This window comes from Phoca vitulina, unplaced genomic scaffold (assembly GCF_004348235.1).
Source record: "Phoca vitulina isolate PV1807 unplaced genomic scaffold, GSC_HSeal_1.0 scaffold10, whole genome shotgun sequence".
Lineage (NCBI taxonomy): Eukaryota > Metazoa > Chordata > Mammalia > Carnivora > Phocidae > Phoca > Phoca vitulina.
In genome coordinates, this window is record NW_022589713.1 from 3239784 (window position 1) to 3311872 (window position 72089).

General features: G+C 39.8%; 1 pseudogene; it reads right to left on the bottom strand.

Moving 5' to 3' along the window:
* Positions 1-24669: 24669 nt before the first annotated feature.
* LOC116634879 lies at positions 24670-52697 on the bottom strand (annotated as a pseudogene).
* Between the last annotated feature and the right edge of the window lie 19392 nt (positions 52698-72089).

Below are 72089 nucleotides of genomic sequence, written 5' to 3' on the forward strand. Positions count from 1 at the left end.
ACTGCATAGAAAGTAATTCTTTTAATCCTGAGCATCTAAAGCTGAAAGACATTAAAGGATCACAAAACCTGAAAACAGAGCAAAGGAAATGAGAAGCATATTTTTTAAATCTCTTCATTGATATTTTAATATAATTCTTGACTAATTTATCCTTTGCCTTTTTCCAAAAAGCCGGCTTGTTTTATCCCTTTAATGTATTCATAGTCATTTGTAATTTCAGATAAGCTCTCTTGGTTCATTCCAAATTGGGTTTTAGTGAAAAAGAACTGAATGGACTGCTGATGTGACTTCTCATTGACGCCATGATCTCCACTCCAGGCTGGAGTGGATGCATCTCTCTGTATAATCACTAACCTCAAAGGGCATGTTATTAATTAAAGGATGTAAGACTAGCCTGCATCCTGAGTATTTAAGAAGAGAGACAGGTGTTCAAGTAGAAGAGCCTGCCCCTTCGTAAGAACTGTGGGAAAATGGACTCGATAGAGAAGTAATTGCTTGGTGTTCTGTTGGAAAGCCATTTTACACTGATATTCTGTGAGCAAGTGACTTATCCACCACCCAACGATATAATGAGGACAGACTGATTTAAAACTTTACATAAGCCTGAATTCATTTCCTCTGTATTCTTTCTGGGAAGAGAGAAGCCTACAGACCCATGCAGATTTCTAAGCTTTGATTGTGAATACCATCCAGCTCCCTTTACACAAGCCAGGCAGATGTTTTGGGGAAATGGATCTAAACATCTGGATTTAAATAGAGGCATTTTCTTAAATGACAGCAACATATGTCATCAAAGTGATGGTCTCCAACTGAGATGTCAGAGAGAAGATCTGAGAATCATTACCCCAAATGATGGGGCGAAGTGCCTTAAGAGACATTATCAAATACATTCTAGAAAGTCTGCAGTGCTGGGCAGATTGCAGAGCTTGTGGTGGCTCATGTGATTCAGAAGCTACTTTTTTTGAAGCTACTTCTTAACAGACAGAACCACAATGAGGACAGCAGGGTGGCCCAGCTCTGTAGAGTGAGGGGCACCATTACATAGACTCAAATGTTTTGTGCGAAGTTTTTTTAAACATTTTTTAAGATTTTATTTCCAGCTTTATTGAGCTATAATTGACAAAGAAAAATTGTATATATTTAAGCTGTGATGTTTTGATATAGGAATACATTGTGAAATGATTACTACAATCAAGCTAATTAACACATCTATCACCTTACATACTTATATTTATGTGTACATGTGGTGAGAACACTTATGATCTACTCAACGCACATTTCAGTTACACAATACAGAATTGTTAACGAAAGTCACCATGCTGTACATGCTGTATGTACATGATGAGGTTCATAACAGGCTCCTCGTGTCATGATTTCTGATGGGCAGTCCTCCTTTAAGACACATTGAAAGGCACAGAGTTCTGTACCTACCCAGTGCTGCCTCCTTTACAAACTTCACATCCTTTTTACAAACTGCAAATCTTTTCCACAAACTGCATCCCCACTCCTGCTTAGAAGCTCCCAATTTTGGTTTTTCTTCCATTCTTCAGGCCTGGAGAAATTGTGGAAGTCAATTCTTTTCTCAGGCCCATCCTCCCGAGCATCTGTTGGCTGGAGCTTGTCAGCAGTGCCTCTCTGAGCCCCCTGGGTCCCATGTGATGCACACTCTAATTCATGGGTCCAGTATGCACAGCAGAGACGCTGGCATTGATCCTCCTGAGGACACATCCTCAGGCTTGACCACCTACTTCTGAGCTCACCATCTAGGCTGGGTCTAACACAGATCCCCACCACCTCCTTTAGGTCTGCAAGGTCCAGGGGCACTCAGAATGTGAGGCTAATCCTCTAAGGTCTTATAAGGGTCGATGCATGGACAAATTAAAACAAGTATACCATCTTAGAATTTATGCCCAGAGCCCTCCCTCTGCCTGTCCTCTGTGTGATCAGTTCTCCATTGCTTTCACTTCTATTCACCCAGCCTTCTCCAACTCTGCTCTGTGTTGCGGGAGGCTGACACCTGCAAATGACATTTCTCAGACTCCCTTCCTACTGATTTCTTTCTATGTTCAGCCAATGAGGGCCTGAGGTGGGGGGAAAATGTTGGGACAAAAGAAAAGGAGAAGCCAGGATGTTCCTCTCCCTCTATGCTTTAAGCAACATCTCCAGCATTTGCTTCATCTCCAGGATTCCAGCTTCTACCAGACAGTCCCTAACTCTTTATTTTCAGGCCCCACTGAGCAGGCCCTAGCTTGGCTCCAGCCCCCATCAAGTAGCCCTGCCTCCTGGGCTTTAGTACTTTCTCCATTTTCCACTTGAGCCTAAGGGCAGTATTGCTAATCTTTGGGCTGCCTGTCTACCATTTGGCCATACAGCTTTTCCAAAACCTTTATAACCACTTCCCCACACTAAATTCCCTCTACTGAACTACCCAATGAGGACTCAGTTTTCCTGGCTAGATGCTGACTGATCAATGTACTATCCCACTGGTCTGGTGACAGAGTGGGAGGGGAGAGAGGGAAGAAAGAGTAGAAATGCTGAGCAGCCCTTGTGTGGGAGGGGACTGGAGTGGCCTCAGGAGGGATGCCTGGTGCCATAGGGAGCCAGTGGCTCCAGCGTGGGACTCCAAGCTCATTTTGTGACCACCTCTGGCATCTATACATCTTTTCCATTTTGAGGAACTCAGCTAAGAGGCTTAGAGGTTCTAGATTCTCCATTGCCCCAGGTGAACAGCTAACATTTGACCTGCCTGCCTCTTCAGGGTTAGGTCACTCCTGGTCTCCAAGTCTGAGAGACTCCAAGTCCAGATACATCCTGTGGTTTCCTCTTGCAAGGGAGGAAAAACGTTTCCCTCTAACTCTTAGGTTCAGTGGCTGGGGAGCCTCCTAATTCAACTGACAGAAGACAGATTAACAAGAGAAAAACGGAGTTTATTAACAAGTACAGCACATATACATGCAGGAGAAACTCAGTGATGAGTAACTCAAAGAGATGGTTAGAACTTGGGCTTATATAGCATCTTAACAAAGAACAAGAAGTTTGTAGAGAAGTGACAAGACAAAGGAAAGGGCATTCAGGCTTCTAGGGGCAACACACTGTGAGAAGAGAAATACATGGAGGGAAACAAATGGAAGATAAGTGTTAATTAAGCCTGGAAGTTTTGTTCGGTAGAGTTCCCTCAGTGCCATCTCTGGACTGTTAAGAGTCCAGAGTTGTCTCTAGTGATTAAGAGTCTATATTATTCCTGTCTTCTGTCCATTTCTTAATTCGGTTATTTGTTCTTTGGGTGTTGGGTTTGATAAGTTCTTTATAGATTTTGGATACTAGCCTTTTATCTGATATGTCATTTGCAAATATCTTCTCCCATTCTGTTGGTTGTCTTTTGGTTTTGTTGACTGTTTCCTTCTAATGATGTAATGTATGGTGATTAACATAACATAATAAAATAAAATTTAAAAAAAAGAGTCTATATCTGATTTTAGGCAAATGGTAGGAAGAGCATAGAACTTTTTCTTGGCATCTGCTATTTCTCAATTGTCTTCAGCTCAAAAGAATCCTTATGCCAAAGTGGCATACTTGGGGTGACATATTCTGATCCCCCATATTCTTCTTATGGTTCTCTGTTGCCTCCATTTCCCCCTACTCCCCTCACTCCATTAACTGCGATGAAAGGGAGATTGTCAGGATCCTCAGACCAATACTGCAGCTGGAAAACAATTAAGAGAATCCCCACCAGTGGCTGCCACCTGCACTGGCAGGTCCAGTCCATTAAAACATGTTCCATGGACCTTCTCCATTGCCTAACAAAGAATTTCTCTAATGTCATCATTATTCAGACAACTTCATCCTGTCTCTTCTAGGTGACAAGAATGCTGCTGTGCTTCCTACCACCCCAGTAATTTGCTTTAAACCAGCCCAAGGAAGGCATTACAAAGAATGGATTTGGGTCTTAAATATGTGACCTCTTGCAGATGGAGTCTTTTTTAAAAAATATATATTTTATTTATTTGAGAGAGAGACAGAGAAAGCATGAGCAGGGGAGGGGCAGAGGGAGAGGGAAAAACAGACTCCCCACTGAGCAGGGAACCCCAATGCGGGGCTCCATCTCAGGACCCCAAGATCATGACCTGAGCCAAAGGCAGATGCTTAACCAACTGAGCCACCGAGGTGCCCTGCAGATGGAGTCTTAAAAGTTCTCCATAACCCATAACCCACATGTAGTCTGTCTCTGAGGAATTTCATTCTTGTAATATTTTCTTAGTATGTTCTACCCTCCATGGACACCATCTCTGAGCTCCCCACACCCATGAAATCTTTGTTTTTTATTACCTGGTAGCATCCAGCACAGGCCACGCTGCTTGTCCTACTGTCAGTTCCAGGCCATCTGGCCAGGCTCCTAGTAAAGTCTACGAGATCCAGTGCTGTTTAAGCCAATTGGCCAACTTTGCCATATCCCTCTGGGGGCTAACAGAGAATTCAGGGCACATACCTCCCTTCCAAAGGCTGGCCTCCTGGCATCTCCCCCTGGAATTCTCTGCAGAAACCAGTCCCAGTCTGGTGCCTTACCCAGCCAGGTGAAGTCCCCCACTTGCTGGCTGAAACACTGCCACAATCTTGTTGAAACTCTAGTCTCAAGACTACAGCTGTTTTCCTTTCATTCCTCTCCTCTTGAAGGGTATGCAGAACCCCTTTGTCATTCATGATGTATCCAGTGGTATATTCAACACCCCCTCCTAAGAGTTTGGATACCATTATGACCATTCCTTTTGATTCAGACACAGCTGGACACCACAGCACAGTTCAACATTTCTAACACTGACCCAATCAAAAGTAATCAGGTATTTTCTCCTTAAGGGGGTGAGTATCTGCGAAGCCCCTGAAGAGGGGCAATGGAAGAAAATTCCACATAGCCATATAAGCAAAGCAACAGGGTAAACACATGCATGTTCATGAAGTTTCAATTTTATTCAAAGACTTGAAGAAACAAAGTGAGGCATCTGATGATTTAAAATAATTGTATCAAAATTAATATGGATATTAAGAGTAGAAAAATATTCACATGTATTTTTAAGACAAAATGAGAGAATTCAAAAATATGTCAATAGCCTGCTTCGGACTAGGTCCTTCATTCCCTTAGAGGTGTGCATTCCTTCTTCTCCACCCATAGGGGTTCAGGGATTGAGGTAGTAAGAACTCTCAGGGGGTCCATGCCCTCTCTCACTCTGGAGGATTTTCCAACCATGGACTTCCTCGAACCTTAAGAAATATTTCACACCACTCACTGCACCAAAACTTATGGGGGAAAAAGGGCCTTGGATAAATGGCTCAGAAAACCTCTCCCCAAGAAGAACTTTTGCTTCTTTTTCTCTAAGAGGAAACAAAGAATTTCCAAGAGGAAACCACAGGGTATGGATATAGGGGAAAGGAGCCTCCTAGCTTTCTTCTACTTGAGGTCTGACTAAAAAAGCCAAAACAATGTTCAAGGTTCAAAATGGACCCAGCTGATCAAGAAGGGAGTACAGTTGTGGGTCAGCACTGTTGACATTTTGAGCCAGTCGATTCTTTGCTGTGAGGGAGTGTTCTATGCTCTTTTGGATATTTTAATAGCGTCCCTGGACTCTCTACCCATCAAATCCCAATAGCAATACTCAGCTGTCACAATCAAAAATGTCTCCAAATATTGCCAATGTGCCCAGGGTTGAGAACCAGAGTGAGGCTAAGGAAAGTGAAGCTTAGCTAATCACAAAACATTTCCTTTCTTAGAGTATCCTCTGTGCTACATATATCACTACTGGTTCAGGGAGGCCATAGTAGATAGGGCAAGAAGCTGCTTACTCCTTAAATCTTATCAGTCCCTTAGATATTCTCCACTAATAAATCACATCATCTCCCAGTTCCTTGGCATATCTATGAATTGAGAATGCTCAGGAATGTGCTAAGATCAGCTCTTACCAAATGACCAGAGTCAACAGTGTGCATCTCCTCCTGGTGCCAAATTCAGTGACCTCACGTTACTACCTTCAAATTGGCCACAGTGAGAGGATTTACATCATAGAAATCAGCAAATGTTACGAATCTGGACCATTGTTTTCAGAGAGCCAGTTTATCAGTATACCATGGAGGAAATAGTCTCTAAAGGCCCCCCTAGGCCTGAGACTCTTCAATATGACGAACTATAATACAACAAATAGATTAAAAGTCTAGAATGGGTGAAACCATTATCTGGACACGAGTTTTACTGCATCGACAGCCAAATAAACATGTAATTTGAAAATGTGCAACCTAAAAATTTTTTTCTATAGTCCTTTTTTTCTCTCTCTCTCCTTGTTAGATAGGATTTTTGGAGGTTACTAAAATAGAGATGATCTGCTTTAAAATTAGGTGGAAAAGAAAGACAGAACTTTGACCTAGAAGAATGTGACACTTTGGATTGTGAAAGGAGAATAAATAACATTTTCTGGGATCAGCCTCTGTCCCGGGAGGTCTTTAGGTTATTAAATATAACTGCTCGAACAAATAGTCCTTCTCCTCCAGGGAGAACTTGGTTCTTGTTCTGCTACTCCCAGGACAAGCTGCGCAAATCCAATTACTCAAATAGCCTGCACCAGATTAAAACCTTCTCCTGACTCCTCAGTCAGGCCTCTGCTAAAATCACTCAGGATAGCCTTACCTATTTGGAACACGAAGCCAAACAAAGGAAGCCCTGTGCCTTGGCCTATCTGCTGGAAGTACTCCACTGTGCTGGGCTGTCTATTCAGTTTCAAGTACTCCTTACTCCTAATGGCCCTCTGTTGGGACACTTCCTTCAACTAGCCCCCCTTCAGCCAGTCTCCTTTGGGCTACACATGTTCCCCAAATGAGCTCTAAAGTCATAGATTAGTAGGCCCAGAAAGGGTCTCAGGCATATTTTCTTTTTTTTTTCTTTAAAGATTTTATTTATTTATTTGACAGAGAGAGAGAGCACAGCAGGGGGAGCGGCAGGCAGAGGGAGAAAGAGAAGCAGGCTCCCCACTGAGCCGGGGGCCTGATACAGGGCTCGATCCCAAGACCCTGGACCATGACCTGAGCCGAAGGCAGACGCTTAACTGACTGAGCCACTCAGGTATCAGGCATATTTTCCTCCAATCTTTCTTTTATAGGTGAGGCCCTGAGAAAGATGGTCACTTGCCCAAAATGACAACAAAGCCCAGACCAAGGCAGAACTAGAACTTGGCAGGCCAAGTCCCGGTCCAGGGTGGTTTGTACTGAAATTCTGCCCTCCTCTCTTCTGCTGTCTCCCCTGGATGGGGGGAGGAGAAGGGGCTTTCTCCATGGGGAGAAAGGAGACAGCAACTTTATTACCTATACCCTAGAGCAGTCACAGTTTTCAGAAATCTCTAAATCCATGAGAATGGCAAGGTCCCCCCAGGTGCTCAACTACAGACAGAGATTTCACTGAATTTAATTTGTGATGCAACTTTTCTTTTTAATTGATTGAGTCATTTTTAAATCTTTTTGTTTGTTTTTGTTTTTGTTTTGACAGAGAGAGAGCACACCCACAAGCAGGGCTGGGGTGGGGAGGGGCAGAAGGAAAGAGAGAATCTTAAGCAGGCTCCATCCCCAGCCCGGAGCCCAACTTAGGCCTCCATCTCACCACCCTGCGATCATGATCTGAGCCAAAATCAAGTTGGATACTTAATTGACTGAGACACCCAGGCGGCCCTAAAATCTTTCTGATGCATCCCCTAAATAATAACTGAGTTACAAAGCCACAAAGAGGAGAGAATTTATTTAAAAAATGTTGGTGTCCTCCTTTTAGAAATAATTCAGGGACAAGTAAATAAAAAGCCTTATTTCATCCACCTAATTGGATAAATTTCTCAATAGATCCTTCCATGACGCCAATAACAAAAAACAGAATCTTCCATTTAATTTTTCAATGTGAAAAATAGTTTCTAAACAATACAGACCTTAAGAAATCATTTTAGCTTCAATCTAGCTTTAAAAAGAAAAAATGTTACATTACTTCATGGTTTTGCAAATTCTTCTTAGAACACAGTCATAAATTAAAAGAATAGATTTTCATGGGTGGCAATACAAACATTTTAAAGGAAGAATAGTGGGTCTATGTGTTCATTTCTTTATTACCTGACTGGCATGTGGATGATTCCCATTGTCTGCATGGGATAAGCTACTTCATTTTTTTTTTTAAGATTTTATTTATTTATTTAATTGACAGAGAGAGAGGGACAGCATGAGAGGAAACACAAACAGGGGGAGTGGGAGAGGGAGAAGCAGGCTTCTGGCCAAGCAAGGAGCCCGATGCGGGGCTCGATCCCAGGACCCTGGGATCATGACCTGAGCCAAAGGCAGTCGTTTAACCAACTGAGCCACTCAGGCGCCCCTAAGCTACTTCATTTTTATATCACGTATAGAATTGCCAAATTACAAGGCTAAACAGCATGTGCATCCAAGTCTCTCACCTTGCAGATGAGAGAAGTGGGACACAGGGAGGTCCTGGGGCACACCCAAGGTCAAAGAGCTAATTAGCCTCAGAGTCAGAAACAGAACCCACATCTCCTGACTCCCCAGAATGTATGCTGTTAATCATTCTCACAGTTTATAAAGCCTTTTTTATTACCAGTTTCCATGAGTTTTCATTAGACATATGAAAATTATAATGGTATTATTTCTAACAAATGTTTTCTCCTCATAGTTACACATTCAATGTATACATGTGTAACATCAGAATATATATACTTTGTCAATGACTATCCCCATGGGTCCTTAAAAGATCACGATTATTGTAGGGGAGGGGGAAAGAGTCCAGGTGTAGGACTCAGATGGGATGCAGTGTTCCAGCCCCAATTCTGTTGTGTGTAAGATAGTAAAGTTGGTTAAGTTGTTTGATCTCCATAAGACTTTGAGACTCAATTTCCTCATCTAAAAATGGAACAATTAATGCCCACTTTAGTAACATTAATGCAAAGCCCCTAAGATAGTATCTGGTTTTGGAGGCGCTGAGGAGAGAGTTTCTTTTGACATTTGAAATCTACCATATTTCCGGGCTGTCTAAATTTATTAATTCATTCATTCATAAAATACTTATTAGGCACCTTCTGTAACTAAACATTGTTCTAGATGCTGGAGATAAAAGTAGTGAACCAGATGGACCATACCCTGGGGGCACCAGCCAGGATCTCTGAGGGGACACACAAGGAAGCTGGTTTTACATGTGTTAGAAACAGTGCAAAATGGACTCAGCTGCTACTAAGGGAATCACTGCTGCAAGAGTAAAGAAACTGCTGGGATGATGCTCTCCGAATCAGAAGGCAAGCAGAAAGCAAGTCCTTCTCCCGCCTCCGACCTCCAGGCTCCCTCTAGTGCCCCCTACCGACACAGTCTTGCAGAGCGCCAGCTAGCAAAGCAGAGATGGCGTTTGCAGCCCGGACATCACAAAGCAAAGATCAAGGGTAGGTTTGGATCTTAAAGACAGTGTTTGAATAACTGACACAGATACATCGTGAGGAAGCTGATCAGTTGTCTTCCTTTAATCACAGGGTAAGGTGACTGGGCCTCGGTCTTTCTCTGCAAACTTGAAAAGAACACTTGCCATCTACTGCTTAGAATTCTAAACCTCAGGTTGTGAAACCAGTTACTCAAAACAGTGCACACTTGTGTGATTTCTTTTATTTCTTCCAAAGAAACATCTCTCTATGAGTTCGTTAATTTCAAAGTATTTTAATATTGCAATAAATTTAATCAAATGACATATGGAAAAAGGGGGAGGAAAGTGAAGAATTCAGAAGGTAAGAGAGACCTACAGGGAAAGAACCGGAAAAGAAATTTGGTTAAATGACAACCGAGAAAAACTTTGGCAGGAGAACTGAAGTCCCCATGGAGAATTATGGAGAATTTTTCTTCAGTTTTACCAAGTGGTGCAAACACTAGTCTAATCCATCCCCCTACAAAATCTACAATAAAATTTGCATCCCTCACAAGTGTTTGTGAACTTGGACTTTGGTGGTAGTAGTAGTAGTAGTAATATATACATTGGCACAAAAGACAAAAAGGATTCAAGAGCACGTTGTAATAATTATGTCATCCTTATGTCCCTATCTCCCGACTGATAAAGAATAAGTATGATGGCAGATGTATTGGGGCTCATTTTCAGAAAACAAAATCCATCTAATTGGCACAAGGAGAATCAGTCTAGATATTATGTGCTGTACCAGATCCGCTAAGAGAGTGAACAAAATGGATCCTAGGCTGAGTTTCCAAGAACACCTACTAAAACTTCAATCTAGAATTAGGCCCACCAATGGAGCAGCTGCCTCACAGAGAACAATGGGTTCTCCATGTGTGAAAATATAAGCCTTAACGTACACCTTATAGAAAAAATTAACTCAAAATGGATCATACACCTAAATGTAAAACTAAAACCATAAAACTTCTGTAAGAAAACATAGAAAAAAATTATTTGCAATCTTGGGTTAGACAAGTCACTAACTGCTTAATGCCCCACGTTGGTCACAACCTACACCAGACTGTGATGGCCAGACCATGGCACCTCTGCTGAAATCGCTGAAGAAAAACCAAATGTGCGTTCCTCTGTGCTCATCAGCAGAGGTGGTGAAGAGTAGGCTCTAAAAGCAGTATTCCACTTTTCCTTCTACATAATAAATTTCAAATTGAACTGCAACTGCAAGAGAATCTATGCAGTGTAGCCTTTAGCCCACTTTTGGAAAAGATTGGAATGGGAGTTGAGTCGAGCCTCTCCACAGGACTGCCTCAGTAGAATTCCTCTACACAAGAGAAAAACATATAAAAGTCTCTAGAAATAAAAATCATATGGTACTAGCAAAATTTTAGAAAAGTGGGGCAAAGGACAAAAATCAGAATCCAAAAAGACACTCATTGATATGTGAACATTTGCTGATATGAACATATTTAGTAAAAGATAAATATGGCATTTCAAAGTGATGGAGAAAATATAAGCTACTCAATTAACTGGGTATTGGAACAACTGGTTAACCATTTACACAACTATAAAGCTACATCCTTCAGACACCACACAGAAAGAAAAAATTCAGATGCATTAAAGAGCTAAGTGTTAAAGAGTATAACTATAGAAGTGTAAGAATCAATTATAAAATAATATCTGTATTGTCTTGGAATGGAAAATCTCTCTTAAGCGCGCTACAAACTCAGAAATCATAAAAGGGAAAAAAGCCTGACACATTTTGACTCCATAACATTAAAACTTCTATATCCCAAAACCCACCATATTAAATTAAGATGAGCGACATCCTGGGAGAAAAAAATTATGACGTACACAAGATTAATAACCAGAATGTGTCAGAAGTACGTACAAATCAGAGAATCTAAACAAGTGAAGGAAAAATTTACCAAGGATATATGCAGGGAATTCTCAAAGAAACACAAATAGTCAATAAATATATTAAAAGACATTCAACTTCACTAGTAAGCAGGGAATGCAAATTTTAAAAATGAGACACCATGTCCATCTATACAGTAACAATAATTCAAAAGATTAAAAATATTCATATCGAGAATGCCTACTCTTACTACTCTATTGAACATTGTTCTGGAGGGTCGAGCCTGTGTGAAACAGCAAAAATGATGAAACAAAAGAAGATTGGAAATGAGGAAATAAAACTGTCTGCAAGGCAAGTCCCAAAGATTTACAAAAATGCTGACAGAATTATAAGTGAGTTTAACAAAGCTGCAAAATGCAAGGTCAGTATACAAAAGTCAATTGCCTCTCTGTAAGTTAGCAATGAAAAATTGAAAATTGAAATCTTAAATAAAAAGTTGCCATTTAAAATAGCATCAAAAATCACAAAGTACTTAAGGATAAGTCTACCAATACATGTGTACAATTTGTATGTGAAAACTACAAAACAATGATAAGAGAGATCAAAAAAGACCTAAATAAATAGATGTTCTGTTTTCATAGATGGGAAGACTTGGTATTGTCAAACTATTAATTCTTCCCAATATGATCTATCAATTGAATGCAATCCCAATAAAAATTTCAGCCTACCTGTTTATGGAAATTGACTAGTAGACTATTTATATTTATACAGAAAAGTAAAGGACTTGGAATAGCCAAAATAATTTTGGAGAAACAAAGTTAGAGGATTCACACTACCTGATTTCAAGACATCCTACAAAACTACAAGAATCAAGAGAGTATGGTATTGGCATAACAAAAGACATATAGATTCAGAGAACAGAAGAAAGTCCAGAAATGAACTTATACATATATGGCCAATTGTTTTTTTGACAAAGGTACCAGAGTAATACAATGGAGAAAGGACAGTCTTTTCAATAAATGGTGCTGGAACAATGGGTTCTCCATGTGTGAAAATATAAGCCTTAACATACACCTTATAGAAAAAATTAACTCAAAATGGATCATACACCTAAATGTAAAACTAAAACCATAAAACTTCTGTAAGAAAACATAGAAAAAAATTATTTGCAATCTTGGGTTAGACAAAGATTTCTTAGGTATTACACAAAAATCACAAGCTGTATAAGAAAAAAAAAACCAATAAACTGGACTTCAACAAAATTAAGAACTAGTGTTCTTTGAAAAACATTACTAGAGTAAAAGAAAAGACAAACTACAGACTGGAAATAAATATTCACAAAACACACATGTGATAAAAGACTTGTATCCAAAATATATAAAGAGCTCTTTCAATTCAATAATAAAAAAAAGTCAATTTTTTAACATCATTAAACTAAACATCATTAAAACATCTAAACATTATTAAAAATTAGAGAAGCACAAATTAAAGCCACAATGAGATCCTACTACATATCTACTAGAAAAGCTAAGATTTTTTTAAAAAGAAAAAGAGGGGCACCTGGGTGGCTCAGTCAGTTAAGCATCCAACTCTTGATTTTGGCTCAAGGTCATGATCTCAGGGTCATGATGTCAAGCTCCATGTCAGGTTCCATGCTCAGCGTGGAGTCTGCTTGAGATTCTCTTTCTCCTTCTCCCTCTGCCCCTCCCCCCGTTCACACATTCTCTCTCTCAAATAAATAAATAAAATTAAAATCTTTAAAAAAATAAAAAATAATAAAAGAAAAATAGGAAAAGAAAAAGAAAGAAAGAAACCTGACAAACCCAGTGCTACTTCTGATGTGGAATAACTGGAACTCTCAAACATTGCTGGTGGTAATGCAAAATGGTACAGCCATTTTGGAAAACATTTTCTTTCTTTCTTTTTTTAAAGATTTTATTTATTTATTTATTTGAGAGAGAATATGAGAAAGAGAGTGAACATGAGCCGGGGGTGGGGGGCAGGGTAGGGCAGAAGGAGAGAGAGAAGCAGACTCCCTGCTGAGCAGGGAGCCAGAATTGGGGCTCAATCCCAGGACCCCGAGATCATGACCTGAGCCAAAGGCAGACACTTAACCAACTGAGCCACCAGGCGCCTGGAAAATATTTTCATATTTCTTTTAAAGTTAACCATACATGAATACTACCCAGAGACCCTACTTCTAGATATTTAATTAAGAGAAATGAAAATATATGTCCACAGAAAGAACTATATGTGAATGGCTATAGTAGCTTTGTTCATAATTGTCAAAAAACTAGAAACAACCTAAATGGTCAGCAGGCAAATGGATAAACAAATTATTGTATATCCATACAATGTAATGCTATCTAGTAATAAAAGATTGAACTACTGATAAACAACACAGATGAATCTCAAAAGCATTATGCTAAGTGAAAGAAGCCATTACATAGTGTAATTTACATCACATTCTAGAGAAGGCAAAACTATAGATCGCATCAATGGCTGCCAAAGGCTGAGGGTTGGGGGGAAGAGATTGACTACAAAGGGACATGAAGAAACTGCTGGGAGTGAGCTGTGGTTTTGGTTACACGATTTTGTATGCCTTTGACAAAGACCATTAATGCACACCTAAAAAGGGTGAGTTTACTACGTATAAATTAGACTTCTATAAACCTGACCTAAAAAAATCCATATGGGGGCGCCCGGGTGGCTCAGTCGGTTAGGTGTCTGCCTTGGGCTCAGGTCATGATCTCGGGGTCCTGGGATCGAGCCCCGCATTGGGCTCCCCGCTCAGCTCACTCTACCAGTGAAATGGCCACTCGCCATCAATGGGCAAACAGAGGCACACTTTTTCACCACCCCTGTACTTTCTGTGGGAGTCCTGGGTAGATAAACTTGTCAGTTGGCACAGTTTTATATCATAGGTCCGAAGACTTTCTGAAGGGTCAGCTAGTCTCAGCAGTTCCCTCAGTATTGTGGTTACACTGACCCAAAACACCAGCCTCCATTTCAACAGGCACTTGATACTGTATAGTGATAGGGACAGTGACATTATTAAGTGATCAGGCTTCTAAATCTGAGAAACATCACATGGCCCCACATCACCCTGCTTTTAAAATGCAACATTAATGTGTTAAGGTCAATGCAAGGTATCCATTTACTGACCTTTAAATTGAAGTCTAAAAGGAGGTTACAGTTTGGAAATAAATTGAGTCAACTTGTTTTTTATGGATATTTTACTTCCTTTGAAGTAGCAAATAATGCAAAAAGATCATAAAAAAGGTCCCTCTTATTTTTTCCATGCTCCAAGGCTTAGAAACATTTTCAGTTTGTGTCATAATGGGTGGCATTAAAATACAGGCAAGAAATATGATAGACATTTTCTGTGACCACCATTGGAGTTCATGGTGAGCCATCCATAAATGATTCACCCCATCTTCTCTGCAGAATTACCATATGTTATCCCTATGTTGTCCAGCCCAGCAGGCAAATACAGGAACAAAATACTGATATGGGACAGCAGCACCGAATATCCATTTTTACTGATTAAACCACAAAAATTATTTGAGCCCCTGTCATGCGCCAATGCTGAATGGAAACATTTCTTCCCTACTCCTGACTCCTTTTGTATTGAGGAAGTTCAACTAGAGTAACATCCTTGGCCTCTCTCCACTACTTACTCACTCCTGAGAGGAAATAGTGACATGGCTGAGCTCAGACATCTTACCTATCATTTTCTTTGGAAGTGAGATGCCCCTAGGGTGTGGGAATTTTTCCTTGTTTTCCCATGACCCCAGCCTTATCTAGGGAGTTCCTCATTTGGGGGGCGGGGGAGGGGTTGCCTCAGTCCTGCATTGCCATTGACTAGAGGGGTCAGTCCACTTAATTTTGGGGATCAGATTTAGGAAACCCACTTGACTCACAATAAGTTCATCCTCAATTCCGTGTTTATCCTAATAAAGATGGCATTTGGCCTCCCATTTGCTACTGTTTTAACTTATATTTTAATTTGTTATACACCCAGAAAGGAGGATATAATTTGTTTGGTGCATTCTCGATGACTGCAACATTTCATGAACTGGGAAATGAAAATGCCCACACTAAAATTTAAGCAAAAGTATGGAATCAGGGAGGGCAATATACTCATGCAGAGAGGCTTTTGATAGAGTCAGGAAATCATGGTTGTGAGCCTTGAACTTTAGAGGGTAGGCAAGGGATTTTTATCTGAGTGCTTTAAAGAAGTTTATATTAAGGGGCACCTGGGTGGCTCATTCGGTTAAGTGGCTGCCTTCGGCTCAGGTCATGATCCCAGGGTTCTGGGATGGAGCCCCGCATCGGGCTCCCTGCTCCACGGGAAGCTGGCTTCTCCCTCTCCCACTCCCCCTGCTTGTATTCCCTCTCTTATTGTCTCTCTCTGTCAAATAAAGAAATAAAATCTTTAAAAAAAAAAAAAAAAGGAGTTTATATTAACCCCACGCTAGCTGCTGTGGCCCAGGCCAGCGGATGGAAGGCTCTAAATTGGCAGGATGCCCTGCTGACCTTGACGGCTGACTATTGTGTACGGTGGCTTTGTCCCCAGGCTAAAGACTGTTTCTCCAGAGGCAAGTCATTTCAGATTCTGCAAAGGGGTTTTAAGTACCCTTTAGCATGGCATTTAGTACAGAGCAGGGCCATGTTTGAGAAAGGGTTCATACAGCCACAAGAACAAACTACAATAGAATACAATCTGATGCCAGTGATGCTTAGGAACTTTAAAAATGAACAAAAACTTATAATGTGTAGTTCCGTCCGTACCTTGATTACACCGACACATGGAACGCTAGCTTCCCAGTGTAGCAGCCACCCAAGTAATATTCCTAAGGCATTTATTGAGCATCTATCCTGAGTCAGACACTCTACCAGGACCAAGAAATACAGAGGTTAGCAGTCCAGGTGTGGAGGTGTGCTACCAAGTGTGTGTGTGGAGTGCTACAAAGCACTGAGAAGTTCCCTGATGCCAACTTAGAGGAGAGAGACTGCTCAGAAAGCTCCCCCAGAGAAGTGATATGTTACCCGAAGCTTCATGGGCTGGAGAAAGATAGCCGGCAAAAGAAGAGACAGAGAAGGAAGGAATACTTGGAAAGAAGGAGTCACCTTTCCTCAGAGAGGATGAATTCAGGAAGTGTAAATAATCTAGGTAGAGGGAAGGGAAGTCCCAAAAGGTCAAGGAAGAAAGAGTTTCAGAAGACAGAAATAAATGGGGAACAAGAACATAATGGTGGAGGATTTTAGCCAGAAAGTGACGGAATTAAATACACATTTTAGAGGACTCTTGCTGCAGAGAGAAACAGGGTAAGAGGGACAAAAAGTGCTCAGGCCACAAGTGTGTGATGGATGGGGTGAACAAAGAGGAAAGCACTGATCTGAGAGTCATAATGAGTTTGCCACTGACAGGAATTGGTGGATAATTGTACTGTATGTGGGACTTAGAAGGGGGATGGAGGAGGCAGTTGAAGGAAAAGAAAATGGTCCCCAAGTTTCTGATTTCGGGAACTCTGTGGCCCAGAAGTGCCACTGACTCTCAAAGGAATTAGAACAGGGTGCACTGCCCCCACTGGAGTCTTAAATGCTCAGGGCATAGGGTGGGGACTAAGTAGACATCAGAGCCAACCAGCTAATAATAATACTACTATTAGTGAACAGTTCATAAAGTAACTTGTAGAACTAGCTGCTATAATCTGAATGTTTGTGACCCTCTCAAACTTCATAGGTTGAAATCCTAATCCCCAAGGTGATGGTACCAGGAGATGGGGCCTTTGGGAGGTGATTAACTCATTAGGGATTAGTGCCTTTATAAAAGTGGCCCCAGAGAGATCCCTTCCACCAGGTAGAAGCAGACCTTCACCAGATACCGAATCTGCCAGTGCCATGATCCTGGGACTTCCCAGCCTCCAGAACTAGGAGAAAGAAATGGTTTTTGTTTATAAGCCACCCAGTCTGTGGCATTTTATACAGTACCCTGACCAAACTAAGACACCAACAGTTATTGAGTGTTTACCATATGCCAGGCTTTATGCTTTGAGAAATAAAATAACTTACCTCGGATTAAACAGCAAGAAAGTGTACTATTGGTCCCAAGCCATTGTTATTCTAAACTCTTTGCTTTTAGTCATTTTGCTCTTCCATGTCCAACCAGTTCTGAGACTAGGGCACTAAAGTAAATCATGGTGTCTTTGTCTTCCCCAAGCAAGGCCTTCACTGACGAGGCTGGCTACTCCGTCAGTCTGATTGACACTGTGGGAAGATTTACTATGAAACTAAAGTTGATAGAGAAGACGAAAACAAAAACCTAAAAACAACTAATAAGAAAGTAGTAATTTGTACTTGGCCTGAGAAACCCTTATGCTTGACCTGTAAATCCATAGACTCCAGCCCAAAAAAGTAGGGCACCATGGAGAGAAGATTCAAAGAGAAAGGTAGAAATCAAGTTTGGTGTCTTGGGGGAAGAGGAAAAAAGGCATCTGCTTGTTAGGCTGTAATTCTAAATTCTTTGTGTATCATCGTATAAGTGACACAAAGAGATGATGTCACACATCATTTATACTAAGCGATGGTTCCATGTTGGCCCCCTTGTCTTAAGAAAACAGGAACAACGTCTGCATCTACTTTCATTCTCCTAATACCACCTAGAATACGGCTCTCTTCCCCAGCACACTTGTGAAAGAATGACTATACAAAATAAAGACAGAAAGGAGAAAACATATGTGTTTACTCAGAGATATGTCAACTTTAAAATGGGAAAGAAGAAACAGGAAATTTTTCGTTCATGTTTTTCAATTACTAGGGAGCTCTGGCATCCAGTCTGAGAAAATAATTTTCTACCCAGGTGGCTTTATCAGCTTAAATGATTCCCTTATTAATCAGAATTTCAAAAGGCAGTAAAAGCCAGTACAAAATAATGGGATTATTTGGGGAATTGATGCTAAGTGCTTAAATTGTAGCCTTCTAATGTGTCCCCCTTTTCTTTTGAATATGCACTTTAAAGTGCAACTGTCAAATGTCTAAATTATATCAGAAAACTGGATGTGACAGTGTCCAAGTAGCCACAAATTGTTGGGAGTTCTGCTCTTGGTCCAAGCCATCATGATCTCTTGCCCAGATGACAGTAATCACTCCTAAATAGGTCTCCCGGCTCTCAAACATATCCCCCTACAGTCTTCTCCCCACAAAGCAGCCCATTCATTTTCATTGCTGCACAATATCCCTCTGTGTGAGTATATCTCGATTTATTTATCCATTCTACTGTTGATGGGCAATTGGGTGGTTTCTTGCTTGGGTAATCACAACTACCCAATTTATCTTTTTGGTAAGCATACAGACGTTGTTTAATGTATACTCCTGGGAATGAATTTGCTGGGTCATAGGGTATGTATATATTCAGTTTCAGTAGATGTTGCAGATAGTTTTCTAAAGTGGTAATTAACATTGTGTTTTTGTTTTGCTCTGCCCTTCTCCTTATTCCATTCAGCCTTTTACATATCTTGTTTTCCCCTTACATTTTTCTTTCAATATTTAACAATAAATAAAAATTTTTAAAAATTATTCTGAAAAAGTAAAAATTCTTCATAAATGAGGCTATTCAAAACAATATGTTCCAAACTCCAAAGGCATTTCCATGAGGCACTCCAAAATATTCTGAGTGATGGTGCATTGTTGGGAAAATGGGCAACCACATACCACATCATTTTGTAGCAAACACACGAAACAGCCCTGGAATGTTTATTGATACAATCAGTCATATGACAGCGGTATCTTATGAGGAATTTGAGAAAATTTTTTCCATTGCTTCACCCCATTAGCAAAACTCACTATGATCATTATCCTAAAGCATCTAAAACCTCTGTTGTCCAAGAGGTTTTATATATATATCTAATACATATTATATATATATATCTCATACATATTACATATATATATATATATATATATATATATATATATATATCTCAAGATGACACAGGTTTAAGTCAGATTTACTCTGATTATATGGATTTGAACATTTTCTTTCTTTGCCCCTGCTGTCCTTGTCCTGACCAGTTTGGCTCTTACTTCCAGTGTTTCCTCCTCAGTGGAGGCTTTGTCCTTGAGGGGGACTCTTGTTTCATAGTTTCAAGAGTTCCTAGGTTCCAGACCCCAGACTAGCCACCACCAGACCTTCCCATGGTCTGTTTACATTCATGCATGAATTAGAGCCTGCAAAGTACTCTTCCAGCTTGCACTAAAGATGGCATCTTAAAGCAAAATGAACTTGGATCACTGTATGAGTCAGGGTACCAGCAGGAAACGCTGATACACTCAGAAGAGAAGAGAGTTTAAAGTACAAAACAAACAAACATAGGGTGAAAAGAAAAGAGAGAGAAGAAAAACCAAGAAACAGATTTTTAACTCTAGAAAACTGATGATTACCAGAGGGGAGGTTGGTGGGGAGATGAGTTAAACAGGTGATGGGGATTAAGGAGGGCACGTGTGATGAGCACCAGGTGTATGGATGTGTCGAATCATTAAATTGTACCCCTGAAACTACTATTACACTGTATGTTAACTAGCTGGAATTTAAATAAAAATTTAAAAGAAAAAAATAAAGGACTATTGACATGAGTGGGCAAAGTTAAAGGATCTAACAAAGGATGGGTGAACCCCCCGGGACTAGGAACAATGGAAAGTTGTTCTTACACTGAGGTCTGAAAGAAAAAGGGGCTAAATCAGCAAAGTGACACCTGGTGAGAATTGTAGTCTTAGAGAGGGGCCACAGAAGAAGAACGAGCCATGGCTGAAACAGCAAAGACCCTGACCTCTCCTCCCCTCGTTGTCTCCCATTGGTGCCTCTCATTGGCAAAAACTCACTGGAAGCCACAGGACAAGGGAGTTTATGTGATGCAGACTATAGGAGCACAGAGCAGAGTGGGGAAGGCAGCGCATGGGTGTGGTGGGACAAATACACATGATCCAGCAGCATCCCTGAATCATCGCCTGGAAGGGGGCCGTCCAGGAAAGCAGTCTGACCAATAACACAGACATTAGTCTCAGTATGTGTAAAGTATTAACCCGTGAAACCACTAAGATTTAGGGTTGTTGGCGGTACAGTTAACCTACCTGAACTACTGTATCTAGCGTAGTTACATTTTCACATTATGTCTTTTGTATCTGAATTGTTTTTCCAAAACTATCAGGGGAAATGTGTAACTATCCTCTCAAAATGGAAATGAGTAAATTTCACAAAGATTTTTCACATAAATTGTTAATAATTCTATCTTGAGATTATAAATAATTACTCTGCCTTTAGATGTTCCAAACAGCTGCTTTACAATGACAGCTCAAAGGGGGAGAAATTGTAGGGGGGATAAAACAGCATTTCTTCAAAAATGAGACTATAAGAAGGAGAAAATACCATGGGAAAATAGTCAAGTGAATACCATAGAAAAGTTCTTTTCAAGACCACCCACTCACATTTCAACTCACCTCCTTCCTTTCAGCATTGCTTTCCCTTCTCTTCCCCAGTGAAGTGCCTATTGCACTCAAACTGGCCCCTACTATTTAGAAACCCATCAGGTTTCCCCCAATAGCCTCTTTCCACCTCCTCTATCCATTCTATGCTCCAGGCCTCCTCAGTTTACCTGGAAACATCACTCCTGGGCCTTGTTACATAAGTGATTAGCCATCAATGCTCCCGAGACCACAGCTTGATCGCATGATAGGATAATTGTCAGTTTATTACCTTTCATTCCAAATGATGGCAAGTACTGGAAGTGGAGGACAATGCCTTGTCTTTGTACATCTTCTATGCCTAAGTCTAAGTCTGATGTACACCATCCCTTCAGTAATGGATGGATGGATGGATGGATGGATGGATGGATGGATGGACGAAGTACTATCAGAGCATTAGAGAAAAAAGGGAATAGTAAGAACAACATGAAATCAGGAAAATAGAAGGTAAGTTCCAGGAATTGCAAGCATCCAGTTGAATTGTTATAAGGATGTTGGTAGGAAGGTGGCAGGTGACAAATGTTGAAAATAGAAGATGAAAAACAGTTCATAGGGCCTTGAATGTCTGGCTAAGGCAGCTGGACTCACCCTGCAGAGAGTTGAGGAACCACAGGAACTGATGAACAGGGAAGAAATGAGATCAGATTTGTGTTTTAAGGCAATTAATCTGGCTGTTGGAATATCCTTTCCTTTTTGATAATATATTCACTTTCTATCAAGACTTTTCTTTGTCTTAACTCAAACAAATCAATCTTATGTTGTGGGTTTGAGCAGCCCCGATAAACATTTCTTTTTCCAAAACAGCTCACACCTGCTGTCTAGGTCAGTCTTGAATAAAGTGTTGTTTTGCAATTTTTTTCTTTCAAACAATTAGTCTTTATGCTACTTCTCAAGCCACCAACTGCATTATTTTGATGCAACACCCTGAAATTAATTCTGAACTGCTCCCCAAGGCCCAGCATGTGGTTACTAGCAAATGCTCGCCCACAGCAGGGAGAGTCACGAGAGATTTCTATATGAGATTCTCTTATACGACATTTGCTGATAGAAATTCCAGTCATATTTTTTACTAGAAATAATTTTTAATGGCACATGCGAATGAAATCTTGCCATTTGCAATAACACGGATGGAGCTAGAGAGTATGTAGCTAAGCAAAATAAGTCAATCGGAGAAAGACAAATACCATATGATTTCACTCATATGTGGAATTTAAGAAACAAAACACATGAGCAAAGAGGGAAAAAAGAGGAAAACCAAGAAATAGACTCTTAACTATAGAGAACAAACTGATGGCTACCAGAGTTAGTGGGGAGGAAGGGTGAAATAGGTGATGGGGATTAAGGAGCGCACTTGTCGTGATGAGCACCAGCTGATGTATGGAAGTGTTGAATCACTAAAATGTACACCTAAAACTAATATTACACTGTATGTTGACTAAATGGAAATTTAATTAAATAAATAGATACATAAATACATAACACATTTACTCAAGGAGAAAAATTATCTTTCAATGTTATAAGACCATTTTAATACTTGACAAGTAATTGGGGCACCTGGGTGGCTCAGTCGTTAAGCATCTGCCTTCGGCTCAGGTCATGATCCCAGGGTCCTGGGATCAAGCCCCACGTCGGGCTCCCTGCTCCGCAGGAAGCCTGCTTCTCCTCTCCCACTCCCCCTGCTTGTGTTCCGTCTCTCGCTGTGTCTCCCTCTGTCAAATAAATAAATAAAATCTTAAAAAAAAATACTTGACAAGTAATTGAATAGATCAATATTAAAAATTAGACCACCATCCTTTGACAATCACATATTATTTAATTTATCTGCCATAAGCCAGTCTTTGTAACAATGCATGTGTACCAAATCAACAAGTGATAACTTCAGACCATTTTAGATAAAAGTTGTATCTTAAAATTATAATGTTTTACAAGTAAACATTAAAGTTCAACATGCAAATTCAGTTGATACTTTGTTTTTAATAAACTAGAGAAATTTATTTTCTCTAGTTTCCCAAACCTATTGCTGATCAGAAAAATAAATAATTACAAAGAACACAAGTCCAATACAACAGTATTACGGAGCCATGTGGTATGAAAGGAGATAATGAAAGCTTTGATATTGCCCAGATGGACTTCTGGACTTACCTTTTTAGATACCTTATATTCGGTAATCAACACTTCAGAAAAGAAATGGATTACTCTGAGATTGAAATATTTCGAATATAAAAGTAAGGCAAATCACTAGACTTGAATGATCTTTCAGCATTTTTTTTAAATTCCAAGATGGATCATTGAGAAGACTCAAGCCGCATGCATAACTAAACAAGAAATCAGATTCTCATTTTCCTATTGTTTGATACTTTGACAAACCATCCTCTCTTTTCCAAAGTCCTTTCCTGGGTCAAGTAGAGGGCAAAGAAAGCAATCTCCCCCCCTCTTCATGCTGTGATATAGGCTCTTCTCTAAGAATCTGAGGGCTGTGATGCAAAGCACTGTAGAAGTTTTGGGAGATGGGTGGGTGAATAGATATTGACCCAGAAAGCACTGGGTACCATTAACCCTCCAAGAAATGAGCTCGTTTTCGAGATTTGCTGGACCTTGGTGTAAACTTCCTATTTAAATTATAGGAAACTCATCCCCTTCATCTGGTCTGGAATCATCTTTCTTTAAAAATCAATAAATAAATTCCTGACATATCTATCCTGCTAAACTAGTCATCATGGTTTCACTTTCTGCTCCAACAGCCTGTATGAATTTCTCTGCCCAATCTGATTAATTTATATTCACAAGGATTAATAAGTTCTCTTAAAAAGAGAGCTCTTTCTGATCTTGCTGGTTTCCTAAAGTCAAGTATGCACATGGGTATCTGGCTTATCAGCATTTCTACAAATTCTGTTCTTCCACACATTTAATTCATATACACATAAATATATGTAGATCATTTTTAAAGTTTTGTATCTGGAAGAAGATTGAAAATGTAACATTCCAGTTAACTCTGGATGATCAAAGAGTAAATATTTATCATTTAATTTATCCTAAAAAATTTTGCATCCTAATACCTGCTCTAGTTAAACATTTGTTTATTTCGCTTTTGGATATTTGCTATATAATCAACATAACAACTGCTTTGCTGATATCTTAATTCCCCTCATTTTTATTTTTTAAGCAGAAAAATGTTTTGAAATTCAAATATTTTACTACTATTATCTAGGAAAATCTGGAGGAGATGGGCCTTGCCTTCCCTCTGGAAGAAATTTTTCTATTCCCATTATGAATTCAAGAAGGAACTGAGCTTTGTTCACATCCTAGTTCCTTCGATATTATCTATATGCAGCAGAGTCCTTTGAAATACAAATTCTCTTACTAAATGCCCTGCTCCAAGGGAAAGTTTATGAGCTATAATTCTTACCTCAGTCGGAGAAAAGCTATCTATTCCATAGAGGCATTAACAAGATGTTTTTTAGTCCCCACAAGGTGACTTTGTTTGATGTAAATTTCTAGACCAGACACCCATGATATAAAAAGAAACATATTCAAGAGCCAGGTTTTTTATCCATCATTTTAGGTTACTTATGCCCTCTACTATACACTCCTCATATCAAAGTATTATGAAATGTTTAAATGAAGTTATTTATAATTTCAGTGGTAACAGGTACTCTAATTCATCCTAAATGGTATCTTAGAGATTTCATATCCCATGCTATGACCATACTACTAGAACCCAAATCCTAAATATTACCCCAGAGCATCAGGCGGCGGCTGCAGGAGCAACCTGAAAGGAAATGTTGAAACATGTCACCATTGCAGCTTTGAAGGACACATGTAACTCACAACTCTATTCATCCAGAATAGTTGACACTGTGGAATTATTAAGGTTACTGCTCACAGAGGCTAAAGTCAGTTGGATGCTCTATCTATGGTGGGGACTCCTCCACCAACAATTTCATCGGTGTTCCTTGTTGCCCTCAGCAAAATAATGAAACACTTGGGAGCCAATATACAACACAACAAACCATAGCTGGATGCCAAGATTGCAAATATTTCCACAGATACTTTGAAATTGCCTTTGATGCTCAAGTAAGCAGGGACAAAGGAGATCCAGACGATGAAAAAGACCAGCATTCCAAACATGATTCTTCTTCCTTCATAGTAATTATCCAGCAATTGGTGAGCGACAAAGGTTGTTAGAAAGCATAGCTTTCTATAGAACCTTCATCACATTCCAAAATGATCTTTATATGTCAAGATTGTATGTTCTTGTACAATCTTGGGGGCTCCAATACTAAGTAGGCTGTGCATAAGCCAATCTCTACTAGAACAGAGATCAGCACAATGATTTTTTGATAAAGGGAGTGGTTGGATATAAGTCAGGTTTTGGATTTAGAAATTGTGAAGGCTAAAACAGTGAAATTGTTTTTCCAAGAATGCAAGACGGGCAAAGAGAAAAACCCATTGCCAAAGTGACCTGGCCGGTCATGCAAGACCAGTTGTATGGCTTGTCAATGGAAAGCATGGAAGACAGCAGTATGATGACAAGAGAAAGCTGAATGAGAAAGCTCAGCTCCTGGTCATTGGCGTTCACAAGTGGAGTATGCCTGTATATCACGTACACAACTGTGACTGCCAAGACCACAAGCACCCCAACGATAGTGAGAATGACAAGCACGAATCCCAGGGCCTCATCGTAGGCAAGGAACTCCACCTATTTCAGCACACACTTGCTCTTTTATGCATTTGACCAATAGTCTTCACCACATTGTTCACACTCCCTTTGACCTAATGAACAAAGAACAGAGGATTGACTGCAAGAAAATCAATTGTCCCCTTCAGCTGTGAATAGCTCAGAACAGCCGAAGACCTAGTGTAGGACTCATTGAGATTCCTTTATACAGAATATACAATATCTAAAAAAAAAAAAGAAGAGAAAAAAGCAGCAATACAATGGTCTTAGAGTGTGCAACTAATACTAAAGGTTGAGAATTATTTTCAGTTATAGGAATTCAGTCTGGCTTCTTGGTTTCTGCCTTTCCTGTATGGGCCTTTTCTGGTAAGATGCCTCTTTCTCTTCCAATTATCCAATTGAGAAGGGAGGTGTCTAGTCTATCCTCATAAACCAGAGAATAATCCACAAACAGTTTCGAATGTACGAGAAAATTAAAGCTACTAAGGTGAATCAAGAGGATTGTGATAAGGTTGATTAAAATACAAGTGTTTTTTTTTTTAGATTTTTATTTATTTATTTGAAAGAGAGAGAGAGATCACAAGCAGGGGGGAGGGGTAGAGGGAGAAGCAGACTCCCCGCTGAGCAAGGAGCCTGATGCAGGGACCCTGGATCCCAGGGCCCTGGGATCGTGACCTGAGCCGAAGGCAGATGCTTAACTGACTGAGCCACCCAGGCATCCAAAATGCAAGTATTTTCAACCTTCCATTCAACATTACCGACACCTACTGAGGGGAATTTTGTCTTTCTCAGCTTTCTCCTCCCCATCCTCCAGATCCAGATTCCAGAGAATAGGCAGAGATGGACTGAGAATAAGAAGGGAAACAAAAATAGCAACCATGTTAACTAAAGTTGAGAAAAATTTGGGAGCCTTCAGCTGGGCAGATTCTCTAAGGGAAAATATTACAATGTAAGAAAAAACTATTTGAGATGCATTCATGGTAAATTATCAAGTGGATCTCTTTAATGTTCTCTGAAAGGTGCTAGGTTAAGATCGGAATTCCCTTCCAATCACTTCGGACTGCCGGACTGGACTTCTCTTGACATAACTCAGTGCAGAGACTGGGTCACGTGGGGTTCAGGCAGGTGTTCAGGTTACCTATTTTCCAATTGGGGAAAATTTTACATTTTTAAAAATTCTCCTTAAAATAAATTGTTATTGAGGGCCTTTTGGTAAAGGACAAGGACAACTTGTATTATCTTTAAAGATAGAGATAAGCAGAGATAAAAGTACACCTGATCCAACATGCTTCATAAGGCTAAGCAAACCAAATCTCACTGAAATCCTGGTCATGAAGAGCAGGAATGCAGCAGGTTGTAGAGAAGAATTCACAGAGCAGTTGTTACAGAATTCATCTGTAAAATTCATCCTGCAAACCTGAAGTAATTATGGCCTTAAGTCCATTGTCTTTAGGGATAGAATTCTTGATCTTATAATTCCAAATGAGAGATAATACAGTAGAATAGAGAACTGTAATTCACTTATTTTTCCAATTATTCACTATTTTTTATATAACTAATGTTTAATCTATTTTAGAAATTGAAATAATTTTAAGTACTTTTTATGAATCCATTTATTCACATTTCACATTTCATTTTTTAAAATTTTTTTCTCTTAAATTCACAGATGCAAATCCTTTTCCCAACTGTAGCAGCTTTAGAACTGAAACCCAATATTATGGTTTTTTTCACACTGCACAGAATATCCAACAGTTTGATGGATTATAATGATTTTTGTTATAAGTTGTTCACACCTATTTATAAAGATGGCTCCCAAAGCCCTCTTCACCAGAGCATGCTTAATCGAGTTGCATTTCAATATCATTGGAAAATATGACCATCTCTACCTGGTTCCCGTGACACGTGTCCATCAGTACATGGGATGCAGTCAAAGCAACATATCGGTTCCCCCTGACGAATCCCCTTCCGTGTCCCAGGATGACATAGATCAGTACGCACCAAATGAGGAAGCTAGCAAAGACAAATACAATGCATGTAACAAAGCCTTTTGTCTCCACAAAAAAAAAAAAGTCGAGAGAGTTCACACCTGGATTTCCATGGGTTTTGTGATATCTCGGGAAACCCGGGATAGCTGGACAAGGATAACAAAGAGAATGAATGACACCTGGAGAGCCTAGAGAGGAATTTTGCTGAAGTCAGTCTTGTGGTTGATTCTAGAAATTCAGAGCTCATCTTCAAGTTAGGTCTTTCCAATTTGGGGGCCTCAGACCAGGCTCCATGCCCATGATACTCTGGAGAAGGGACAATTTGACAAATCTGTTCCTGCTTGTTGGGGGGGCAGTGACCCCAAGAATTGTCTTGAAAGCCTGAAAAAGATTTTTTCTCACAAGGTCATCCCAACAGTCTGAAAGTCAAAGATGTGTCATAAAGGCTCAGCAGAAAAGAAAAATAAAAGATCTTTTCCATGGGAAAAATTGGCAGGACGAAAAGGAAATGTGGACAAGGCATAACACTGGAATATTTTCTCACAAAAAAAGAATTTTGAGAGCTCAATGGTAAATACAGGTCTCCCTTTACATTCTACAGGGATGTGCACTTTGAAACCCAGTACAAATGCAATGTTTGTAAATCAGTTTATATCTTAATGGAAATGAAGATTTCCATTTCCAAATGAAGATTATTTTAAAAGGCGATAAAATGTAGTTTCCATTAAGGAAATATTTATTTTGGAAAGTGAATAATCACATTTATATTTACTTTGGAAATCAGAATTTTCCTATATTGAGTTTTATAGGTTAAATCTGACTTAGATAACAATGAAAAATATTAGAAATCTCTGAGATCAGTTATGGCATGTAACATTACTGAAGTGTGTATTGCTGTACACACCTTCTCCTTACAAGGTGTGTGCATGCGTGACCAAAGAATGAACTGGATTTCCTCTCTCCTGACCCAGTCTTCTGAAAAGAGCTCTCCATATATCTTTCTTTGAAAATCATCATAAACAATGAGCTGATGCCTCTTTGTTCCATTTCTCAGTATCCCTTCCCTTCTCAACACCAGTAACGTAGCTTCTAACCCACTCACCTCACTAAAATGTTTCCTGCAGTGTCTGCTAGCTTTTCCTCTAGCTACGTTCTCTTTTGTATCTCTTCAATATTTGGCACTCTTAATCAACCTCCCCTTGAAATGCAGGCTCCCTTGTCTTCCACTGGGCCTTTTATTTATTAATTGGTTCTATGTCCTCCACCTTCCTCACCACTGTGGGCATTTTCTTAGGTTTGGTCCTTAATCCTCTGCTTTTATCTCTTGATATAAAGCAGCTCATTCACTCTGTCTTTAAACAGCAGCTCTATTTAAGAACTCCCAAATCTTAATCTCTACCAACCTATCCCACCTGAACTCTAAGTCCATATTCTAAACTTCCAGTATGTCCCCACTTTGAGTATCTCATCTCAAATTCAACATGTCCAAAGCTATCCCCATTAACCCTATTCCTTCTCCCAAATTCCTCATTTCTGTCACAACACCACCATTCTCATCCATAACCTCCAACCTTATCTTGCATTATTTGCCTATGTATTCCCTCTCCTTCACTCAGGCCCATCTGCTCACCAACCTCCAGACTCAGTTTACCAACATGAGTTAAATCATGCCTTATACTGCCCACTAATTATTTAAGGCAGGACACTTCCAAGTCCAGTCTGTCAGCAAATCCACTGGCTTCTAACTGTAAGATATCCAGAATCTGACTATTATGTGCCACTTCCATCACATCTATCTTGGCTCAAGCACCTGAATCATTTTGGATTACTTTATTGGTCTTCTAATTGGTGTCCCTTTTTCTACTCTTGTCCCCCCCCCGCCCACCAGCCCACTCCTTCAGTTTATTTGGAGCATGGCAAACAAATGATCCTTTAAAGATTTTATTTATTTATTTATTTATTTATTTATTTATTTATTTATTTAGAAAGAGATAGCCCGAGCAGGGGGAGGGGCAGAGGCAGAGGGAGAGAGAGAATCTCAAGCAGACTCCAAGCTAAGTCTGGAGCCCAGTGCGGGACTCAATTTCACTACCTTAAGATCATGACCTGAGCCGAAATCAAGAGTTGGTCGCTTAACTGAGCCACCCAGGCACCCCAAGAGATGATCCTTTAAACCCTAAATCAGACTATTACTATTCACTCTCAAGGCTCTCCCATGGCTCCCCTTTTCACTCAGTGTAAAAGCCAAAGTCCTGAAATAGCCGATAAGGCCCTATGTGATCTACCCTCTCTTGCCTTTCTTCCCTCCTCTCTCACTACTCTCCCACTCCCTCACTCTGTCCAGCCACATTGACCTCTTTGCCGTTCCTCCACATGCCAAGCACGCCCCTGCCTCAGGGCTTAGAAACTGCCATTCCCTCTGCCTGGAATGCTCCTCCCCCGGATGATGCATGGATTCACTTCCCTTTTTGTTCAAATGTCACCCTTCCCTGACCACATTATGTGAAGTTACAACACTCTCCCCATCACTCCCTATCTCAGGCCCTACTACTTTTTTCCCTCCAGCACTATCACCCTTTAAGATAACATATAATTTAACTATTTGTCTTGTTTATTGCCTATTTCCTCCCACTGAAATGTTAGCTCCATTAGTCAGGGATTTGTTCTGTTTTGTACAGTAACATATCCCCAGTTCCTAGGATGGTGTCTAGCATCAGTAATATTGTGCTCAATAAATATTGGCTCAATTAATTAATTAATTACATTATAAGTGCTGTGAAGGCAGTGTTTTGGGGGTTGTGTGTGTGTGTGTTTTACTTCTTTCCCTTTATTTTGTAGTTTGTGAAATAACAGGTTGGTTCCAAAGAATCCTCCAAAGCTGGTTAATTTTGAAATAAGGAGAATATCATTATGAACTTATGGATTTAAAAAATGTGTTTTCTTTTATTGCATTTATTTTCCTTATTGATGCTCAAGTTGTCCAATTTTTTTTAAAGATTTTATTTATTTATTTGACAGAGAGAGACACAGCAAGAGAGGGAACACAAACAGGGGGAGTGGGAGAGGGAGAAGCACGCTTTCTGCAGAGCAAGGAACCCGATGTGGGGCTCGATCCCAGGACCCTGGGATCATGACCTGAGCCGAAGGCAGACGCTTAATGACTGAGCCACCCAGGCACCCAAGTTGTCCAATTTTTGACCAAGGAAAACTTCTGCTTGGCTCCTGCATTCTTTTTTTTTTTTTTTTTTAAGTATAGTTGACAAACAATGTGACATTAGTTTCAGATGTACAACATAGTGATTCCACAAGTCTATATGTTACCCAATGCACACCACAAGTGTACCCACCATCTGTCACCATACAACACTATTACAGACCATTGACTGTATTCCCTATGCTGTACCTTTCATCTCCATGACTTATTCATTCCATAGCTGGAAGCCTGTACCTCCCACTCCCCTTCACCCATTTTGTCCATCCTCCCACCCCCGTTCCCTCTGACAATGATCAGTTTGTTCTATTTTTTTGGTTCATTTCTGCTTTTTGTTTGTTTATTTTGTTTTTTAGATTCCACATGTAAGTAAAATCATATGGTATTTGTCTTTCTCTCTCTGACTTATTTCACCTAGCATAATACCCTCTAGGTCAATTTATGTGGTTGTAAATGGCAAAATGTCATTCTTTTTTATGGCTGAGTAATACCCCATTATATACATATACATACCACTTTTCTTTATCCATTCATCTATGGATGGACACCTGGGTTGCTTCCATATCTTGGCTATTGTAAATAATGCTTCAATAAACAGAGAGGAGCATATATCTTTTTGAATTACTGTTTTTGTTTTTGTTTTCTTTGCGTAAATATCCAGTAGTGGAATTATTGGAGCATATGGTATTTCTATTTTAATATTTTGAAGAAATTCCATACTATTTCCCACAGTGGCTGCACCAATTTACATTCTCACCAACAGTGCACAAGGATTCTTCTTTCCCCAGATCCTCACCAACACTTGTTATTTCTTATCTTTTTGATTCTAATCATTCTGACAGATGTGAAGTGATATTTCACTACAGTTTTCATTTGCATTTCCTTGATGACGAATGATGTTGAGCATCTTTTCATGTGTCTGTTTCCCATCTATATATGTTTTTGGGGAAAAAAATTCTATTTAAGTCCTCTGCCCATTTTTTGTTGGATTATTTGGTTTTTGGTGTTAAGTTGTATAAATTTTGGATATTAATCCCTTATCAGATATGTCATTTGCAATATCTTCTCCTATTTAGTCAGTTGCCTTTTCATTTTGTTGATGGGTTCCTTTGTTGTGCAAAAGCTTTTTATTTTGATGAGGTCCCAATAGTTTATTTTTGCTTTTGTTTCCTTTGTCTGAGGAGACATATCTAGTAAAATGTTGCTAAGATTGATGTCAAAGAAATTACTGTCTATGTTGTCTTCTAGGAGTTTTATGGCTTCAGATCTCACATTTAGGTGTTTAACCAATTTTGAGTTGATTTTTGTGTATGGTGTAAGCAAGTGGTCCAGTCTCATTCTTTTGCATATAGCTGTCCAGTTTTCCTAGTACCATTTATTGAAGAGACTGTCTTTTCTCCATTGCATATTCTTGCCTCCTTTGTCATAGATTAATTGACTGTGTAGTGTGGGTTTATTTCTGGGCTCTCTATTCTGTTCCACTGATTCTATGTGTCTATTTTTGTGTCATACAATACTGTTTTGATTAATACAGCTCTGGAGAATATCTTGAAATCTGGAATTGTAATACCTCCTGCTTTATTCTTCTTTCTCAAGATTGCTTTGGCTATTTAGGGTCTTTTGTGGTTCCATACAAATTTTAGTATTATTTGTTTTAGTTCTAAGAAAAAGGCTGATAGTATTTGGTAGGGATTGCATTGCATCTGTAGGTTGCTTTGGGTAGCATGGACATTTTAATGATATTAATTCTTCCAATCCATGAGCATGGAATATCTTTCCATTTGTTTGTGTTGTCTTCAATTTTTTTCAACAGTGTTTTATAGTTTTCAGAGTACAGGTCTTTCACCTGCTTGGTTAAGATTACTCCTAGATATTTAATTCTTTTTGATGCAATTGTAAATGGGACTGTTTTCTTACTTCTCTTTCTGCTGCTTTGTTATTCGTGTACAGAAACACAACCAATTTCTGTGTATTAATTTTGTATCCTGCAACTTTACCAAATTCTTTATTAGTTCTAATAGTTTTTGTTTTGTTTTGTTTTGTTTTTTGTAGTCCTCAGGGTTTTCTATGATTAGTAGCACAGCATCTGCAAATGGTAACAGTTTAACTTCTTACCAGTTTGGATGCCTTTTATTTCTTTTTCTTTTCTGATTGTTGTGGCTAGAATTTCCCAGTACTATGCTGAATAAAAGCAATGAGAGTGGACATCCTTGTCTTGTTCCTGACCTTAGAAGGAAAGCTCTCAGTTATTCACCATTGAGTATGATGTTTGCTGTGGGTTTTTCATATAAGGCTTTTATTATATTGAGGTTTGTTCCCTCTAAACCCACTTTGTTGAGAGTTTTTATCACAATGAATTTTGAGTTTTGTCAAATGCCATTTCTGCATCTATTGAGATGATCATATGATTTTTATCCTTCATTTTGTTGATGTGGTGTATCATGTTGACTGATTTGTGAATATTGAACCATCCTTGCATCCCCAGAATAAATCCCACTTGATTGTGGGGAATGATCCTCTTAATGTATTGTTGACCGTGGTTTGCTAATATTTTGTTGAAGATTTTTGCAAGAGATCTCTTAACCTATCCTCACTTTTAAAAATTCTTTTTTCTTTTTTCTTTTTTTTTAAAGATTTTATTTATTTCTTTGACAGAGAGAGACACAGCAAGAGCAGGAACACAAGCAGGGGGAGTGGGAGAGGGAGAAGCAGGCTTCCTGCGGAGCAGGGAGCCCGATGTGGGGCTCAATCCCAGGACTCTGGGATCATGACCTGAGCCGAAGGCAGATGCTTAATGACTGAGCCACCCAGGTGCCCCCCTTTTTTCTGTTTTGCTTGGATGTTTCCATTACCGTCTTCCAGATGTCTAATCTGTCTTCTGCTTCTGCTAATCTACTGGTTGCTTCCCTCTAGTGTATTTTTCATTTCAGTTACTGTATTCTTCAATTCTGATTGGTTCTTTTTTACATTTTCTATCTCTTTGTTTAAGCTCTTACTGAGTTCTTCCACTTCTCTCTTCAGTCCCATGAGCATCTTTATGATCATTACTTCAAACTCTTCATCAGTCATATTGCTTATCTCCATTTCCTTTAGTTCTTTTTCTAAGGTTTTCTCTTATTCTTTCATTTGGAGCGCAGTCCTGTCTCTCCATTTTGCTTGACTTTCTATGTTTATTTCTATAAATTAGGTGGAACCGTGACTTCTACACTTGAAGGAATGGTCTTATGATGGCTGTCACCTATGTAGACTGTGCCTGGTGACTTTAACCAGTCGGCTGGAGCTGTGTGGCCTGGGGGTCCCAAGGTCAGGGCTGGAGCTGCCCTGGTGAAATGGCCGGAGCTGAAATGGACATGGGCTGGGATGGCCCTGAGGCTCTCCATGGAGAGGGCACCTTGGCAGGACAGCTTAAACTGAAGTGAGTGCAAGGGGAGAGGCTGTTGAGCTCTCTGCACAGAGAGTGCCCTGGCAGGACAGCTGAACCTGAAGTGGGTATAAACCAGGGTGCCCTGGGGTGCTCGGCACAGAGGTTGTCCTGGCGGGGCAGCTGGGACAGAGATGGGGTGTGATCTGGGAGGTCCCAGGGTGCTCCATGCCCTGCTGGGGTGGTTAGAACTGAGGCAGGCTCAGGCCAGGTGTTCCCAGGGTGTTCTGCACAGGGGACACTTTGGCAAGGCAGCTGGAGCTAAGGCAGGCATAGCCAGGAAGTCCCAGAGTACTCTGTATCAGGGGTGCCCTAGCAAGCCATCTGGAGCTGAAGTGGGATGGGCCTAGAGTCTTCTGGGGTGCTCTGCTCCTGTGTCACCTTGGTGCAATAGCTGGAGCTGTAGTGGGCACTGACCAGGGATGTTCTGGTGTACACTGCCCAGTGTACACCAAGGAGACTTGGTGGGATGGCTGGAGCTGGTGTGGGCTAGGGGCCCAGGAAATGCTGAGGCAGCAGGCCGGTAGGGTGCACAGACCCTGTTCCAATCCACTATCAAGGCAGAAGGGGAACATAAACGCAGACACTCACTAGCCCCTCCAATCCAGAGAAAGTTCCAGCAACTCCCTCCCTGTTTGGCAAGGTTCTAGGGCTAGTCCCTTCATATTCTAGTTGCTCTTTTAAATCTCAGCCTTTCTTTCTGTGCCCCAGGGCAAAGAAATCTGCTCAAGTTCATCTCAGGGTACTATCCCTCCCCACTACAGTTCCCAGTGTGTGTGTGTGGGGATGAGGGGTTCCCTTTATTACCATGTCTCCATCTCTCTTGTCATTCTCAGAGTGGTCTCTCGATCTTTTGTTGTGTACAAGCTGTTCAGTCAGTCCTCAGTTCTTCTTCAGGAGGAAATTATCTATAAACAGGTGTAGATTTGGTGTGTCCATGAAGGAGGTGAGTTCAGTGTCTTCCTATGTCGCCATCTTGGACTGGAATTCAGGGTAGTGGTTTTTTGCTTAACAAGAGGTGGACTCATAGATGCTTAGTAAACTTCTATCGAATTCATTTGAACCAATTTCATTGTACAAATATATCCCTGATTTTAATAAGATAAGAAAAATAAAATTACTATGCTCTTTTTTTTTTAAAGATTCTATTTATTTATTTGACAGAGAGACACAGAGAGAGGGAACATAAGCGGGGGAGCGGGAGAGGGAGAAACAGGCATGCTCTGATGAAACTATTAAAATAGAAATCTACTATGTCATTTTACTCTTCTTACATCAATTTTTAGTAGAACAGCATTCTATGAACCTTGTCTATACAAGCAATAACATCTTCTCTGTTTCATGCAAAACATTATATTGAGTACCTACTTTATGCCTAACAGTAGGAATACAAAGTGAAAAGTCTCAGGCCCCATTCATGGAGAGTTCTAGACCACAGAAGATAGTTTGTACTCTAGGCCTAGGGCAGCTCTGTCTTTCTGCAATGACAGAAGTGTTATACATCCAATATGGTGCTCCTAGCCCCAGGTGGATGTTGAACACTTGAAATGTGCCCCACTATGACTAAGGAACTGACTTTTTAATTTTATTTAATTTTAATTAATTTAAATTTTAAAAACTACATGTGAATAGGGGCTACCAATTTGGACAGAACAACTCTAGGTCAAAGAAATAAAATGCAGAAGAGAGCTGAGGCCCCTCCAGTGGCAAACACTGTAGCTTTTATTTTTATATCCTGTCATAGTGTATCCGAGGGCTGCCTAAGGATGGGCCAGGAAAGGAAGGAACTGCTATGTCTGTGTGTATGCTTTTGTGAGTTTGCATGAGTTTATATATGTTTATTGCCACCCATGGAAAGTGGAGCATAAAAAAAGAAGAGAGATGAAAAGAGAGGTTAAAAAAAAAAAAAAGGACTTCGAGGTGTCTGGCACAGCATAGGAGCTCAGCAATCTTAATTTCCTTGTCACTTATTCTTAGATCTTTTCCCAATAGGATTTGGAAGACCGTTTGGAGATCTCAGATGTCAAATCTAAAGGGCCACACAGGAAGAGAGAAGATATAGGAGTAAGAATCAAGATGAAAACAGACCCCACACCCCCCAAAAAAGTCTGCGGCAGCAAAGAAAAACCCCTGACTGCACTGATGCCCACATTCAGTCCTGGCTCCTGCTGGTCCCTTCATTGTGAGATCCTCAGAGAAGATTAAATTGCCAATGCTTTCTCACCACCCTTCTATCATTTCACTGTGACCTGTAGTAACCACTGAACTAGAATATCAAAGGCCCTCAAGTCCTACTCTCCTAGAACTAATATTTCATTAAGGGTAAAAAGTTCAGCTGTCTGGGAAGTAATGGAGTTCCTTTGTGACTTCTGGTAAGTGATGAGGTTTCTCCTCAACTTTCTCCAATGCTTCTCCAGGTGCTGTCTTTATGTCATACCCAGGGGACCTAGTCTCTAGCTCACCAGCCACTTCTCAGTCCTGCATATCAAAGCCCTCCTGTTGCTATAGATGGAGGAGGAATAAAAATTGTAATAACAAGTAAAATAAGTAACAATAATTCTCTCTCAATAAATAATAATAATAAGGAAAATAATAGTTTTTATGTAGGGTAAGTGGTTTACATCCAAAGAGAATGCAGTTAATCCTCAAATCTTATTTCTCCTACCTCTCAGAACAATTTTGAAAACAATACTTTGGAAAGAATTTTGAAGCTTATGAAACTCATCTTTCTCTCCTATAAAAGATTTCTTGAATAATAGATCAAAGCTTGTTGACATATATGTGCACCCACAAATATACTATACTGGTAGCTAGTGTTCTCTACTCCAAATTATATTATGAATTTGTAAATTCTCTCTATCATTCTTTGGGCCTGAGAACAAATAAGAAAAAGAGGAGGAAGAAATGAAGTCCCTCTAGAACTACCATCAGAAAGGGAAAGAAGGACTTCTGGGTTGCCCCAGGATAATGGTAGCTGCTAAACTGCGAATCTCTCCACACATCCTCTCAAAAAGACCACACAAATTTTAAAAGCAAAAAAAGTAAGTAAAACCACACATGACCCACGACGTTAGCATCATAAAGGGAATACTATGAACTTCAAAGTACTTGTATGTAGAGAAACAGCCATTAAATTCCAGCAAGGCCATCTCTAGAGCTCCTCCCTCATCCCTGGGTATGTGGAAAATGGACGGAAACTTGGAAAATTGTGCAGGAAAGAGTAAGAGGGAACTGAAAACTGAAGGTTGATGAAGAGCAGACAAATCATTCCTAGAAAGAAAATGCCCCAGCCTATGTTAAAAAAGGTCCCAAACCATGGAGAGACAGGACCAGCTCTAGGGAAAGGTCTTGAAAGCGGGACTCGAGGTGCCAGTCTCAGGATGGCACCATTTCACTGGGACTAGAAGGTTTATGGAGAGGAGAAGTGCCTTTTTGAGATGTGGTAGAAAGGGAAAGAAGAGGGGAAAGTTAAGAATCCTGCAGAAACAAGAGTGAACCATAAAACCAAAAGACACATTAAGCTTTCCTTTACCACAAAAAGTCATGTCTTAAATAAACTACTACTCTTCACTCTACTAAAAGAAGAAGGCAGTCTTGAAATAGGGATCTGTAAAACACCAGAAACTCTCATCCCTGTCTATGAACAAAAACAGGTGTAAGTGCCTTGACGTAAGTTTACTATAAGAAGAAAACAGAAAATGAAAATCAAAACATTGCTGCAGATCCCATCAACACACACACACAACCACCATTACATGGAAGAACAATGTAACATAGCATTTTAAATAAATATTCCAGCACAATTAAATACTCTCAGAAAAACACTTAGAGATGTGCAAAAATACTTGAGTCAGGCATTTAAAAATTAAAAACATAAATAAATATACAACTGGAAGAAATACAAAAATTCATTTTACTCAGAAAAAAAACTAAAGACAAAATAAAGCCATTTCAGAAATTAAGATAAAAGTTACAAGACATTCAAAAACAAATATATTTTAAGTGAAACAAATATATTTTGAGTGAAAATTTAATAAGGAACATCGAATAAAGTCAGGAAAACAATGAAAAGAATAAGGATAAAATAAAGAAAAAGGCAAAAATGATCAGAGAAAGTAGATAAAACAGAAGACAGACAAAGGAAGTCAAACCCTTTGATTGGAGTATTTGAAGAAGAAAAACAAAATCATAAAACTAATATTTAAAACTATAGTCCAAGAAAAATACCAAAATATCTCCAAAACAAAATACCCAAAACTGTATATAGAAAAAATATGTACTATATTGAAAAAATTGACTTGGAATAGCCAAATCTAGATGTCTGATATTCTATAGTGCCTGAAATACAATTCTCTGTGTATATAAACAAATTTTCTGTGTACATAAATGAAACAAGATGTCCAAGTAACTAACCTTTGATGACTCAGTGTTCCAAAATATTGTCGCATTCTTTTTCATCACGAGTTCAAACTTAGAGTTTGTGAATATATATTCTCCAACCTTCACAAGGGCAATCTCTCCATTATCACCTAATTGCCAATTTAGAATATCATAGTACCCAGTCACATCTCCATTTCATCAATTTCTAGTCTCTCTCCATTATGGGTAGTAAACTTAAGTGTCTTCAAATTGTACATTAGCTAGAAAACAAGGAGAAAAAAAACAAGAGAATAAAAAAGCAATTTGTAAATATTTGATTGCCTAGAGAACAGGGCTTATGAAAAAAATAATCTCAAAACTCTTACCTATTCATGTGATTGGATTTTTTTTTTCCTTTTCCTCTATGCCTTTGTTATCTAATACAACAACTTCTAGCCACATGTGACCATTGAAACTTGAAAGGTGGCTGGCCAAATTGAGATGAGCTGTAAGTATAAAATATACACTGGATTGCAAAGACTTTGTTTAAAAAATATAAACCATCATTAATAATTTTATATTATTATTTTATATTATATTATGATGACAACATGTTAAAATGCTATTTCAGATCAAATAAAACAACTATATTTCATTTCATCTGTTTCTTTTTATTTTTAAATTTAGTTACTAGAAAATTTTAAATTACCTGTGTGGCTCACACATTTCTAACAAAAAGCATTGATTAGGCATAGTGGTGCTTAATATTTCCTAATACCTCCATATCTAGGGAAGAAAGGATCTTCCTACTTCCCTCCTAGATTTCTTCCATATATAGGTATGAGTCTACCTCCCCACCATTCCCTTACCTACATGTCAAGTGGTAGAGATACGAAGATCAACCAATCCATTCCCTACCTTGCAAAGCTCACAATCCAGTGGAGAGCCTGAACAAATAAACAGGTACTAATAGTAAAATTCAGTGTCCCTCTATGTTGCTGTTGTGGAAAGACTGTTGAAAAGGCACGGGTGAGGGAGTTAGCTAACTAATTGCCTTAGGAAAATTTAGGAGGTTTCCCCAGGAAGTAGCCATCTAGGCTGGGTTTTTAAAAATCTGTAGGAATTTGCCTGACAAATATGGGGGACAAGGAGATTCTAAGCCAAGGGAATAACATGTGGAACACAGGTCCCTCTCAAACCAGAGAGGCCAAACAACTTGGTAGAAAGAGTCTGAATTACAATGTCTGATGATCTGACATCATATTTTGGCTCTTTCAAACATCATGACCTTGGGCTAAGTCATATGTCTGAATAAGCACTAGTTTCCTGGTCTGTAAAACAAGGGGAATTATTCCTGCCCTATCTCTGTCATAGAGATTAATATAACTTGAAGCCTTTAGTAAGTCAACATCCCGAGTGTTCTGAAAATCACCATCCATCCTGGAGTAGGGCCACTCCAGGTCACCTGCCCTTTTGTCTCTCCTTCCTTTTACCATATGCTGTTCTCAACCAACATAAAATCTGTATCAGAGTATACAACACAGTGACCTTTACTGGTGAGTCCATTGGGAGGAGGCATTCTTTCCCTTTCCATTCTTCAGAAGAGTTAAGAAAGGAAATTTTCAAAAGCTACCAGTCCCTGACCATTTTTTAGAACAACATTGCCATAATTCCATCTATTTATCACCATTGGATGGTAGGACACAGTTCCCTACCACCCAGGTATACAAAAGAGTTTAGAGATATGTCCAAATAAACCACAAGAGTAAAAGGGCTTTACAAATATACATATTCTGATCAGATCTGCTAATAGGATAAGCTGAGAAGAATGAGTATGGAGTACATGGTCATTTTAGTTTTAAATAAATGAAAAATTTTACTTCGGTACATTTATGAAGCATTTTTTTTAATGAAGCATTCTTAATGAACCTGTTAAACTTCTCGTGTGAGGTCCTGCTTTTCAGTTTTAACTTACTGATATCATACGGGGTATGTGTCAAGTACCATGAATCCTGTCATGGACTATCCCACCAACACTCACCATGACACTATGTGGTCCCTTGAACCTCACTAAAGTCTCTTCTCTGTAATTCTAATACATATTTGTTGCTCTTTGAGCAAATTTAAATTATAATATTGAAATATTCAAATAATGAATTAGGGAGTTGTTATTTACCATATAGGATCCTTTTTATTATTTAAAAATAAGTACCCAAAGGATTTCTTTTAAAATGAAGGAACTGTCCTATGACCTTTAAGAGGGGGGTGGGAGGGATGGGGAGGCTGGGTGATGGACACTGGGGAGGGTATGTGCTATGGTGAGTGCTGTGAATTGCATAAGACTGATGAATCACAGACCTGTACCCCTGAAACAAATAATATATTATATGTGATTAAAAAAAATAAAATAAAATGTAACAATTTCTCATTCTGAATTTACCACAACTTTTCCAGTACCAAGGAACACACCTTGCACTCAGATCTTGGTTTACAAATTCCATTTTCCAGTAAATGGAAATAGGATTCCTTTGGAGAAATGGCTGACCACTGATGTGAAGTAAAAGAAGTATGAGATGAGCCCAGAACATCTTGGGATTCCAGAAAATAAGGAAGTGCTCACAAGTGATAAAGATGTGTCAAAAGGAAATGAAAACCAGCTCAAAGAGGCTCCCAACAGTCAAATCTGGGAAATTTTGAGCAACAGAATAAATAATGATAGTTGTGGATTATTCTACTCGAATAGAAATAAATATCCTTGAGTCCATATTGATATAATTAAATCAGAGGGGGAGAGAAAAATTCTAGTTAATAAATGTAGAAGGAATGAGGAAAATAGAAAATCACCATTTTTTAAGCAACATAATAATAGCTGTTTCAGGCAAGAATCATCATCAGTGGATGCTAAAATTTGTGGCAAAGCCATGATGAGAAATGTTATTTTCAGATCCTCAAAATATTGCCCTCACAAGATAATTGTTAATTACAAAGGGAAACATAGATACTTTTCAGCGAAAAAGCATGGTGACATCACTGGGTGATAAAAGTTAATGTCCACAATAATCATTCACAATGACATCATGTACCTCCTGATATGAAATATAAAAAGAATACATCACTTCTATGGTATTCTTGCCAAAAATGCATAATCTCAATGTAATCATGAGGAAAAAATAGAAAAACCCAAAACATTTAAAAATAACTGGCCAGTAAGTATAAAAAATATAGTTGTGAAAAACAGGGGAAGAATGGAGAACTACCACAGACGGGAGGAGACTAACTAGATACAAAACTAAATGCACGGTGGGGTCCATTTGAAAATAAAAATAAAGCTGGGGTGGTTCTGACTACCGCAGACTCTATTGGGAGGGACAAGCAATTTGGTGTTGCTAGAGAATAAAGCACTGAGAGTCATGGAAGGAATGATTGAATCAAAGACGCTAACAGTGCCAGACCACAGACAGCATGCTTTATCCTCTACGGATTAGAAGGGAGGTACTGAAGGATGTAAGCAAAGGAGCACTCTGGTTAGGTGTGAGGTGTGCCCCTTGCTGAGATCATTTGGGCTACTGTGCCCCAACATGAGTTGCTGGGACATCAGAATTGAGACAGGAGATCAGAGAGCCATATCTCTAAGATGACCCCATTAGTCTTCTCCTTCTGCCCTCCTGCACTGCACAGAGGCTAAAGTTTCCCTCACCGTTAGGTATGACCATGTAACTAAATTCTGGCTAATAGGATGTAAGGAAAATTGTATGTAATTTCCAGGAAATATCCAGAAATGGAGGGAGGTACACATCTTTGCCCTTTTTCCTTCCTGCTGGTTACAGTATGGACATGGTGGTTGAAGTCCAAGGAGCCATTTGAGATTATGAGATGAACCCACATATTGAGAACAGTGAAACAAGGTAGGAGGAATCAGGATCCCTAAGCCATCTTTCAGTCCTAGAATGCTAATCTCTGAACTTCACTTATGTGAAGGGGAAAAAAAAACTATTTTGCATAAGGTACTGTTTTGGGGGAATTTTCTATCATTCACAACAAACCTAAGAACTCTGTTAACAAATGGGAACTTAAAAATGTTCATTTAGGTCACACAAGCAAGCTATTCTTTTAGGTAGGCGTGTGATAAAATCATATCTATTAAACACAAAAAAGCAAGTCAAAGGTTTTATTAGTATGAATTCTTTTAATGTCAAACTATATCATGAAGTAAAACAAACCAACAACTTACCTGCCAAGGCTCAAAGTCAGGGATATATGCCCACGTGTTTCCTGGAATGTATGGCACACGTCCTTCTTTGCATCTACTTAGACCATCCAAGCCATAGAATATACAGCTTGTTTGACATTGTTTGTGATTCTTAGCTGAGACACATCCAGATACATATTTTCAAGATCTTCCAACTTCTTCTCTCCAGTACAGAATTTATCACACATGGCATGGTATCTGTCATCCTTACCTGTTACATTCACTCTGTGGTCAATGTTGTATGGAACACTGCTATTTGGCCAAGTATAGTTAGAAGCAGTTTGCCAGAATTCAATGGTCAGGACATTGTTTGGATCTTTGCCAGGATGTACATCATAAAGAAATTCTTTTAATCTTGGTATATCAGCCCTTGGTATTGTAAATCCAGTGCTTCCACCAAAATATGGGAAATATTCAGGCTTTGCGATGAGTGCTGCTGTGATCCAGGCTTCACTTGCTATCCACGTTCTGTCTGTTATGTTGTGGTGAACCATTTCCAACAAAAAGGACTGAGGTCAGTATCAGATGCATAAAGCACAACGACTCTGGCAGTGAAGTTCTTCACGGCATCAACAGCTTTGTGCATTTTCTCATTGGAATAGACTTTGGGAATGATTTCAGAGAATGCAATACAGAGATTGGCACTCTCCATTGTTTCCCTAAGAGTTTTTACTCCATATTTTCCATAATCATCATCAGCTGCTATGATGCCTCTCCAGATCCAGCCAAAGTGTTGGATAAGTTGTACCATGGCATCCTACTGGATCTTATCACTGACTACTGTGCGAACATAAGATGGAAACTGCTGTTTGTCACTAAGAATTGAGAACGTAGAGGCATAACCCATCTACAATTGAAAATATTCATGCAGTTATTAGGAAGTAATAGCCAAATCGCATATTACACAATCTCTGAATGCTTTTATTGGAGAGGGAGGGAACTTAACAGTTGTTCTCCCTTCATTCCCACATCCTTCCATAAAAGGACTTGCAGTCTGCTCCCTAGCCCATGGGTGGGGACTGTTGGAGGGAACACTTTGACCTCCCTATGTGCCCTTTTCCCACCCCACTCCAGGGGAGTCTGAGGAGCTAATTATTAAGATGATGACATTCAATGCAGCACTTTTCACAGCTGGGGTCACAGCACGGAAAAGGAGGTCATCTGCCTTTCATCTATGTTCACATGAGACCAGGTGTGGAAGTCAAGCCATCCAGGCGCTTTCTCAGCTCTAGCTTCTCATCCACAGGGATGATGGAGCTAGCAGACTCACAGTCTATTTGGCAGGCCAGTTCCCTCTTGTTCTTCCTCCCTCCCTCATTCCCTCGGCCCCTCCTCTGTGTGTGTTTGTGTGTCTTTCCACCACCGCTCCTTTCCCTCTTTCTCTTCTCTTTCCCTGTTTCTCTCCACCAGGACTGCTGAGTGTTTAGGTCCTGAGACTCCCTGGAGGAAGGTGGTAGGAAGCTCCACTGCACCCGCAGGTCTAGCCACATTCTCCAACAAAGTTCTAGAAGCCCTCATTTTATAGGTGCTTGTGTAGAAAAATGAAAAGGTTTTTTTTTTTTTGCATTTTGCTAGTGATTCTTGTGTGTATTTCCATCAGCACCATGAATTCTTGAGTCGTACATGCACTCCTGTTGTGCCTTACCTCTAGCCTCCCTGACTCTACAATGAGGAACATATGCTACATTCTTCCCTTACCCATTCCTTGTTATTAATATGTTACCATCAATGGGGCCTCCTATATTATAATTCCATAGCCCCATGACTGTCAATTCCTTTATAAGAGACAGAATATTCCTCTTTTCTCTTTTCTCTACCACTTGTTCTATTCTTTTTTTCTTTAAGATTTATTTATTTATTTAATTTATTTATTTATTTATTTGACAGATAGAGCAAGAGAGGGAACACAAGCAGGGGAGTGGGAGAGGGAGAAGCAAGCTCCCCACTGAGCAGGGAGCCCGATGCGGGCCCTATCCCAGGACCCTGGGATCATGACCTGAGCCGAAGGCAGACGGCTAACGACTGAGCCACCCAGGCTCCCCACCACTTGTCCTATTCTTACTCTACTGGCTAAAGTTTACATTCTGCTTTTGAAACTTGCTAGCAGCAGCATCATGGAGGTCATATGTAGGAAAGAATCTCATTTAGGAAGCAGAGATGCCTGGTTTTTAATTCTGGCTCCATAATTAGTGTAAGATTGTGGACAAGTTACTTAAACCCTCTGAACCTGTTTCCCCATGAGTAAAATCAGGGTAATGACATCTACATCTTAAGTACATTAAACACACCTACTATATACTCAGTATATTATAATGAATAATATACACATTATATTAATATATATGTTATAATATATAATAATTTAATATAATCAGTATATTAAGTGAAACAACCAATGTGAAAGCATCACATAGATTTCTTTTCCTTCTTTGCAAGGATTTAAATGAGAAAATCAACCTAGAGTTTTCTAGCCAGTGTCTGGACCACAGTTGGTTTTTGGTGGAAGATAGAGCTCACGGCAACCTTTCAAATGAGCTGCATGAAACCCACGCCTAAGATATCAGCCGTGTCACCCAACCCCTCCTCTTGGTTCAGTTTCTCAGTATTTTCCTATTCCTCCCATATTTGTATTTGCAGCTTTATAATAGAAATATGATGTAAAGTCTACTTCTTACAATTAATTCAAATTCTCCCATTACTTTAGTAACACAAATAGGCTGAATCATCATTCACACTAATAAATCCTCACTATACTTTAATGACCCATCCTTAGAAATAATTATAGAGTTTTATTTATATTTTCTTAATAATCCATTCTTCCTAATATCATCTGTTCTTAAGTTGAAACATGTCACAAGTCTCTGAATTTAAAATAATCTGATGGTCACCGGGGGGGAGGTGGGTGGGAGGATGTGTGAAATAGATGATGGGGATTAAGCAGTGCACTTGTGATGAGCACAGGGTGATGTACGGAACTGTTAAACTACTATATTATATACCTGGACCTAATATAACACTGTATGTTTACTAACTGGAATTAAAAATATATATATTTTAAGTAAAAAACAAAAATTCCATAATATTTGCGTCCCAAAATTCTAGCTACCTTGTGAAAATCGCAGGCTCATTTCAGTAGGTTAGTGTATGGAACAAAAAGTCGTGAATAATAAGTTTTAATATAGGCAAGAAAAAAATGAGTTCCTTTTACCACCTAGCACCAACCAACCAAGCAACCAGCCAGCCAACCAACCACCCAGTATTTTCCCATCACCTCCTCTGTGCCTCACCCAGTGCTATAGAGTGTCGTGCCTAGTGAGGTGCTAACTTACAAATCAGTAACTCACAACCTCAAGGCAAAAATTAAAACAGGATCCTAAGGGATATAGGAGAGCCTGAAATGAGGGCCTGGGTAGCTCAGCTGATTAAACCTCCGACTCGATTTCAGCTCAGGTCATGAACACAGGGTCCTGAGATGGAGCCCCTTGCAGGGCTCAGCGGGGAGTCTGCTTGAGATTCTTTCCCTCTGCCCCTCCCCTCCCCAGCTCACCCGTGCTCTCTCTCTTGAATAAATAAAATTATTTTTTCTTTTTTAAAAAAGAGGCTGAAATCACCTGCAGGTAGGCATCAAGTGACACTTGCTGAGCCTAGACTGAACAGAGGAATTAGGGGCAGCAGCTTCACCATCGTCCCTGTTTGTCTTTGCATCCTTATCTCAGCCTCACCTGAGCACCTTACTATCTACTGCATTTAACCCAAACATAGCTTGTGTTTCTTTACAAGCTAGCACCCAGCACACTATTCTGAGATACCTGAGTATTACCTGTGGTAAATAATATAACCCTAGAATTCTTGATACAGCAACTGATGAGGACGACCCACCTGCTCCAACAATTCCTGCCAGAAATGCTCCAGTGCTGTTTCTAAAACTGGGCTTGTTTTCTTCCTGCCCTGTAAGAAATACCACAGCCGGTTCCACAGATTTGGAGGTGGTGGAACAGGTGTCAAAAATCTGATAGCCTAAAGTGATATTGGGCAAAATGTCCTTCCTCTTGTTAATCTCCTTGATTATGTGGATCATGGTTTTCATCCAGCAGAATCCCCAAAAGTTGAACCTGAAAAAGAAACAGATTTATACGGCTTTAGTCAGGATCTTTGGGGTGGGGGAGAGCAACTGTTGGCTGGGGGTGGTGCCGAGAGTATTTTGAGAGAATATCAGCAGGCACCTCACTGGTATCGTTTTTCATAAACGATACTGCAGACTTCAAGGGTTCACCTATGCATCATATTCATTGTTGATTGGTTTGGGCAGGGAAGCACCTTTTTGTACATTTTCTTGCTCTAAATATCTTTCATATGATATAATCTCCCCAAACTGCTGATTATGTCTTTTCACAAAAATATCTTTATATTCTCTACCCTCTCTACCACACAGGGTACTAAAGAACCCCTGAATACATTTTTTCCATTCACTGGAAGTCCTTGACGCCATATGACTCTCCCTCCTTACTTTCCCATAGGTTTCTCTCGTGTTCTTCTGGACATTAATTATAATAAAAATTATGTAAATATATGAAAATACAATCAAAGTATATCAAAACAAAATACAAAATTTCTATATACTATGTAAACATGACTCCAATTTAATCATTTTTCCTGCCATTATTTAATTGTTAATATTGAGAGAATTTTTTTAATTTTTTTTTAAGATTTTATTTATTTCTTTGACAGAGAGAGACACAGTGAGAGAAGGAACACAAGCAGGGGGAGTGGGAGAGGGAGAAGCAAGCTTCCCGCGGAGCAGGGAGCCCTATGCGGGACTCGATCCCAGGACCCCGGGATCATGACCCGAGCAGAAGGCAGACGCTTAACCGACTGAGCCACCCAGCTGCCCTGAATTTTTTAAATTTTTAGTTTAAATTCAATTTAGTTAACATATAGTATACTATTAGTTTCAGGGGTAGAATTTAGCGATCCATCAGTTGCATATAACACCTAATGCTCATTCCATCAAGTGCCCTTCTTAATGTCCATCACCCAGTTACCCCATCCCCCCACCTACCTCCCCTCCAGCAACCCATGTTGAGAGATTTTTTAATTGAGAAATGTCTCCTTCCTACCATTTTCACATATAACCATGATTAAGATGCCTCCCCCTTTCCATCCCCCAGCCATTAAAGGGAAAAATATTTCTCTTATAATCCATCGCCACATTTTTTTTTTCAATTTATTCTCCATTGAAAAATAACTATTCTATTCCCAACTCTCGTTCTTCCCAGTTTTAACTAAGCTTTAATCTATGTAAAAGCAAGGGTGGCTCAGTCAGTTAAGCATCTGACTCTTGAGCTCAGCTCAGGTCTTGATCTTAGGGTCGTGAGTTCAAGCCCCACATTGTGCTCCACATTGGGTGTGGAGCCTACTTTAAAAAAATTTTTTTTAATTAAAAAAAATAAAATAAAAGCAAGGATCTCAAGAATTTTTGTCTTAATATTTTCTGTAGCTATAGTATCTAACTCTCTATCTTCTACTCAATAAATGTTTTTTATTAAATGTCTAATAGCAAATAACCCTGCCAGCAGATTAGATTTCTCCTCCGTGTTTCTTTGGTTTGTTTTTTTTTTTAGTTTAGTTTAGCTTTGTTTTTTATTTAATAAATAGTTACCGAGTTCTACTAGTGCTAGACATTATAAGTACAACACAAAACAAGATAGGCACTGTAGGATACAGGTGAAGAAACAGAAAAAGAGCCAAGCAGTGCACCAAATCATAACAAGAGTGATAGGGATGAAAGTAGGGGCCATGAAATAGAAAGGATGGACCACACTCTGGAGGACAGAACAGCCAAGCTGAGGCTTGAAGGATGACATAAAAACAGGGATGAAAGCTGCAGACAAAGGGAACAGTATGTGTGAAGGCACATTCTCAAAAAGAGAACATGAAACATTCTAGGAATGGACAGATCAGTACTTTGGGAGGATGAAGTTGGAGTGGGTGTGGCACAGGGAAATGGAGACTGGAGAACCAGAAGGTGCCAGAACATGAAGGGCTTCATCATCCTAAGATAGCTCGTTTCCAAATTTACTCGGGGGGCAATATAAATAGGCATATATGGTTTTGAAATAAATACAGCAATATCTTTTTTAAGGTAATATAGCAATATATTTCAAGAGCAAGAAAAACGTTCACCTGCTTTGAATCAATAATCCTACCCCTGAGAATTTATCTGAACAAACTGTTCTTCCCAAAGGAAAAAGCTCTGTATACCCCCAAACTGTTTGTTACAGAATTATCTATAATATTGAAAAACTGGCAAGAACTTACATGCTCAGTGATAATAAATTATGGTATATTGACTTGATGGGAACATTTTCCATCATTAAAAAACTATAATTAGAGAGATTATACAGCAGCATGCATATAATAAGAAGCAAAACAAGCCACATGCAATGTTATTTCTATACTATAATGAAAATTACATATAAATTATATGAACATTTGGATAAGTATCAATAGGAAAATTTTTATTTATTTTTATTTTTTAAAGATTTATTTCTTTATTTTAGCAGGGGGAGGGACAGAGGGAGAGGCAGTGAGAATCTTAAATATTCTGCGCTGAGCACAGAGCCCTCAGGTAGGACTCAATCTCATGACTCTGAGATCATGACCTGAGCAGAAATCAAGAGTCCAATGCTCAATGTACTGCACCACCCAGGCGCCCCCAACAGGGAAGTTTTTTTCATGAGCACAGGATAATTACTAGAAGGGTGGGATTCAGGACAATTTTTCTTTCATTCTCTGATTTCCATTATGATATTCACAGTATTGTTATACAATGTATACCTTTTTTTCCCCCAGAAAATTTCTCTAAATCCTAACTTCATTTAGATCAACCAAAACAATAATTAAAATACTCTTTCTCTTTCCATTTCACTGCCTTTCTCTTCTCTGAACAACATTTTCAGAATAATAGAAAATCTTCCTCTTCTGTACAATTTAGCTAATGGCCAAGCAAAACTAGTATCTTGTTAATGTTGGAGAACAAGACTTCTCCAAACCCAACTTGAATTTCTAGATCAGGTCCAGCTAGGTTAATGGTGCCAAAATGAAAGTACTACCAGATTAGAACCAGTTTGGCCCCTGAGCACATCCTAAGCTAGGCCAGTCCCAATGGGACGCTCCAAACGGGAGGAAAAGTTGCATCACAGGGAGGAGTACTGAGGGTCTTGGAGAACACTGGGGATGGAGATGGGAGGAAACTTGCTGACAGGATGGGTGAAAATGAATTATAATTTTGAAGACCATATATCAATTTTTAAAATGGAATATTAATATCCAAAATGTATAGATATATTCAAGGTGGATTAAGGTGCTGGGGCAAGTTTTAGCCTGGAATAGCATAAACATGAACAATTTGGGTTTCAGGCAAACAAGGTTCAGAGACAAGTGGAACACCCACCATGATACCTTGCATTCCTGAGCCACATTGAGAACAAGGAACTGGCTTTTTAGATGCCCTAGACTCCATGAAACAAGCTTCATACACAACATCATGAATCAGCAGCAACACTGAAAGTCAGAAGATGCTGAAGAAATCCTTTCAAAGACTCCTCGAGGTTCATATTAAAGTTAAGATGGAATAAATACACACCTTATCTCTCCCACTGATTACAATTGAAATCGCTGGACAGAACATGTAAATCAACTATCAGACTACTCTGCAAATTAAATAAGAACAGGTGGACTAGGTAGGAAAATCAAAATATCCCTGACACAGTGAATAATTTTTTAAATACTTACTTCTCATGCACATGCATGCATGCGCACGCCCCCCACACACACACACATTTTAGCTATGAAAAGAATGCCAAGATTTCAACCACAGTGGAAATCATTTCTTTTAATGAAAGGGGTGGATTTTTATTAAAAACTTATCCGTTGGCTTTTTTCCCGTTAGCCTTGCTAGGAAGATAACCTTCAGAATTTCTGATGGAAGGTGAGGAACAAATTAAGTGTATTTACAAAATGTAAGTGTACTATGATAAACTCTAGTGTTCATTCTATATTTTAGAGACTGAATGTGTAAACTTCTGTGATAAATAATGAACTGACCCTAGAACAGTGTAGCTGTGAGCAAAAGCCCTTCTCATCTCTCTTTCTTTTGCTTCCCTGTAAGAATGGAAAATAATTAGGAGGTCCAGGAAAGAGGTCAGTGAGATTGATTGGAATCCTTTCATTTTGCCAACAACATTACTGTTTATCCATCCCTCTAATGATATTTCAAATATGTGGCATGAAATAAGACCAAAGGAAAAGAGTTGTGATCAGTAAAGATTTAATTGTATAATAAGTTGCTAAGGAGCACCTGGGTAGCTCAGTAAGTTAAGCATCTGCCTTTAGCTCAGGTCATGATCTTGGGGTCCTGGGATGGAGCCCCAGGTAGGGCTCTCTGCTTGGTGGGAAGTCGGCTTCTCCCTCTCCTTCTATATGCTCTCTCTCTCTCTCTCTCTCACTCTCTCAAATAAATAAATAAATCTTTTCTTTAAAAAAAAAGAAGCTGCTAAAATTCACAGCATGCATTTTTTTTAAAGATTTTATTTATTTATTTGACAGAGAGAGAGACAGTGAGAGAGGGAACACAAGCAGGGAGAGTGGGAGAGGGGAAGCAGGCTTCCCGCGGAGCAGGGAGCCCGATGTGGGGCTCGATCCCAGGACCCTAGGATCATGACCTGAGCCGAAGGCAGACACCCAACGACTGAGCCACCCAGGTGCCCCTCACAGCATGCATTTATAATCATAATTACCATGAAGCATCATAGAAATGCTTACTATATAATGTAAAATGCCCAATATAAAATTGTGTCCATACTGTGTTCACAGCTATGCAAAAATTATGGTTGCACTTATATACAGGGCTGAGAAAATAAAGGGAAAAGAGCTGCTTTGTTATGGTAGTAAAGTAGTGGAGAGTTGTTTTCCTTTGTTTTAATTTCTGGCATTCTTTTCATAGCTAAAGTGCCCAGGACCATGCTCGCACACACAAATCTAAGCCTTGTTTACCTTTCTTAAAATGCGTTGTTAGTAAATTCAGATTATCAGTCATGGATCCCTTGTCCTCACGTGACAATTTTGGCATGAGAAGGGCAGAAACCTTCCAGGGGAAGGAATCTTACCATGAATATTAGCTCAGAAATAAATGGGCATCCCCACACCTTGTATTTTCACTTGAGGAGAGCTTAGTGTAATTAACAATTCACAATAAAGCTGCAACACTGCATAATTCTACATTGGTGCTTCTCAAACTTTAATGTACACATGAATTACAGGGAGGTCTTATCAAAATGCTGATTCTGGTTCAGCAGATGTGGGAAGCAGCCTGAGATTCCACATTTTTAACAAGCTTTTAGGTGCTGCTGATGCTGCTGGTCCAGAGACCACCGTCTGAAGGGCACTGTGCTCTATTGTACAAAACCTGTCTTTTTTCTTTCTGAGGTACAAAAGTGGGAAAGGACCCACCTGAGACCAAGCTTTTCTCGCTTCTAAGCAATCCTAGAGTGTCCGTCTTGGAGAAACCGAGGCTCAGAAACAGGAAGTACCTTTCCTACATCAAATAAATAGTGTCAGAGTCAGTGTCATGGCCCCAGTTCCAGACTCTGACTCCCACACCCCATACATCCCCACCACTTGGGCCTGATGTAAAAAGAAGACAAGAAGAGCAGCTTACCCTTCGCATTTTGCAAATACTGGCTCCAAAACAGACTCATTTGCTGGGATGGTCCTGTAGTGAATAGGAAACAGTCCTCCAATAACAAGTGAGTGATTTTTGGCATCTACATACCCGTTCAGATCAAACTGGCCCAGCAAATGACAGGTGTGTTCTTTCGCTTCTTAGCCTTCAATGCCAAATTCAGCGCATAGAAAAGCAAGAAATCCTAGAACCAAGCATTTCTTTCCGCGAGCCATCTTAATAAGGTAAGTTCAGGAGAAATGACCAAGTGTTATCAAGGCACCCCGATAGAGTGTTACAGTGAGTGTGTGCATGCTACCTCCCAGTGGAGTTGGCTTGCCATGACCTGCTGCATAATTGTCATGCCTCAATCAAAGAGCCTCACACTCACCTGCAATTTATGAATCTGGACTAGAAGCTGAGTAATCCTTTTGAAAAGAGCCTCATAAAAATCTTTTTTATGCTTCGCAATAATATATAAATGACAAAATAGTGGGTTCTGAGTTTAAAAGAGTCATTTCATTTTGTAGAAATGTCCTTTCTTTTTATTATATTATATATTTTTATTTTTTATTTTTATAACATTTTTATATTATATGTTATATATATTTTTTATTATATGTCAGCCTCATTCATTCTCATGTCAGCCTCCCTTGTGGGAGCCGCTCCTACCCCAAAGGTGAGGAGGGGCATTCTGCTTCATCACAAAGTATTGAAAAAAGATGACATCAGGCCAACCTCTTTATTTTGGGGTATAGAAAAAGTCAAGTGGAAAACCATGGGGTATTTGGAAGACATCATTTTGAATCTGTATTCCACCACTTGCATTAGTGTGATGGTGGGAAAGTCACCTAACTTCTGTGCCTCACGTCCTCCTCAGTGACTAGGATCATCATAAGCTACCCTAGAATCATTTTGTAAAGCCCGTAAGAGTTCAAGGAACATTTTTCACATACATCATTTTCTTTCACCTCCTCTTCAAGATGAAGTGCTACCCTCAGCTCCCTTTGCTGACTTTGTCACTGGTGCATTGAACAGACTTAGAAATAATCTTCTTTCCTCCTCCTCCTCCTCTTCCTCCTCCTCCTTCTGCTTCTTCTTCTGCTGCTTCTTCTGCTTCTCCTTCTCTTTCCTCTTCCTCTTCTTCTTCTTCCTCTTCCCCTTCTCCTCCTCCTCCTCTTCTTCTTCTCCTTCTCCTCCTCCTCCTTCTCCTCCTCCTCCTTCTCCTTTTCTTTCTTCTTCTTCTTCTCCTCCTCCTCCTCCTCCTTCTTCTTCTCTTTCCTCTTCCTCGTCCCCTTCTTCTTCTTCCCCTTCTTCTTCTTCCTCTTCTTCTTCTTTCTTCTTTCTTCTTCTTCTTCTTCTGGCACAAATGCCTGAGAATTTCTGGGTTCTTTCCTAAGAATCCCCTCTCCTCGCCTTCTTGCTAGGCTCTTCTCGGAGATGTCTCCCAATCTCTTTCTCCAGGTCCCTCTTTGATGCTTCTCAAACATCTCCCCCTGAAGTATAAATTCATAGAGTATTTTCAGAGAAAATCCAATAATATGTATCAGGAGCATGAAAAATGTGTATACCCTTTTAATCATGTGATCTTACTTTGAAATAATTATCTCAAGGAAGCCATAGAGATCCATACCCACATTATGTATAAGGATATTAAGTATGGTTTTATTTATAATAGTAAAGATGGAAATAAATGAACACAACAGAGAATTTCTAAGATCAGTTATAATCTATTCACATGATGAAATACAAAGGAGCTATTTAAATCATATTTTAAAAAAATACAAGGGAAAAGCTCACAATATGCATAAAGTGAAGATAACAGAACAAAGCAGCATATACAGTTACGTTCTAAATTTATAAAATTTACCAATATGTTATAGTTCTCTTTCATCCATATATTTCTATTAAAAGCACTAGAAAAAAACCACTGAAATCCAAAAAAGGGAAAAAGACCAAAAAATCCCTTTCCCCACTATTTTAACAAACCAATAGTCATATTTCCGTGTTCATTTTCAGTCCAGGTCAACACCCATAATAGTACTTTTAATTACTTTTTGGTGGTAGATTGTGGTGATTTTAATTTTCTTCTTTATACTTTTCTATATTTTCCCATATGTTCAACAATATTCTTGTATTTCTTTTACAAACAGAAAAAAATGAGACTGCAAAAAAAAAAATCTTACTTCTTTTTTACAACTCCTCTATACATGCACATTCAACTCCCCTACCAGCCCCGCCACACACACATCACCATCATATCATTAGCACTGTCAGTCACCTGGGTCCCACCAACTTCCACACAGAAGTCATTTCCTTCACCTTGACCTACTAAAGGATTCCAGCACACACACATTTCTTGGTCAAGTGTCATCTCTGACCCTGGGGAACCCCAAAAGAGAGTCTCTCCCATTATTACTACTTCCCATGGCTCAGTCTCCCCACAGCCAATGAGGCCTTCACAAGTGAGCATACCCCTGGCCTTTGGGTGAGTGACACTTCCATCTGTTGAACATCTGACTAGTCTTAGTTTTCTAAAATGTGGATGGTCCCCAGGTTCTACCCTCAGACTTTCAAAGTGATACTGAAAAGATTTAAGGAAAAAGAGAGATTTCCAGAGGATTCTCTTCCCTGATAATGCTTCAGAATCTGGCTTCAGCCAAACCAATTGGCCCTCTGGGTGACAGACCACTCCTCACCAACAGCCTGCGAATACCTCTCTTGAGCTGTAAAGGCTGGCCTTTCTCAGAACTATTTGGAACTATTCTTCACTCGTGTTTGCTCTATTTCTTACCAGAAGGCAGCTGTTTCTAAGCAATTACCCCTCCTGTTGCCAAGGGCGACCCTTGCGCAAAAATATGTTTATCACCAAAGCTGATCTGTCTTAATCCTCTGGGCAAGAGCTCTGCTAGGGACCACTAAAAAAAAAAAAAAAAAAAATCACGAAAATAGATTGTTACATGAGTAACAAAACCTAGCATTTTTATAGCATTTTACATTTTGCAGATTGTTTCCACATACATTATTCTTCCTCTAGGTCAGGAACAAGATTCAATGTTGATGAGGCTTCCGATTTGTGTGGCAGCATCTGGTATCCAATGTTTTTGTAATTCCCAGGATGACAGTATATTTTACCAGGGCCACAATGACTACATTTTCCAAATGTAGTAGAATTCATCAAAGATGAGGCAAAACATAGGAAAACAACATCAGGGTTCTTGTGCAGAGGGTTTTTATTAAAGGCAGTGATGGATGCTCAACACCTCATTTTTCCCTTATAGCATCCTACGTGACTGGTTTTCTTTTGTTCATTTTACAGATGAAGAGATGTGAGTTCACACAGCGAGTACATGCTAACATGCAGATAACACAACCCATGTGGTAGAGAGATAAGACACAGACCACGTCCCTAAGGCTGGGTCCTAGATCCGGCTTCTTCACTATCCAGCCCTCTCTTTGTCTCTCTGGACCGCCAGCCCCTCATCCTCAAACTGGGGGCTTTGGAAGAAAGGCCTTTTTCAGAGTCCAGGTGTCCTAAGGAGTCAGTGGTGCTCAAGTTCTGGGTGAACCTTTTCAAGGCTCATATTCAATGACAGTTTAACTATATGCTGTCAGGACAAACAGTAGCAAGTTGTTTTGTTAACTATCAAGATGAGATTCTTCTTTCAGTAATACTTTGAACCTAATTACCATTTCCATAGGACTGATTTCAGGTACTCTTGGTCAAGGCAAAAGACACCAGATGAATGTTAGTGCAAATGGTCATGAATATTTAGTCCCATGTGTCCGCACCCAGACTCCTGTATCTGAGTCTGTACGTTTTCACCCCCCTCCCCCAAACCTGTTTGATCCTAGCTGTTCTCCAAGGGCCTTGGCGAAGGTCAGGCTCCCTTCCAGGAGCAATAACATATTCTGTCCAGACTTGTCTCTGGCTTCAAGTAAAGGAAAACACCTGAGCCTCTAAAGGTTATGAGAACCATCTTATTCACAAAGGTTAAAAGAGTATTTAAAGGCTGTTCTATGATTTACAAGAAAAGCTCCAACTCCAAATCAACTGCAGATGACACTTCCGTGTGCTTCTGAAAAGCCCAAGCATTAGAGCCATCAATGAACTCATGGCTGGCTGACCATCGCTTGGTCAGACACAGCTTGCCGGATGTTATTTGACATTTATATTCCTCTATGTCATCCCTTTAGCTTTATAATCATTTATAATCAGGGAATATCCATGCCACACCATCAGATGAATGGAAACACTAATCTACCTTATTTTCTCATTTCTCATGCAGAGTTGTCCTTCTAAACAGTCAAGAAATGAATAGGACACCTAGTTACATATGTTTAAATTGCTGTTTTTGCTTTACAAAATATATACTAGGTTTTTTTTTTTTAAATGTATGTCTCCAACCGTTAAAGAATTGCTACTTGTATTGAATTTTGTGACATTATGACATTATGGCTTGCCTGTATCTTTATCATGAGAAGAAAGGAAGACAAAAAATAAATCGATTTTCATAAGGATGTTATTAGTTGAAGTGCAAATTATTGATGAGTGGCCCTGGGATACATTAAAAAGCAGGCTTTGGGATTGTTTCTTTTTAAACATGTCAATACTAGCAACTTGTTAGAGAGAGCCTCCTGTACATCTAAATAGAGAAAGCCCTCGATTACAGTCAAGGAGAGAGAACCTCAGACACTGCAGGCACGGAATTTTAACCAGCTGCCTTGTTGAACTGAGAAAGCCACAGGTTACCATCTCTTGTGCTACCTCTATTTTCAGGGGAACAATCTGACAGCCTGATTAATCCCCTGTCTCTAACTCAGCTGATGTACTAAGCAGCAAACTCTTACCATATAAAACCTAAAGCATCCTTTCTCCCTGGCTGTGTCACATGTTACAGAGCTACGCTGTGCTGTGGCTATAACAAAGATTGTGAAGTTGGTCAGCAGTTGACTAGAACAGTTGACTAGAAACTGTTATCATCACAGACTTCTAGAGAATAAGCATCTATTTTTAATAAAATTTGGAATTAAAACAACCTGGCCAGCTTTAACTCATGCCTGAAATATTTAACCTGCCTGCCTGCATCCAATCTTTACCCCTTCTATTTCCATTCCCACACTGATGGAAACTATGTCAATCCCCAGTACATTCTTTAAAACTGTATACATCTTTATTGAGATGTAACTTGCATACCATAAAATTCACCTATTTAGAGTGTGCAATTCAAGTTTTTAGCATATTTGCAGACTTGTGTAACCATCACCACAACCTAATTTTAGAACATTTTCATCACCCCAAAAAGAAGCCCATACCCATTAGTAATCATTCCCCACTCTCTGTCACCTCTACCCTCAAACCTAGACAATCACTAATCTACTTTTCTGCTGCCAAAGCTTTCCCTATTCTGGATATTTATATAAATGGAATCATGCAATATGTGATCATTCTTACTGGCTTCTTTCACTTCACATGACGTTTCCAAGGGTCATCTGTGTTTTAGCATGTACTTTACTCCTTTTTATTATACCCTTTTTTTGCCCATAACATCCCATTGTATGGATAGACCACATCTTATTTATCCATTCATCAGTTGATGTACATTTGGGTTCTTTCCACTCTTTGGCTGTTATGAGCAATGCTGCTGGACATATTCTTGTACAAGGCTTGGTGTGGACATGTGTTTTCAATCCTCTTCGGTAGATACCTGCGTGGAATTGCTGAGTCATAGGGTAACTATATGTTTAACATTTTGAGAAAGTGCCAAACTCTTTTCTAAAGTGACTGTACCATTCCCTCAACAACGTATGACAGTCCCAGGATCTCCACATCTTTGCCACTATTTTCTATTATTAGTCTTCTTTTATCATAGCCACTATGGGTGTTATAAGGTGGATATGAAGGGGTATCTCACTGTGGTTTTGATTTGCATGTCCCTAATATCTAATGACTCAAAGAAAGCTTTATGTTTTCTTCTAGACACTTTTAAATTTTAACTCTTATATGTAGGTTTACCAGACATTTTGGTTGACTTTTATGGATGATATCAGATAAGGTCTAAGTTCATGCTGTTGTTGTTTATTTTATTTTATTTTATTTTATTTTATTTTATTTTTAAAGATTTTATTTATTTATATGACAGAGAGAGACACAGTGAGAGAGGGAACACAAGCAGGCGGAGCGGGAGAGGGAGAAGCAGGCTTCCCGCCGAGCAGGGAGCCCGATGCGGGGCTCGATCCCAGGACCCTGGGATCATGACCTGAGCCGAAGGCAGACGCTTAACGACTGAGCCACCCAGGCGCCCCATGCTGTTGTTGTTTAAATTGTAAATAACCAACTATCCCGACACCATTCGTTGGAAAGATTATTGTGTCCCCATTGAATTATCTTGGCTCCCTTGTCAAAAATCAATTGACTGTAAATGTAAGCATTTTTATTCCATTGGTCTCTATGTCTTATCCTGAAGCCACTATTGTGCTATTTCATGACTCTAGTTTTGAAGTAAGTTCTAAAATCAGGAAATTTAAGTCCTCCAAACTTTTTATTCTTTTTTGAGATTGTTTTAACAATTCTGGGCCCTTTCCATTCATTTTAGGATCATCAGCTCATTAATTTTTAGGAAAAAAAAAAAAGGAGGAATCTTGACAGGGATTGTGTGAAAGTTAGAGATCAATGTGGAGGGGCGCCTGGCTGGCTCAGTTGGTAGAGCACATGACTCTTGATCTCAGGGTCATGAGTTCAGGCTCCACACTGGGCACAGAGCTTACTTAAGAAAAGAGAAAGAGAGACTAATATAGGTCAATGTGGGGACTGTTGCCATATTAGCAATATTAAGTTCACGTAGCAGAAGACCCAGGTCATCTTCAAGGGCTCTGCAAGTGCCTTAGGATGAAACCTATACACAACAGGCCTTCCAAGGTCCACCTTGATCCAGCTCCTAGGTAACTAACCAGCTTCCTCTATTGCAGCATCCCCCTCCCAGTGCCAACCCAAAATACACTACCAGCCACATAAACCTGCCGTCAGTTCCTGAAACACAGGATACTCTCTTTTATCTGCAGGTCTTTCCTTACTCACATATGCACCACATTCCCTGTGTCAGGACCTTTCTCCCTTAGGCCCCATTACCTGATCCACTGCTTTTCCTTTATCTCTCTACTTTTCACTCCCTCTGAGAATCATATCCTGAAACACACAACCCCCCACAGCCTACCTTATTTACTTTTCTTTGTCCTTACATAGTGGACTTCAGGGAATTTGCAGAAAACAGGCTGGTCAAGACCTCAAGCTGGTTGAAATGTCTTGGTTAAAATGGACACCACTGGCCCCTATTTTGGGCAGTATTAGAAATTTGGCAGTTTTACAACTGCTCAGATGTCTTTAAACATTGTTATCACATTTCATAACATTTTCAGGATTTTTTTACCTAGATTATTTTATCTGTTCACATTGTTTATACTGGTTGTTATTGGCTGGAAGAATAGCGGCCCCTCAAGATGTGCGTATTTTAATCCCTGGAACCTAGAAATATGTTACATTATATGGCAAAAGGGCCTTTGCAGATGTGATTAAGGGCCTTGAGATGGAGTACCTGCATTACCCAGGTGGGCCCAATGATATAATCACAGGTGTCCTCATAACAGGAAAGTAGTGGGAGATACCATACAAAAGAGAAGGCAATGTGACAAAAGCAGAGATTAGAACGCTGGCAGCCTCTAGAAGCTGGAAAAGGCAAGGGAATGAATTGTCCACTCACAGCCTCCAGAAGGAACCAGCCCTGCTGACATCCGACTTTAGCCCAGTGAAACTGATTCAGATTTCTGATGTCCAGAACTGTAAGAGAATAAGTTAGTGTTGTTTTAAGCTACTAAATTTGTAGTAATATGTTACAGTAGCAGTAAGTAATACAACAGTAATGAGTTGGAAATAACCTAATATCCAACAGTTGGAGAGGCTCCTAGGTGGCTCAGTCAGTTAAGTGTCCAACTTCGGCTCAGGTCATGATCTCAGGGTCCTGGGATCGAGCCCCATGTGGAGCCCCAGCTAGGCTCTGAGCTCAGTGGGGAGTCTGCTTCTCCCTTTCCCTCTCCCTCTGCCCCTCCACCCATTCATGCTCTCTCTCCCTCAAATAACCAAATAAAATCCTTTAAAAAAAGGGGGCGGCGACCAGTTGGAAACAATCTCAATATCCAATAAATGTGTTAGTTGGAAACAACCTAAATGTCCACGGGATGGAATCAGTTATATAGCTTCTGATAATTTTCAAAAGAATAGGTGTGACTTGATCCCTTTTAAAAAGTATTAAAAATTATTTGGAAGGCCATCTATCAAGTTATTAACGTATACAGAATAATCAGTATTCATATGTTAATCTTTTTATTTGTTTTTATTTGTTTCATCTGCAATGAGCCTAAGGCTGCATTGTTCTTGTTATAAGGGAGAAAAGGCAATAAAATAAACTTAAGCAATGAAAGAAATGAGAAAATAAAGGAAAAGGATTTGGAATTTTTGAAAGCTTTTATGGATTTGATTTCTTAATTTCTAATTTATATTCATCCAGCTTTTCCTGTATTATTTGTTCAGCATTGCTTTCAAGAACTTTTCTATCTTGTAAATTGGTTGAAAATGAGTATTTCTGATCCCCAGTTCACATTTTGTAAACTTTTGGAAGTACTATACATATCATCTTAGAACCTCTACTATTTATGCACCATAAGACACAGTGCCTGCCTAGAAATGATCATTTAGATGGAGAGAATCAACAAAACTAAGTGATATAGAAAATTAGGCAATATACGGGGCGCCTGGGTGGCTCAGTTGGTTAAGCGACTGCCTTCGGCTCAGGTCATGATCCTGGAGTCCCTGGATCGAGTCCCGCATCGGGCTCCCTGCTCGGCAGGGAGTCTGCTTCTCCCTCTGACCCTCCTCCCTCTCATGCTCTCTGTCTCTCATTCTCTCTCTCTCAAATAAATAAATAAAATCTTTAAAAAAAAAAAAAAAAAAGAAAATTAGGCAATATGCAATAACATGTTAAGGTATACAGCTTGGATTTTAAAAGAATGTTGATGTGGTGTTTCATAAAACCATACACATAGGTTTGCATGTGCTTAGATTATTTATCTAAGATTATCTCCCAAATGTTAGTTCAAAATAACAACAGTAATGGCAATGGTAATAGTATTAACAATAATAATAGTGTTATATTCCATAGAATATTTGTCTAACCAAAAAAATTGTCTCACTGTTCATCCACCCTTACAAAAACTATATGCAGCAAATGCTATTTTACTATTAGTTCCACTTTATACATGAAGAACCCAAAGCTCAGAAAGGTGAAGCAATATTTTCAAGGTCATAAAGGTCCTTAGTGGCTTGGATGAGTTTTCTAGCTGCCCATGGGAGTACACATATCCCAGCTGCCCATCTGTCTGTAAAGAGAAAAAGTAGGAAACCTCACCAGAAATCCCACTGGGGATTTCCAGTGAAGAGGAAAAAGGAGCCAGAAATTGCTGACTGACATCTGCTCAAGGCTCAAGGAATTGCTAGTGCCTAAGGGGTCATGCTGGTCAGTTTGTTTTTAAAAGAAGTTACTGCTCAACTTGCCAAAAGTGACTTCCAATATTATCGTACACATCAATAGGATATAGCAGAATCAGAATTTAGAATGATTCAAATGTGTACTAAATGGAACTTTATTTTCCACCACTGTTCTCATCGTGCTCCAGCTTGCTCTGTCTCTATTTCTGATGTCCATGGAGGTAGAGTTGGAAGGATATTGGGAAGGAATCGTGACTCTCCAGTGGCCACGGTACAGGCCACGGGGAATAAGGACACTATTTTAGGGCTGTCCATAGAAACACCTCTCCCTGACATTACTTCTAAACTATCCCCGTGCAATGGCACTGTGTTGAACAAGGTGCCATAACAAACTCAGAGCTTCCTTCAACAGCTGATAGTCTCCCCAGCCTGGACGCTCCCTGACAGCCCCAAACCTGTGTACATGTTTAACCACACCCACCCCCTGTTCAACCCTAAGGACATGGGGAGCCAAGAAACTCCTCCCTTTCTCAACTCTTTTCTGCCCATAGCACCAGAAGGACTTTCTCCTTAACTTTTCCTTCCAGGAGGAACTCTATGTCATAGCCTCCTTCTTCCCTATCCAATGAGCTTTTCCTTTTTTTCTCACTAATCAAAAGTTTTTATTGAAGTATAATTAACATACAATGTTATATTAATTTCAGGTGTACAACATATTGATTTGACAATTCTCTAATACATTACTCATCCTATGAGCTTCTTTTCTACAGGTGGATATCTTTTCCCTTCCTTAGCACAAAAAGCCTCATGATCTGGCCCTAATGGTGGAAAGATTACAGGAAAAAAAAATTTTTTAACGACCAAAAGGCAAGTACATGAGGAATTATTTCAAAATATTCATTTCTTTACAATAGCAGTGATTAAGTGTGAGGCTCTGTCTCCAGGATTTGGAAGCCCAGCTGTACCACTTACCAATGGCATGACCTTGGACAAGTCACTTAATTATTCTACACTCCAGTTTCCTGATATGTAAAAATAGAGACAATATTAAGCTCGTTGTGAGGATTAAGCATGACTATGAAACAGCAGGTATAGGGGGGCCTGGGTGGCTCAGTTGATTAAGCAACTGCCTTGGGCTCAGGTCATGATCCCGGGGTCCTGGGATGGGCCCCGCATCAGGCTCCCTGCTTGGCAGGGGGACTGTTTCTCACTCTCCCTCTGCCACTCTCCTGCTCTCTCTCTGCCAAATAAATAAATAAAATCTTCAAAAAAAAAAAAAGAAACAGCAGGTATAGCACTCAACATAGTCACTGGCACACAACGAAGTATCTAGCTAACATTAGAGACTGAGTGTTTCTTTGTCCCTTAGCTACCAAAGCAGTCATTCACTCATGTTATTGAATTTCATATGCAGAAAGGGAACACTCAATGAAGGATATCCATCATTTTCTTTCCCTACAATAACAATAAAACTGTACCTCCAGTGTTTTAGATCTCCTTGCAGAAGGTCATTGCTGAGATGCCTGACTAACCCTGGATGGCAATGTTACAGTAGGTAGAATTTATATATTAGACCTGGGAAAGTGCATTCTGGCTTTCTGAGAAAAGGGCAGAGTTCAAATCAACAAAAATCTTGAGAGGCACCTGGGTGGCTCAGTTGGTTGAGCATCCGACTCTTGATTTTGGCTCAGGTCGTGATCTCAAGGTCCTGGGATCAAGCCCCGCATGGGGCTCTGTGCTGGGTGTGGAGCCTGCTTAAGATTCTCTCTCTCCCTCTCCCTCTGCCACCACTCTCCCTCTCTATTAAAAAAAAAAAAAAATCTTGACAAAAATCTTAGGTGAAAATGTAGGGTGTATTACACACATGCACATTAAAACCAACCAGAAAATATATCTAAAAAACGTATAAGCACATTTTAAATGATTTATTTAATACTATATCTTTTTTAAAAAAAGATTTTATTTATTTATTTGAGAGAGAGAACATGCATGGGGGGGGGGAGAGGGAGAGGGAGAAGCAGACTCCCCACTGAGCAGGGAGCCCAACATGGGGCTCAGCTTCATCCCAGGACCATGACATCATGACCTGAGCCAAAAGCAGACACTTAACCGACTGAGCCACCCAGGTGCCCCAATACTATATGTTTTATTAGCACTGAAAAGTGTCTCTTTTTATACTACTTAGTAAGTGCTATTATCAGTATATAGTGTTCTGTGTACAATTGTCAAGTGTTCAGTAATATCTGATTACTCTGGCTTTATTGTCCAAGTCACTTCTGAATGGGTCAGAAGCACTTTGAAGCCTGGCTAAAACAATTTATCTCATGGTGAAAATGCAGTTCAATGAAACAAGCTAATAAATTTCCTTGGCTCACAGTCATGCACTCTCAATCAAAGTTTCTTGAATAGCAAAAGGTTATCGTACAGCTGCCTTGAACCAAATGCAATTCTTTAGAAATCACCATTATGGGGGCACCTGGGTGGCTCAGTGTGTTAAACATCTGCCTTTGGCTCAGGTCATGATCCCAGGGTGCTGGGATCCAGCCCTTTGTTGGGCTCCCTGCTCAGTGGGGAGTCTGTTTCTCCCACTCCCTCTGCCCCTCCCCCTGCTTGTGCTCTCTCTCTGTCTCAAAAAGAAATCACTATTGTGGAGATATTTGGGGCATAAAATAAATTTTATTTAATTTAGTGAGATACATATAATAACTCAAATCAGGCTATGATATTCCTTTGCTCATTAGTTCCTTCAAACTATGTTGAGAGAGAGATCTTCAAAATAAGCCAGATTTGCAATTTCAATAGCCCACACCAGAATGTACAATTTTCCCATTTTCCTCTTAGAACCTAGCAGTCTAAATAATAAATATGTGCTTAATTTAACTAAATATTTTAATGATATTTCTTAGATGCCTGGGATATAGTTACTCTTATAAATATAAATCACACCCACCCCAGACACTACAAGAATCTTATTTATAGTATTAATTTTCACCATCTATGAAGAAAGGGTTTGTAGAGCAAACTTCAGACTAGTCCCTGTGGAATTTAAACTATGTGGAACTTGAACTAGGAGACTTTATAGCATTTAGAACCGGAGCCAGAGCTGTTCCCCTGGAGGGTATCCGCCTTCAGAAATAATACTACTTCTTTTGCCTAGCAGAGTCTCCATTTAAGGAAGTGTGAACAGTATTCTAATAAACAAGTGTTTTCTAAAATTTGGGGGGTAGGTCTTTCAAAGCAAAAGAGAGGACTTTAAAAAAACTTTACTGCCCCACCTTGAGGGGCACCCTACAGGGACACGTGGATGGATACTGCTCCCAGGGAAACAGAGAGGAAGAATTGGACTGATGCTACCTCCAATATGTCCTTCTTACTGCAAGTTTCCAAAAGCAAATGGCTCTTGTCTGGACACTGCAAATGAATTTTGTCAGGTCAAGGTGCAAATTGGTATTCTTCTCTCTCCAAGAAGCCAGGTTTACATTTATTAAGCAAATTCGTTTCACCATTCCTGGCTATCTATATGCATGTCTGCCTTTTGAATTCTCTTGAACTGGTTATACATCTCCCTGTTTCTACACTAATTAGTGAATCAAATAAAATCATGGCCATTTTTCATTGTATATTTGTATGAGAGTCATGATTTTTAGCTTTTTATTAAAATTATCTTTTAAACAGATCCTGACATCCCCTTGACAAAAGGGAATTTCGAATTTCCCTTCCAAAAAAAAGGAAATATTAATCCTAAAATCACCCCTCAGAAATCATCACCAGTGGCAAATCACACATACCACCATCGCTGCTATTTTTATTGTTTTCTTTTTGTTTTTGACAACTTAATTAAAAAATAAATTAACTCAGAAAATTTAAATACTAAATAAGTGTATAAAGCAAAAAGTGACAACTTCTTCTTAAACCCTTAGGTATCACTTCCCAGAAGTAACCCAGAAGTTAACAGTTTACCACTCCAATTTTTATCTAGATAAAATAAAGGTTAAAATGAAGACGATGTACATAGATCTAGACTATATAGAGAAGGATCACAGGAAGGTAACAGGGAGGAAAAAGGGATAAATTTGGCCTTGGTGTTGGGGAGGAAGTCTGGTCACTGGATTTAAAGTCAGGAAACAGGTTGGGGCATCTGGGTGGCTCATCTGTTGAGCATCTGGCTCTTGGTTTCGCTCAGGTCCTGGTCTCGGGGTTGTGATCTCAGGGTCGTGGGGTTGAGTCCTGGGTCCAGTCCCGAGAGGGCCTCTATACTCAATGCAGAGACTGCTTGAGATTCTTTCCCTCTCCCTCCCCCTCTGCTCCTCCCCCTGCTCACAAGGGGCGCACAAGTGTATGTGTGTGTGTGTCCCAAATAAATAAATAAATAACATCTAAAAAAAATTATAAAGTCAGGAAATGGGAATCCTGTACTGCTTCTGTGGACTCCTCACATGTACCTGTGAAGAGACAGGTGCCCAAGGAGAAGAAGCTGCCCTCGGGCTCTGGAATTGCTTCAGGCCCGCACCCCATTTCATTCACCCTCCCTGATAGGCTCCACTCCTGGGGTTTTGGTGGTGGTGCTTGTTCCCCGTTTTGTTTGTGTAACTTAATTCTTGTTCTTTATACAGCCTCCAAAACCCAGTTAGGGACCATCTGCCTAGTGCTCAGCCTTGGCACTCCCTAGAATATGATTGCCTTCTTTGCCCTCTGGGAAAAGAGGTGAATAAAGAGACCCCAAACCAGGTGAGAGGGTAGCCCTGCTGGCAGCGAGGCCATGCTGTTTCCAACTCAAGCCACACTCACAGGATAGAAACAATGTCTAAACAGGGCCACTCCTTTACCATATTTGGAAGGAGACTGCGGGGCCACTCTGCAAGCACAAAAATGATGAAACAGCCCCCTCTTCTGTCTAACAGAAGCGACTGCCGCTACCTTTGCTTTACCAACGAGAACACCCACCCCACTGTGGTCCTCCTATCTGATCAGGAAACCCTGTTAAGACACACAATCACAAAATTGCTCCTGCTTCCTGAAACCTCCAGTCCAGAACTGGCCTCCACTCCCTTAAACTCACCTTGCATCATCCAACACACACCCGTATTCTGTAAGAAGCTTCTCCCAACTCCTCATGGTTCTTCCGGAGTGCTCTCAGTTTGGCTACCGCAAGAAAAATAAACCTAATTTCTTTTCACTACAATAAGTGTGTTCCTGATTATCTTTTGTTGGTGGGCTTTAATAGGGGATAACTTACTTACTTGAAAGGAATATTAAATTTCATTCTGATCTTATAGCAACCCTTAAAAATGCTTCTCTCTGCCTGCTTTGTATTCTTCCATTTCTAATGAAGATCTTACTAAAATACATATGCATTTTCTCACTGTAACCTAGCATCCAACATGTAAAGCAAATAAAATAAGTCTTTTTGTCCCCAACAGCCACTGAGGTTGAGACTTGGGCAAGTTCATTCGGGGAGTTATGAAAAATGCCATGTGGAAACCTGAATTCTCCATCCTGAGAATACTCTAACATGAGAAGAGTAGTCAAGGAAAGGGCCAAATCCTTTAAATTTATCACCTCAAAAAATACCCCGGGGGCTTCAGGAGCTCCTCGAGAGGCACTCCAATCCAACTGTGCAGGGGTTCAGGAAGTGTGGCCACTGACACCTGCTCAATGGACAATCAGCACAGAGGGCAAGGCTAGCCAAATAAGCTACTTCTCTTTCCCCTAGGGCCCTAAGGAAATCATCTCATTAGGGATGGTCAGACTGGAGAGAAGGTCAGAACCAGAGGAAGAACAAGACCTGCATTCCACTCCCAACTCTGCTGTTAATTAATTTATTCATTGCTTCTCCAAGGAGAGGAGTGGTTAGAACTTCTCCATCCCTAACTCCTTTAAATACTCCATCAGTCCCCTTCTCTGATTATCACACACGCCTGGAATCACCTTATTTCCAACCCTCTACCTTCCCACTTCCACACACCCCACCCCCAACTTCACTAATGGAGTTGAAGCCCATAAGCGCCATCTCAACACTTTAGACTGGCACAACCTTCCCCAGAAGGGGATCACCAAAGAATCTTCAGCAACACTGCCCCTGTGTGTGACACCAGCAACTTTGTAAGATGTCAAGTCAGCAGATGCATAGCTGGTCATTAAGACTTCCTCCAAAGCATTGCTAAGCTCACCACCAAAGAATAAGTCTTGACATCCCAACTTCAGACACAAGCTGTGTCCAGAACCATCTCATTCCCCAAGAGAACTGAGGTACTGGCAGGGGTTAGGGGTCGCCCTCCTAGTAAATGCCCCTTAGGGAAATCTCAAGTGGCCTTTCTTACACTGCTCCCATTGGGGATGATTTCAATCATCAGAGATGTTTTAATAACAGTTACCATGAGAAGGGGAAAGTATCAACCCTTGATCCCAGATGGTTCCACGTCCCCTATGCAAATGGGACTACCACCATCCCAGCAAATATTGAACACTTCATTCTAAAGGATATAGATTAGAACCCACATCTCATTAGCTTCAAAGCCCTTGCTTTTTCCCCTGAAAATAACTGCTTCATAAAGGGGCCCCTGCTAGAGATCATGCCCACATTAACCTAGCACTAGCAAAGGACACATTCAAACTCTGCCGTCATGACCTGCACCTCAAATAGCAAGAAGGCATGTAAATGTTAGGAAGATTTTCAATTCTTTTAATATATAATGTGGCAAAGGAAATAGCTTTTCAGGGTATACATATTAAATAAACTCTCTTCAAGCCGATTTCTATTTAGATAATTATTTGCAAACACTAGAAATAACATGTTCTATGAGCTGTCACTAGATGGATCAAACACAATTTTCAACCAAATGTCAACCTTAAGTCACTAATATTCATATAAAATTCCAGCATTTCATTGCTCCAAGAAGAAGGGTTGTTGGTTTATAGAAAGTCTTCTGGACGTCAAATATAAACACATTTTAAAAGAAAAGTCAGGGCGCCTGGGTGGCTCAGTTGGTTGGGCGGCTGCCTTCAGCTCAGGTCATGATCCTGGGGTCCCGGGATCAAGTGCCGCATCGGGCTCCCTGCTCAGCAGGGAGTCTGCTTCTCCCTCTGACCCTCCCCCCCTCATGCTCTCTCTGTCTCATTCTCTCTCGCAAATAAATAAAATAAAATAAAGTCAGTCATTCGCTTCCAGAATTGGTGGTACTGATGGGGAAGAGTAAGTTAACTCATGCTATTTAAGTTTTTTCTCAGAGGCACTTTCTCTGGTGATTTTTACATAGGGTCTATGTCTCATCCCCCTAACTAGACTATGAGTTCCTGAGGACTAGGACTGGGCTTTCTACCCACTATATATTCCTCTTAAAATGCCATAGGAGAAACTGACATTTAATGAGCATCTACCATGTGCTGAGAACAAATAGACCTCACTTAATTTTTTTTCAATAACTCCAATTACCAACAGTCATATAATTTTAAGTAAACTGAGGCCGAGAAATTTAAGACATTTACCCAAGATCACTAGGGAAGTTAATGGAAAAGTTGATGCTTGAGCTATTATTTGAATCTGGGGTCCACCCACTACACTGTACTGTACTATCCACCATACCAAACCATACTACACCACACGATACTATCCCACACCACACCACACCATCCAATACCATACCACACCACACCATACCACACCACACCATAACATACCACGCCACACGATACTATACCACACCATATTATGCCTCACTCTAGCATAGCATGAAAGCAGGTGATATTTACTAAAAGCTAGTGGTAAAGCTTACTGCTGAATGAAAATTTAAGTCAGAGTTATAAGACACCCATGTTTCTTCCTTCTATTTCCAAGAACATCAACTCTCTATTTAAGAGTTTGAAAGGCATGTAGCAAATTGACAAGAAACTGGCAACTTAATTTCCAGCATTTATTTACCTCACAGAACTATGATCAGATCAGCCCAATAACCACAATACAAATCTCATCACCAGAGATAGAGGACAACCTAACAATTACCTGGCTAGAGTTAGAGCCACATACCTGACGCATATGTTCAAAAAACACTGAATGAATGAATGAATGACTCAAAACTAAAGAACAAAATCTTGCTTTGTTAAGCATTGTGAAATCACTTCAGTTACTCCTAAACTAGAAACAGTAACACAAAGCCTAAGATAATGAAAAAACTGACGTATAAGATATACTGATTCAATTGTTTATCACAAAAATTTCAGCACTGGGTGTGCTGTCCCTTTGGCTGGGGAGGGAGGCAGGACACTTAAGCAGATGTTGCTTTGCAGCCACATTGGAAAAAGCTCAGCAATGGTTCTTGGACCCCGGGGGACTAAGCCTATAGTGTTTTATTACAATTTGGCTGAATTTCTGAGCTTTAAAGTTGAACTAGTAAAAAGTATTTGGAAATCCAAATGACGAAAGGGAACAAAAAATCCAGTAAATCCAGCCTGCCAGGAGGCCCTCTGCTGAGAAGACTGGCAAGCCCTGCCTCCCCATCCTGCATGTGTGTTCTCTCTAAATATCACAGTTGCTGCAGAACCTTAATATGGGGGCGCCTGGGTGGCTCAGTCCGTGAAGCGTCTGCCTTCGGCTCAGGTCATGATCCCAGGGTCGGGATTGAGCCCCGCATCGGGCTCCCTCCTCAGCGGGGAGCCCGCTTCTCCCTCTCCTGCCACCCCTGCTTATGCTCTCTCTCTGAAATAAATAAATAAATAAATCTTAAAAAAAAAAAAAAAGGAACCTTAATATGGGAAAGGCCAGAAGGGGCTCCCCAGACTCTGCAAAAGAAAGGCAGGATGACCCTTTAGAGACCCAGCTTTGGGCTTATCATTAACACAGCTCCTTGGAGGGTGCTTCGCACACCTTGCCAGATCTGCACAGAGAAGATTAATGTAAAAACAGGCAGAAAATGAAGGAAGAGGGCAAAGGGGTCTTGTAAAATCCAACCACCATCTGCCACTTCAAATCCAGCAGCATTAAGGCGGTTTAGTTTGCAAGAATTTTCCCTCTGGTTTCTACAAAAGCACTGCTTAGGCAAAAGTGGTGTAGGTCGTCTGGCAGTTATGTGCAGGAGGACTTTATTGAGTGCAAACAGATGAACACACTGAAAGCAACAAAACAGGAAGACCACAGATGTATGCCTGGGCAACAGGGAACTGCAGCAACCCAGTTAGTGTGTGGTTACGGAGCTGCTCGAGTCATACAAAACCATGAATCCGTTCCACCCCCACAAGTTAAAAACAAAAGAAAAAAGATCAAAAGGGTTATCTTTGACCAAAATATAAAGAAATAGTAACTTTTTTGTTGATGTTTTTTATAACTCTAGGTTTACAGAATGGAATGGATCATATTCTTCAGTTCATAGTATGCTACCATTGGTGGCACCTGCAAAGTTATTATATTCTATTTCATTTTATTTTCTCTTTATTCCCAATCCCAATCTTGCCCCAAGTATAGACACCCACTGTGGTATATTTAGAGTCTGATCTTTCACACATATTCATTTACAAATATGTGTATGTGTATTGTGATATGTAAATCTTATTTCTATCAAGCTTCTGCCTGCTGTATAGTAATCTATGAAGATGGATTGCCCTCTCTACTTATACATTTCCCTAAAGATAGACACCTATATTATTTCTGACCTTTTGTCTGTCAGAACATGTAATATTGCCATGAACATTCTCATATGTCTTTCTGCGGTCTTTTTTTTTTTTTGCAAAACTCTAGGCAAGTGGCTCTCTGGATGTTGAAATTTGTCCAGGCATGGAATTTCTAGGCATAGGGTAAGCATATTCATAATTTCACTCTGCACTGCCAAGACAGGTTACTGGAATACCTGTTTATACTTCCACCAGCAACATATGAGCAATCTCACATCCCCACATCTTTGGCCAGTATTTGGTATTACCTGACCTCATATATTTTGCCAACTGGATTGTTGTAAAATGGAGTCATTTTATTATCAATTGCATTTTTCTAATTATATTCAGAAATTGGAATAATCCTTAATTTTGATTAAAAATAAAATTTTAATGTATAGTGTTGACTATCTGGACTCTTCTTTAAGAAATCTATCTTCAAACAGCATAA